The following is a 72089-nucleotide window of genomic DNA, read 5'->3' as shown; positions in this document are numbered from 1 at the left end:
CATGTGCCCAGTTTCCCAATGACTGGGATTCATAAAACAAAACCATGCATACACATGATTTTATAAATCTGACGAACAAGTCTGTATTTATGTTTCTGCCTTTGTGAGCACGTAGTCTTTAGTCTTGAATCTACACAAGGTTTTATGCGCCTGGCCCCAGGAGTGGCACAGCAGGGTTTCAGGCAGAGTAACAAGTTGCTGGAGATGATTCTTGAACTAAAAAAGGAGGTGAAGGGGGATTAGAAGATGAGAAAGAGGGAGAGAAACGGAGAAGCAGAAGGAAATTTGATTGAAATTTAGCAGCCTATGAGAAGGAGTGACAAAGGGATAAGAAAAGAATAAAAGAGTTTGGGAGGTGAAAAGGTGAAAGGTATGTGTGTGTGACAGAAAAACAGGCAAAGCAGGGCTGTATTATTATTTTCCCTGTTGAAGTGGGTGAGAGCAGACATGCGTGGAGATAAGGGTCGTCTCATCCATTAATGCATGATTCACAGACAAGCACAAGATATGAGTTGATGCATCAGCAGCCTCTACCAAATCAAGGCAGACGCAGTGTGTTATCTTTCTGCCGACAGATGCTGGACACTGATAGCCTCTCGGGACCAGCGGAGAATGTCAGCCGTTGTCTCTATCTCTTTTTATGAGAACAAGAACATTAAATCCTTCTTATTTTAAATAGGATGCGAGCCCTCAGATTATCAGACAGGTTGTAAACAAGCCTGGAATAATTCTTTAAAGCCGCATCAATCAATATGTTTTATATGAAGACATCAATATTTTCAGAATGTATAAAGACTCCTTTCACAGTGCAAATTATACCGCTTTTACTGACAGTGACAAACCCACAGAGAATTGTCACATTCTAGTGTAAAGCTACAGACAAAGCTAGCAAGTGAACACAGTGAAGCATTTTCAAGCTAACAACACCAAATATGCTTTTAAGGAGTTGGTGAAGACCAAACCAGAGCTTAATAGAGAGTAAATATTGGACTAAGATTTGTCAAGTGGACAGAGGCATGACTCCAGATGAATGCTTATGTTGCTACATTACTGCTGGATGTGTAAACAGGCATTAGCTGTAACAACTGCTGCTTTAAAGCAGGACTTCAGACCTACACCTCACACGAAAGTCTCGATCTTGTTGAGCCAGTGACAAAAATGTGTGTCTTGGTTTGAACTTGTTGGAGCATCTGCCAAATGCTTCTTTTGGCCAATAATACTGCTAATTAATACCACCCAATTAACATTTTGTTTACATTATAACATGTTTGGTTTATCTGAAGCACAGCATCAGGCTAGCCAGTAAATGAGCTGAGAGAGAAAAGTTAAGAACAATGGAAAAAGTTGGAGGCAGGTGCTTGAGCATGTGGTCCACTGAATATAGTAGTTTATGTAGTGTTTCTCCTGCTGGCTCATAGATTTTACACTGATGATGTCACAGATTTTTAAATCACTCTTCTCGGCTTGAGAAAGTTACAAATAAAACCACCATGGCTCAAAAATTCATAATAGAAAGAGTCCTTATTGACCTTGTTTGTAAAACTGTTGACAGGACACCTCAAACTGCAGACGTGTCTTTTACACTGGTGGCCTACGGGGATAATGCATTTTGGGCCATTGGAGATTTATTTCACTGCAATACCACAAGCCTGTTGTGCACAGGCCCCAAGACTTTTTTTTTGGTTTGTTTATTTGTTTTTCACACAGACTTATATTGGTAAACAGACATCTGTAAATCAATGGATGCATTTTTTTGAGCATCACAACCCCTGCAAAATGATGCGTTTCACTAATGGGATTTGAGTCAGTATATCTGATAACATTTCTGGCACAAGTCCAGAAGAGCTGCATGATTAAATAATTCTATCCCAACTCAAGTTAGCAGAGGGCTAAACTGAAAATCGGCTCCTTGGCTGGCAGGTCTCTAGGAAGTTAAACTTTTTTTCATGCGCTACTGAGCTTTTTATTAATAGTGACAAAGAATATTTAAGTCCCATCCTATCAAAATGGAGAACATTTTGATGCTCTCCATAGCTTTGTACTACGTAAAGGTACTTCCTTGTCAAACTACCAACATGGTAAAGAATCCATTACTAAGCTCCCAAACCGAAATACTGAGCTTTCAAGCAATAAGACGTGAGGCATCAGGAGGAAGATATGATATATGATGATATAAAACTGTGGAATCCTGACATTCAGTATGCCTACATACAGTGAGCATTTTGCTAATTTGGCCAAACAAACTGTAGAGGTTGAGGCCAACTGAGCTATGTAATGTCTGGTTTCAATTTTTGTGAGGTTAAATGATGATCTTACCTAGTGATTCCATCAAATACTTGTAAATATCAAAGTATGTTACTACTGGCCATTCAGTCGGATAATTTCTCCAAGGTAAGCAAGGTAAGGAGGAGAGACACATAGTCTGACATCACTGAGTTTGTCCTCTCTGGTAGACACAAGGTGTTAAAATAACCCTCTGACATGCTGAAATCTAATGTTTTTGGCTAGCTAAAGACATTCTGTTTGGAATATCACTTTTAAGTTTAAAGGTTGATGTATCTAGTGATCAAAGTGTGATCATGAGTGCCTTATGAATGAATAGTTAAATAAATCAAAGCTCTGGCAATTTTGACCTGTTCCTGATTAAAAATGGCAACACCTGACAGTCTGACATTTATTTAATATAGAACTTGTGTAAACAGGAAGCCATCTGGCAAGGGAAGTGAGGTGGCACAACTTTAGCATCAAAACTTAAAAGTAACACAATGGAGGATTGCGCTTTTTACCTCACGGGGTCCCCCTACAGACAAAAAAATGGTATTGTCTGTTACAACTGTCGCAAAAATCTTTCTGCGCGTGCATTTGTTGACAAGCCAACGATACCGGTGAACTTCCTGAAGCTGGTCATGTAATGCGCAATCATCATGTCTTCAGAACAGGTAAAGTAGCCTTACAGCATTGTGTACCTACATGATTAGGCAGATTGCTTTATTTATTTATTCATTTCCGAAACTCAGAAATGAGTTGCTCTCTGCACGTCAGGGCTGACCTCCTCACAGCGTGCGCACGTGCACACACACACACACACACACACACACACACACACACACACAGGTGCAGGTGAAGGGAATATAACTTCAAGATTACTCTAGCTGACGACAACTACGCTTGTCACTGTAAGTAAGTGCAATAAAACCTCTGCCAACCAAGCCAATACTTGCACTTACACGTGATCAGTCATATTTCAATCTGCTCTGTCCGCAGTCTCTCATTTACTGCTATTATGATTTACGATTGTTTTCGACACAAGCACATTGCGCTCGCAGTGCTAACAGCAAACTGTTAAAGACAAACTAAAATGAAAGCTGTCTGTATGTAGGCCAACACTATGGCCTCTAGTTTTGCAGACTGGGTGAGGCGGGGGTGCAGCGCACCTGCGCTTCACCATCTGGGTGTGGCCAGGAGGATTTTGTAAGTTTGGCACACTGTGCGCCTGGCGCAGCTACTCCTCTTTCCCATCTCCGTCCCTCCTACCTGCGCAAGTCGGAAAGAGGGAGGAGAGAAGGCGTGGAGTGGGTTTTACACACATCACACCAATCAAATGAGCCCCTCTCCTCGCCCTTAAATGCGCCGTACGAAGGCATAATGAAAGTTTACTCAATTCGCCATGGCAGAAGAGAGCAGCAGCGTCAGACGGCCAAACTTCTCCCAGGAGGAAACTGATGTTTTGGTCCGGGAGGTCCAAGCTCGCAGTGTCCGAATATACGGAACTGTGAGCAGACCTCCACGGTCTGATGATGCAAAAGTAGCCTGGGAGGAGGTCACCACAATCGTAAATCAATGTTGCGTTTCTCGTGGCGGCGCGCTCTCTTTCTCTCGCAGTCTCACTCTGTTTCTTTTCTTTTGACTTTTCTAAGATGACAGATGCTGAATATATACTCCCTATCTGATGCTGTGGCTGTTTGTGGTTGGCTGAGAGGGATGTGAACTCATTAGTTTGCAGCTGTGTTAATCAAATCAGGTTGGGTTTCCATTACGCGTGCCAAACGTGCCAAATGGTGCCAATCCCCTTTGATCTGACATCAGATGTGACGGGACAGTTGATATAGAGATACATTTATGTGCTGATTGCAGATAGTTGCATTGAATAGTGGTTTTGTAGGTATTTATTGCATCGTTAATGTGCCTGATATTCTAGAAACCTGCCTGTGAGGTTTTGGTGACGTGTGCGCACTGTCCGCCGGTCTGCCAAACTTCGGCTTACACCGGCTGTGCTCCGCCTGCTCTGACAGTAGACCTGGTTTCAGCTGGCGAGCTTTTAGCGCACCTTCGGCGAAGCCTTTTGGCACGAAACTGTCACTGCGCCAAGCTGGATCTGTCGACACCTCCCCCTGCTGCGCCGCCACACCCATCTCAGCGCACCTTGGTAAGGAGAGAAATATAGAATAAGTAGAACTGATCATGTTCATACAAAAATTTGAACCATTGTTATTTCCCAGAAACCTAACCTTTTATTAATTACTTACTATATGTGTAAAAACTCATAAGTTTTACCCACTCATAAGTAATGTTGATTGTATCTGCATGAATTATACCTAATAGATTTGATTCTGAATGCCCTTTTCTGCCAACAAATGTTGTGTGTCATCCTACCCTGGTCCTCTTAACAATCCAAGCACCTTTTAGTGATTAAGTTCAAATTTCAACATGATGATGGGGTCAAAAAGAAAGTCAGTGGATCACCTAAGTTATTACAGTTCAGCTTTGGGAAGCAGAAATATCTTTACCAAATTTCAAGGAAACTCCATTCCATCGGACTGTGGTGGAGACATTCACCTCAAAACTACAAATGTTAATCTCATGGTGGTGCTGGAGGAAAGTCAGGGGATCACCACTTATACTTAACCACTTCTGTATATGTACTTAAAGACTTTACATCACTGCATTCAAGTGACATTTAAGGCCACAACTACTGTTGGAAAAAAAAAAAAAAATCAAACGTACCCTCTTACAATGGTTCGTATACCTTACAAAAATGCCTACACAATGGTTCATTTGATATTCCCAAATTCGTACCCCTACTGCTGAGGTTAGGTTTAGGAAAGGAATAATTGTTAGGTTGCATTAGGTTATGTACCTAACATAAAGTTATGCAAGTAAGGATTAGGAAAGTAATGTTAACTAGGTGAGGTTTTGGAAAAGAATCATTGTTTGGTATGGTCATGTTACGTACTTAACGTAAGGTTGGTTAAATTTAGGAAAGTAAAGTAACGCAGGTAAGATAAAAGAAATCTTGGTTGGGAATAATCTGTTACGTACTTAATGTAAGGTAACACAGGTTAAATTTAGGAAAGTAAAGTCATGAAAGTGAGGTTTTGGAAAAGAATCTTGGTTGGTTGCTGTCATGTTAAATACTTTACTGAACCTAAGGTATGTAAATGCATGTTAAGTAAAATTAAGTAGGTGAGGTTTAGGGGAAAAAAAAAATCCCATTTGGGCATAGTCACATTACGTACTGAATGAGACGTAACATAATCTAGGTTTAGGAAAAGCAACATGGTTGGGCATCGTCATGTTACATAGAACTTACTGAGCGTAAGGTGACGAGGTACCCAAAAACTGGTCAAAGTTCACTTGGTTTCATATAGGACACAAACAGTGGTCTCCTGGGGGAAAGTTCTGTGTTTGTTTAACCCATCCACCATCTACCGCCTTACTACGTCCTTCTTTACTCAACACAATGGTCACATGATCACAGCCTTCACAATTACATGTATTACATGTAAATTCTGATGGATTACTTTTTGTAGAATATGTCTAAACAGTGCATGAGAATGGTCTGAAAGAAATCACACCAATAAATGCATGCATTAAGTCACACACATACTGTAGGTATACATTAACACAGACACACTAGCTTTGGTCTGGCAGGGTCTGCAGGGTGTTGATGGCAGACCGGTCGATCAGCACACCTCTGAATCCCCATCAGTCTCGTCTGTGTCTCTCAGGCCACGAGCAGTACTGAGAAGACCCCTGGGGTTTTGCTAAGAGCTGCCCATCAGTCAGCACCGACATCCGAGACATCCATCCCTACCAGCTGCTGGCAGCAAAGTGCACTAAGAGAAGCACAGTCAGCCCAAGGTTATAAACATATAGGTAAACATATGACTGTCAGTGTGAAGGGCGACAGTGGGACATTAAGGTTTAAAGCAATACCAAAACACACTTTTTGGAGCTGGGAAAGCGTGACATCTATTAGGCTTACCTCAGATCAGCACTGGCATGGTAGTTTAGGGAATCGTCGGGGTTATGTTTTATTCATTGTATCATACTAAAGGCTTCTGAAATCTACTTTAGTGTGCTAACAAATTCTTTCTCCAGCTTGCTGTAACCATGTGCTTTCAATTAATAGATCTCCCTTCATCTGTGTGACATAGTAAAGCAATGTAGAGAAAGAAGGAGCCCGGAGGAAAGGGGTTCTCCTGAGGCAGTGTAATAAATAGTGAGCTGAGGCAGATTTCCAGCTGTGAGCATGAAAACCGTGAAAGGCTTTTCCAGTCCTGTACCATGAGCAGGGTGTGTTTTCTAGTAATCATCCACTCTCAACTGTACCAACATATTCAGTAATGCATTCTGAATAGAAATGAAAATTTAACAACCCCACTCACTGTGGCGCAAAACAGACAGATGATTGGGACTTCCTTTTGTTGCATTCAATCTTTAAATCTTCATTGTTTTGGTGCTCCAGCAGTCACATGACAACAGAAAGAGAAAAATATGTAAATGACAATACCCATACTGCGTGAATGGCACTGAATTTTAGGATTTTTCTCAGAGGTCCAAACACCAGGGAGATATGGGTGTTTCAGTTAGAGGCAAATAAAATCAATATTGACTGCAGAAACAACAAAGCCTTATAATGTAGGTTGATATGGTAACAGACAAACATGGCACACACTGTAAAGGTATCAAAGGAATCTCACAGCCATATATTGTATACTTGACCAGGATGATCCCCAACAGCCAAAACTGAAGACTTCAGGTTCAACCCAACAAAACACCAAATGAAAAGTTTGTGCTCAACACAGTTAGGCTATCAATAATCTAAATATCAATGCAAACCTCCACTCAAAACACAACAAAACAAGCTCTGCATTGCACTTTGTGTGGACTGGTGCGATACAAAATGTGTATCTTGCATTTGGCATCCTGGGTACCTAAAGGGGCTGAGCTGTCCTCCCTTTCTGTCTCCACACTCTCACCCTCTCTTTTGCTACTCTGTTTAATCTGTCTGTGAATTAGTCTACAGCGCAACATTGGTCCATATGTTGCACGTGCTACGCTAAATCAATTTGTGAGATGAATGAAATTACTGCAGTAGCACATGTGCAGTACGGCGCTGCACTGCATGTATGGGAGACAGAGCTGTTTGATTGTGTCAGGTGAGCGTTTGTTTGCTAGTTTGTGTGTGAGGTGGATCATAGCACATTGCCGTTCTTCTTGGTATTTGTAGTCTAATGTGTGACACTGAGACAGCACCTGGATGCAGACAACAAAAAAAGCAAGTCCTTCTGTGCGGAGTTTGCATGTTCTCCCCGTGTCAGCGTGGGTTTTCTTCAGGTACTCCGGCTTCCTCCCACAGTCCAAAGACATGCAGGCTGGGGATAGGTTAATTGGTGACTCTAAACTGGCCGTGTGAATGTGAGTGTGAATGGTTGTCTGTCTCTATGTGTTACCCCTGTGATAGTCGGGCAACCTGTCCAGGGTGTACCCTGCCTCACGCCCCTATGTCAGCTGAGATAGGCTCCAGCCCCCCCGCGACCCTCAAGAGGATAGGTGGTTACGAAAATGGATGGATAGATAATACTCGGTCACTAGTAACAGCCTAGTCTCCTAGAAATGCCATTTATTTTCTGTGATCAGGGTTCCTACACATTTGGAATTTCAAAATTCCATACTTTTCCATACCCTAATTTCCAGACTTCTCGGCATTTTTTTTTCTGAGTAAATATATCAGTGTATCATATTTCACATCATGTTTAATTATCCTTAATAGGCGATTGTAGCCAAGTACCATAATGGCATGCAAATAAAAACTCAGGTAAGTTCAATGTCTGGGCTGAGGCAAAAAGGTTGGGACTCTGGGTGCAAGCGATGCAGTAACGAGACATCTGTGTTTTTTCCTTTTATGTGGCTCAGAATCGCCTTCTCCCCCATGTTGGCGATGTCAAATGATTTCACACAAAGCTTGCATCTAGCTCTGTGTGTGAATTGGGAATCCTTGGCCAACCAGTATTTATATACGGTATTGTCAATCCATCCATCCAATAACTTGCATCTACCCATTATGAACCACGTGAAACTCCTCTTCTTGTCGAAGGTGCAGTGTTGGAGTGAAACTTGATACCTGGGGGGCTGGAGGAGGGTCATGGGGCAGCGGACTGAACATACCACTTGTCAATCAGGTAAAAGGGACGGTATGTTTTCTGAGACGTTTGCTCTCACACAAACTGTGCTTGGCCCGGCATAAAACACAATCCGGATTGATTAAATTATTTTTGGAAATATCTAATTTTCTATTTTAGAAAACGGTATTTTAGAACAGTGGTAATAGTCTGGAAACATAAATATTTTTCCATACTTTATTTTTCATTTTCCATACTTTTTAATACCTGGAAATTCATCAAATTTATTTCCATACTTTCCATACTTGCGTAGGAACCCTGAGTGATGGCTCCTTGGCCTCTGACCTACTTTTTGTTTGGTTGCCTAGGATCTGGGGAGTGGCTCATTAGCAGAGATGGCTAACACCTGATTTGGTGTGAATGCTCACCTATTTATATTGGAGCCTGAGCATTCAGTCTCTTTCTCCTCTTTGAGTTGCTTGGTTTGTTTGATCCTGGGTTATTTATTTTTTATCTTACATCTAAACACATTCACACACCCACACACTTCAGACATTACTGATAACTGACAAACACATAAGTTAGTTCATTTAAATAAATTAGTTTTTCCTACTTTAAAGTCATGTGTGGACTCCATATTTTGTCATACCTTTGAGCCAGGTCGTGACAAAATGGGGGCTCGTAAAAACAGACTTTGGTAGTATTTTGTGCTACGTTGGAGTATCGCACATGACTGTAGTGCTTTATTAGTTTGGGGAGCTTTAATCAAATCCATTTTTGGGCTCATCATTTTGAGGTAAACGGGCAGTGATAAAATGATTTGGTGTGGCATTATTTGGTGTTCTCCTCAGTCAGGCATAGCAGCAGGCTCTGCTAGAGGGTCTGTTGCAGGGTGTTTGTGAAGTGTGACAGGAAAAGTGGTAGAGCAATTGGCTCAGGATCACGTCCAGGGCTGTTTTTATGCAGTTGCTTTCCAATGCTGCTGGGTTACAGTGAGTAAATACCCACCACCTGTAGGATGGGGAGAATAAAGTAAAGTTTACCTCATTTTTGATTATCTAGGTTGCTAGATTTGCTTAGTGGTTATGGCTAACATTGTGGAGGATTTCATTCAGTCTCCCTCTGAGGAGTTGCTGGAGCAGTGCACCAAGGAACAGATGATCAAGATTGCTCAGCATTACTCCACTGATGTTGAGCCCAAAGGGACAAAGGAAAACCTGAAGAGTATCATCAAGGCTAACTTGCAAGAATGTGGTGTGCTGATGGAGGTAGGGAGGCCAGAGTGGTGTAAGTACTTATATTACTGGGTTAACATTTGAACAGCAGAAAGAATTGCTGCTTTTGAAACTGGATCATGAAAAGGAATTGGAAAAAATGAAATACAAAAAGGAACAAATGAAATTGGATTTGGAACTGCAAAAAATGACATTAAATAAAGAAGGTAAAATATCCGCTTAAAATGTGGAAACCACTGGTTCACGTTTTGATGTTGCCAATTTGAGGTTGTTGCCAAAGTTTAATGAAAATGATGTGGAAACCTTTTTTTGTTTGTTTGAACGTGTGGCTGATTCAAGATGCTGGTGTAGTATCTGACGTGCTATGTTATGTGATGACTGGGTCTGTTATGATCAGTTGGGGGCCCAGGTCGAGACTTTATTATGGCTTAGGTCAAGGATAGATAAGCTAGGTTGAAAGGTTGGATTCCATCTAGATTGTCTCTCTGTCACTTGTCACATTTTGTCTCAAACAACCGAACTCTATATAAGTAGGATAAATTGAGCCGTTATTCAGAGCAGTTCATATTGACTTTGAACACTCTCACAGGCAATCTAGATGCTTCATTTGATGCTGTACTTCTTGTAATAAACCTTTTCTGTATTCAAGCAAGACGGTGTCAGCGGAGTCTCCTTCATCACCTTCACATCATCCCTATGTAATAAACGACACTGGCCTGATGAGGAGTGAACTTTAATGTTACAGTGTGTCTTTACAGGTAAAGCACAAGAAGCCTATTCTGCACTATCTTCTGAGGACTGTAAAGATTACAATACGGTACAAATCAGCTCTCTTAAAGGCTTATGAGTTAGTTCCTGAAGCCTATCGCCAATGCTTTAGGGGCTGGCGAAAGACTGGTAAACAAACACGTGGAATTTGCACAGGATTTAATTTCACATTTTAATTGCTGGTGCTCCACATCTGGTGTGAAAACATTTGATAAATTGTGTGATCTGGTTGTTCTAGAACAGTTAACAGTCTGTGCCTAATTACATCGCCACCTACAATAATGAGCACAAAGTAACATGTCCCAGTGAGGCTGCAGTGTTGGCCGATGAATATGTCTTAACACACAAGCGCATCTTTGGTGATCAGTATAATAAGAATAAACCTCAGAAGGCAGATTCTTCGTCCCCAAAGTTGGAACCACAGCCTAATGGGAAAGGTGATCCAAATGTGTGTAATTGTTGCCATCAAAAAGGTCATTGGAAAAAAGAATGTTCTTTGTTAAAAGACAAAAGCAAAGTATTCCATGTGAAGTCAGCTGATTTGGCTGCAACTATTCATACTCTGGGGACACAGAAAAACTGCAGGTTAAGCCAATAGACACCTCTGACATTGATTTGGGTTATGCTCCATTCATGTCTGATGGTTTTGTAATGTTAAGTGGGAGTGATAAGAAAGTCCCAGTCAAAATATTGAGGGACTCAGGAGCTTTGCACACTTTTGTGAGGAAGGCTATTTTGCCCTAGAAGAAAAAAGACTCTGTCCATGGAGCAAGTTTTTTTTTCTTATTGCAAGCAAAAAAACCAACTTGCTCTATGGGCAGATTTTCATACTTATTTCAAGCAAAAATTTGCTTTTGCTTTTTTTTAAGTGTAAAGAGATTTGTTTTGACTAGAAATGAGGCTAGTAAACACATTTTAGTAAACACATTTTATAGTGAGCAGCATACACATGCGTGTCCCCTACAAATCCCAACTGTGTTTACAAAGTTTGAATGAACGAGACGGACGCAAAGGAAACAGAGGCTGCACACATAACATAAATCCCATTCATGATGGGGTCAAATGGATTATGTGCATAATTAACCACAAAACAAGCAAATACTTCATCTTAATGACGTATAACACTCATTATGCTTCAGCTGAATCCTCTAAGCAAATGACCATGTTGAATTGAAATTAGTTTATCACGTTAAATGTCCGAAATTGTATGAAATTGCTCCAATGCGTTATACTTTGCGCATAATCACACAGCCTGATATGCACTGCAAACACGGTAGGACTGCTGTACAGACCGTTGGTCTTTCTTACCCTAACCCTGGTTATTTTCCGAAAGCACAGAGCAAAGAAATGTCTTTTTTTTCCCCTCCCCTGGTCTGCTGTCAGCAGAGAGCGGCGGCTGCAGCGGGGATTTCAGCACCACGGACGGTGCACGTAAAAAGACTTGACAAGCGTCTCCTTTAAATGTGTTTGCTGCTAGCGAAATTATACATAATAAATGAAGACAGTGACATATTTTCAATAAAAAAACAATGAGTTGAATGTTCATTTCAAGCTTTTGTAGTACAACGAGTTTCAGAATTGTGCAAGTGCAGCCGGAGACCGGGTGGCAGTGTTTGATGCAGGAAACTCGATATGGACTTGAAAATCAATTTCGGAGTGGGAGTCATTCGGAACGGCGGTGTTTCGAAATGGAGGGCTGTCCCCCGTCAGGTTCACGCGGAAGTGACTCTGTGTGGTAGCGGTGACAGTTTTATTTCAGTCCATAACAGAAATCCCCGCCTTGTTTGGGCTTCAGAAATGATTTTGGAAATGTAGCTTGTGTGGACGCTACCGCGCTAAGTGATCAATAAAAGAGCTTAACTACTGAGAAGTTACTTGATTCAGAAAACAGCGACGCTACCACCAAGGTACTGAGAAATGCAGTTAAACTACAAATGTTCACTACTGTAGTGACGCTACTGCCCAACACTGTATACCATCCACTCATAATGGCTACAGTATTATGTTTTTTTATTAGCATTTCCATCAATACTTATTCATAATCACGACCTTTCCCTAACCTTATTCAAAGTGCTTTTGATTCTGTTGTTGGAGTTCTGCAAGCTGTATGTCCTCCATCCACCCTGACCACCTAACACAATACTGTACATAAATGTAGTGTTCTATTGACTCAAAGAAATATTATCACTAAATATAATCCAGACAGTGATTACACTGTTACCACAACTCTCAGTTTCAGTTGTTTCCTCTTTGTTGTACTATTAATCTATTTTAAGATACCCTTAAGAAAAGTCAACACTTCCTGGTGTTTTACAATAAAGATTTCCACTTCCCCACAAACGTAATAAATCCCTGCAAATGTAATAGTTATTACATTTGTGGAAAATTTATTACATTTGTGGGTTTATTACATTAAATGCGGCAGATTTTTATTATGTTTGTGGTTTATTATGTTTGTGAGCATTATTACATTACAACTTCAGTGTATGAGTTAGGTCAGGCTTAGGGAACAGCTTCAGAAACTTTTTCCATCAGTTTCCCCTCAGTCTGGAAGCAGCTTTTCACCCAGGTACTAATGCTAATTATGGATAAAGTAGCACTGCCAGTCTTGACAGGGGTTGAGTGAGTGTCTTCTGATTGAACTTATTTTTGAAACATCTAAAGCTCTTAAATGCCATGAAAAAACAACACCAGACTGCAATATGGCATTGGGACATAATGATGTATTGTTTTACACAAAACTACTTTAAGCTGGAGATTTTATAATGATTTGAAGCATGGTGGTGATCTCAGGAAGATGTGGGCGGAGATAGTAAAGCTAAAGTAATTCAGTAAGCTGATCTGTGGCTTTACCTCAGTGCTGTTATCTCCACATAAAATAATATGAGAACAAGTGTGAGAGAAAAGGAGTACACAGTTTTTTGATAAACTGACAAAAAAGAGAAGTGTAGTTGTTGAGATATGAGAGCAGCTGATGCTTGATGTAAGATCTAAGCTTAATCTAACAGAATATTGTCTGAGAGATCATTTTCTATCAGTCATAAAGTAGAAAAGGCCAAATCCTTGACATTACCCTTTAAATGATAAGTGGCAGGAAATCATTTCATTTTATGAAAAACAGCAGAAAGGGCACCTGCTGCTTTGGGGGATCTTTTTTTGCACACATGATTAGCAATTCAAAGAGAATAATTATGTTTTGTCATCACGACTACCTTTATAATCTGACTGGATGAATTGTGACGGATACAAACTAATTATCTTACAAAGATCCTATCCTTTTTTTGTGGCAAAGTTTCAACTACTCGAACTCAGCATACAAACTGGATTCTTAAAATCATCCAAAAGACTGTAACGACTATTTGCATCTGAATATTTTCTGCAGAATCACAAAGGAGCAGCCAGTAAATTGATTTACTGTATAAAGGCAGCACAATTGAAAATGATAAATCGTGTAATTGCAGATATTTTCTGAGTTAATAAACTATTCTAAAGGCACTCAACCAGTCTAATTGGACTCTCGAGTGATAATGACATCAATATACTGCCTAAACATTGATTATCATTTGTATAAAAGTGAGTTTGGTTTATTTAGCTCATTTTGACGGTAGTCTTTTAGAAGGCCAGACCAGTGCTTTTAAATGAGCGTTTTAAAGTAGAGTGCCATTGGAAATGATTTTCATTCATTCATTCTCTTTGCCTCATTTCTACTTTCACTGGGTTCCTTGCCTGGAACCACATTTTCCCTGACATTAGTCAGTTAGTCTCACACCCCTCCAAATAAAGGAATTCAACATTTTGGGAACTACTTTTATTGATTTTCTCTCCAAGATTAAGATAAGAACATCAATATCAATCTTATGTCTGTGCAATATGTAAGAAACTGAAGTTGGTTAGCCTAGCTTAGCCTTAGCCCAGCATAAAGATCAAAAGCAGGGGGGAATGACTGGTCTGGCTCTGTCCAAAGTTAATACTAACACCTCCAAAGTTCACTCGTTGACAGTGTTGGGCAGTAGTGATAACATTACTTTTCCCAGTAATAACGTTGCAGTTGCCCCCAAAACAAATAACCCGTTGCAGCCACAGACTGTATAGTAAAGATGGACAACATGACAGTTCCCCAAAAGTAAAGCTAAACATCTAGATTGCCCTCTGATGGCTGGCTCCTGTCCACATTAGCAAATAGGACATGGGCTGAATAATAAACTCAAATGCATGCATCAAATTTCTCCCAAAGATGGTTTGTTTCATTTTAGGTAGTTATCATCACACTGCTATGTGTTCAAATTTTCATTTTTCTTGTAAGTGTAATTTTACTCAGTTATTTGATGCTGTTTAAAGGTGTGATGTCATGATTGACAGCTGTGCGTGTCAGTCAGTGTGCTCACAATCAGTGGCAATGCTCTTGATTGGTCAGATAGGTGTGTGGGCGGAAACTCAATACTCTGGCAATGGCTATTGACTCTGGCTCCAAATGATGTTCCCAGCACAAGATGGTAGCAGTCATATCCAAGATATTTTGGCTTCATTTTTGTGGAGACACGTTGGCCATCTTTATATATAGGCTATGGTTACAACCTTACTTTTGTTGTCCTTTGTTTGTCAGAAGATGACAAAACATTACTGTTCCAGATAGTGGTACTAAGACTGTTTCTACTGCGACAAAAAAAAAAAAAAAAAAACCTCAAACCTCCTGAAACACAGACTACAACTGACAGCACAATAAAGCTCATGGAAATACACCCCACTGAAGGTGAGCCCTCCTCTGCTGTGGAGGATGGCTGTAGCCCTGCACTGGTTAAACAACCAAAACTGGATTTTATTCGTGCACAGCTGCAGGCTACAAGTGACATAGAAATGTTGAAGCCTATAGCAGAACTTAAAAACTTGTTTGCAAGCTATTAAGCCTTAGTTGCACTTACTGGATTACCGACATTCACACAGAGACACACCTGAGAGGTCTAAATCATGTGGAGAAAGGACATAACTACCACTTTTGTGGGGTGTAACAGAAAAGGGATATGATAAGTAGTCAGTGGTGGAGTGGAGGGTATACTTAGTTGTACGGGGTATGGACCCTTTAACTATTAGTATACAGTATGGTGGTTTTTGGTGGGCGGGGCTTATCTGGAGGCAAAACAATTCTCCACAGACATTAGTTAATGCTAGCTAGCAAGTTCTGCTGGCTGCCAATAACACAACAAGACAACATTTTAAGACTCCTATGTAGCCTACAGCCCTATGGTGGTGAGTCGTGTTTTGCCTCCAGCCAATAAAATGAATTCACTGTGATGTCTATACCCACCTCTTTTTCTGGCTGTTTACAGGATATCTACCTAACAACAAAAAGTTATTGGAATATATAGGAGAGTATACCCACTTCATCCTCAGTAACCTACCCTTCTACCCAGTAGTGCACTCCACTCATCAACTACACATATATGAGCAGTGTAACAAATTACTTTTGGCAGAAAGCTTTTTCAGGATTAGTTAATACTAAAGAAAACTTTAAAACTCAAAGTTTCTCAAGCAAGCTCTGGAGTCACAAGGAGCGTCTCTTTTCTATGATTTCTAAGCAGATATTTAAACTTTTCACACTGAATGATGAACATGAAATGTGTTTTATGTATTTCTGTGACTGAGTTTTGAGGAGCACAGTGTTTGATGTAAATTGCCTTAAACAAGCACTAAGAGTTTTCAGTGCTGATTGACACTGCAATTTTGAACCATGAATTCTCCTGCTGCATGGTGACATGGCTAATCAAGCCATTATTTCTCCTACTTTCTAACTGAGCCTTGTCCATTGTCGTGGAGCCTTCATGGCTATTCACAGACAGCTGTTTCAGAGGGTATTTTAGTCTGGTTGATTGTGATGAAACCATCAGTGGTGATGGAGGCTGAGAGGTGAAAGGAGAGGGGAGGGGAGTTAAGTGAACATAGGCGTAAATTAATCATAGGCCCTGAAGCTAGTGTCTGCCCTGGATCCCATAGCTCAGCATACTAGCTGATTGGCCTCGACAAGTGCTGTTGGCATGACGACTGCCATAAAGGTGTTGGCAATTGTGAGATGAAACAACCTGGAAGAAGCCTTCATTACACTATATCAAGATCCAATTATGATGATGGACTAATGGAGCCACTCAGGGTGCCCTAATTGAACATCAAGACCCTTAAACCTGAAGTATCACAAGAGAGAGAGCTGATTTGAGACCAGTTCAGTCATGTGACCTGACTAGTGACTGCTGAAGAGATATTTCATAGATTTTCATTGAGGAGAATGACTTAAAGGTAACATCTGGAGGATTTTCAAACAAAACAAAATATAGACATATACAAATGAAATCCTGCTTAATCATCACCTATGGGCTTCTACTCATGTGTGGTGGTGACTCTGTTTGCAGAGCTCCTGCCCTTTAACTGTATTTTGATGTTTTTGTGAGTTCGGACGGCTTCTGGGCAGAGATTTCCCCAGTCAGTGAGAGAGTGCAGGTGCCGTGCCCAAGCATGTCCGAGCGTGCACCAGCGCGAGCTTTGCCTGAACCTTCTGTGAAGCCTTCTTCTGTACCTCCGGGCTCCATACACCCGGGAGAGTTGAGCCTGATAGGAGGGGCCAAATTTGAAAATGTGTTTCCAAACAGCAACTGGAAAATCCTCCAGACCCTACCTTTAACGGATCATTATTTAATTGCCACATGGTAACAACGTCCATAGAGCAAGAGAGCAAAACGCCATCCGTTGTCGGGTGTTGTGTTTTCTGTGTGTGTGTGTGTGTGTGTGTGTGTGTGTGTGTGTGTGTGTGTGTGTGTGTGTGTGACACCGCATGTGCAGTGAATAAGGCGTGTAAGGAAGAAAGACAGGGAGAAAAGGACAAAAATTAATAAATGAGATAACAGTAAACAACTACTTAAACAAACAAACAAACAAACAAACAAACAAACAAACAAACAAACCAAAACAAAACAAAGAAAAAGGGTAAAAAAAAAAGGCTAACTGACAGAACAGTACTACTGTTGATACTACTACCACCACCACTAATAACTATAATATCTACATGGTCAGGGAGGTTGACAGCAACACATCCGCCCCTGCCACAGGGAGCAAAACAGGAATGGGGCATTGTCCCGGGGTAACAACATTCTGTTAGCAGGCAGTTCAACAACATTGACTGATTGACTGATTCATTGTCTTTATTTCGAAAACGTAAACAGTGGAAACAAAACAAAAACAAGAAACAGGTAGACAACTAAATAAATACTAAATTAAAATAGGCAAGCAGACAGACAGACAACAATAACAAAAAAAACCTAAAAAAGACAAAAGGATGGAATATTGATTCTCCACACGTTTCACATGCTCGAAAGGGGGTAGGAGGAAGTGTAAACTTATCTAGTCCTACCCCTTAACTCATAATAATAATAATAATAATATAATAACAATAATTCATAAATAATTCATAAATGTGTATAAATATGCTTAACTACCAACACACACTACACACCTATTTACAGTTACTGAGGCTCTTCCAGATTCCTGTACCTTGCAAATATGATGTCCTTGTATTTATTTTTAAACTGTCTTATAGTTTTTCTTGTAGCTTTTCTGTACTTCCATACTAACCTGTTCCACAGTTTAATTCCGTACACAGAGATACAGAAGCTCTTTTTTGTTGTACAGGTGCGGCAAACCTTTAAGTTTAATTGTCCCCTTAACTTATGACTCCCCTTCCTTTCAGAAAACATTTCCTGTATGTTTTTAGGTAACATATTATTCCTTGCTTTGAACATTGTTTGTGCAGTTTTGAATTCTATCAGATCAAGAAATTTTTGGACTGTATGAATAACTGATTAATGTGTTCATGAAAATGTACATTATAAATTATCCTAATTGCTCGTTTTTGAAGAATGCACAATGGTCGTAAAGAACTTTTGTATGTGTTTCCCCAGATCTCTGAACAGTAATTTAAATATGGTAATATTAATGAATTATAGAGAATATGGAGTGATTTATTGTTCAGGAAGTGCTTTGTTTTAGACAGGACTGAAATGCTTTGTATGGGATTGTTATCAAACTCACAATTTAGTGTGTCCTCTGTCTCTGTATGGCAGCAGACACTAATTTATTCAGGTTGCCTTTAATCAGTCACCTGTGTGCATGTCTTGAATATGTTAAGTCAAGCTTAGCAAAGAGTCTGGAAGCAAGAGAAACTGTATTACAAATGAAAAAAATACACCTTCCAACAATTCCACACACTGACATTAAAAAGCAACACTGTAATGCATCTTATTTATACAGCGTATCACATCTTTTCCTGGTCCTAAGATCCGTACAGGCCTGGGGCCGTACTCACGAAGCTTCCTAATGCAAAGAGTCGCTACTAGTGACAAAATTCTAAGAAAATTCTTAAAATTGTGACATTTACCCAGAATTTCACCTTAAAGTTAAGACTAGGTCCTTGTAAGGATAAAAGTTATGAAATGCTACAAATGTGTGGTCAATCTCATTAGAGATACGCACACATTTCCCACCTAATGCAGTAACTAGGGATGCACTGAATATTCGGTAACCGAATATATTTGGCCGAATATTGCAAAAAACACACACATTCGGTATTCAGCGGAATAAGTGAAAAGCAAGGCCGAATAATAGCAGCGTGTTTTATGACACAATCAAACAGCGTGTGGACAGAGTAAAATGTCGGCAGTGTCGCGATATTTTACTCCGTCCGTCACTGCACTCGCATTTGCGACTAAAAATAGTTTTGTTGGAGCAAAATAAATCATTCAGCATGCTGTGTGAGTACAGAGTTCAACCAGCAGCAGAAACGAAAGGCGAATCCTGCCGGTTGTGGGTAGAACAGGGGTCAGACACAGACAGGAATGTATTCCTGTCAAATACGCCGGCCATAGGCTTACCAGCGACGCAGAAGTCCAGCTCCAATAATGTCCTCTTCTTGGCGTCATGACTGCCCAAAAGTACGTGGACAGCCAAGCCGTGGCGGCACAGGTATGTGACGTGTCAGAGGAGAAACGAGCGATTCACATTTCTCTCTATGTGGCAGGTAACGGCCTACAAACCTCACCGCACTTTAGGGACTGTTCATTACTTGTCAGGGGAGGAGGGTGGCTGGTTGATTTTTATTTTATTTATTTATTTTATTTTGATCCCCCCTATGTTAATCACTTATTGATGCTGTTTTTGAAGTATGAATAAGTCAGTAAGTAATTTATTCCATTGAAATATCATTGATGTGTTATAGAAAAGTGATTTATCTTTTTATAAATGACAAAAGGCACATCTGCCTCATTCTTGCTGTGGTATCGTGATATTACTCAGAACCATGATATCTTCACTGGTATCGTACCGTGGGTCCCAATTTTGGTACCGTGACAACACTAATCTGGAGGGAGTTCATCTTCTGTTACCGTTGTGGTGAGGATTCACCTGGATACAGCGTTGGACCTGCCTCCAACGCTGTATCCAGTTCTCTTTACACATCCATGAGCCCCACCCATCTTGAGATACCATACTTGACTGTTAGCTAGCGTGGGTAGCTAGCAGGGCAATTGCAAAGTGAGAGGCATGTGATTGGATTTCAACAAGCAAAAAACTTGGTTTACAGTTAGTTAAGTGGTTTAGGACAACTTTATAAATGTAACCTTTATCCCCCTGCTCCTGATCTAACACCATGGGTGAGGGAGTTGTGTGTGAATAGAGACTATTGTAAAAAGAAAATTGGACTAGCTTGACTGTGTCATGTTTGAGGTGTAATATTTCTAAGGCTAAACCATGGCACCATAATATTTTGCTATCAGTGGCAGCAGCAACCATCAAAGTGTCTGTCTATGAATGCTGAGCATGAACACTTTGGAAGACTTTGCGGTGAAAAGCAAGCATGCTGTAGCTTAAAAATGAAAGGAACAAAGCACCTGCCAGAGGTCGTTGTGCTGGCTCTTAGCAGCTACCATGAGAAGATGATAGGGATATGTATATTTAAAGAAGAGTACAAAGAGAAGAGGGCAGGCAGAGAGAGATGAAGAGAGAGAAGGAAAAACCCTGGCGATGTGTATGCACACATGGACCATGAAGCTTTACGCTCTGCAATGGACAGCGAGGATCCTTAGGGTCTCTCTGTGGGCAAAGTTACACTTATTGATTGAGATGAGAGAGCAAAAGGAGACGATTCAGGACGGAGAAAAGAGAAGGAGAGAGACAGAGTGCAGTGGGGGGAATGATCACACACTCATTCATTGCGTGACTTGGGTATCAAGGGAAGAAACTGAGAGTGTTCCAGTTTTACAGCAGCAGTGATTCTGCGCTACACAAGAAGAAAACTGAATCCTGCTACATTCTCTTTCCACTCTAACAGGAAGTCTAAGGGACTCTACTGACATGGTTAGCAGAGAACAAGGAGTTGCAACCTTGTGTTCTTTTGGTATTTAAAGTCAGTGTGTTGGTGTTTGTATGATTAAAGGGTAAGTTCGGTATTTTTTAAAGTGGACCATAAACAGCTTCAATATTGAACGAGACCACGGCAGACAAGGATGGTGAAGCAGGCTACAATGTAACCACTCTGGGCATGTTAGTGTGGCACCTGCAAAAAAATAAAAGTATATATGCAACCCAGAGCAATGAACACTGATTTTTAGCCATTCAGCTGTAATTTGATATTTACTGGTGCACTGTTCGTTGTTCAGTCCACTCTACAACAGCTATGGTTATGCAACTCAGGTATAATATATTTGGTTTAGTTACAGTCAGACATTTGTATCAAACTACATCATCATCTTATCTATTTGACCTTTATTTTGAGCCACAGCTGTCTTGTCCAAGAAACGTTTTTAACTTTATTTAATCAGTTTTTGTCTCGTGCCTATGTCGTCTTGTGATTTCCTGTTTTATTTTGAAATCTAACTCTCCTCTCGTTTCAGGCAACTTGCTCCTTCCCCTGTGTGTTTTCCCGCTGGTCTGATTGTCTGCCTCGCCCCTGATTGTTTCCACCTGTGCCCTTACCTTGTGTGTATATATTGTCTGCGTCTCCCTTTGTCCTGTGCCAGTTCGTCTTGTCCTTCGTGTCAGTGAACAGCGTCGTATCCATGCCATTTGCCTTTGCCACTGTCAGGTCTTGTTATTTTGATACTTTGTTTATGTTTGATTTCTGTTTGTTTTTCCTAGTCGTAGCACAGCCTCAGTAGAGTGATTTTCTGTTTGCTTTCTCTTAGTCTAGAGTTAATCAGTGAGTTTTATTTTCTTAAAGATATAGTGTTTATTTTGTAGATCATTTTTGTTCTTAGATTAAGTATAGGTTTTACCGCTGTCAAGAGTAATTTTCATTTTGTGTTTTTACTAAATAAAACTTTGATTTTGTACTTTGAGTCCCGAGTTGTGCATTTGGGTTCAGGTCCTTGTTCGGTCATGACAACAGTTCTATCAATGGCACTTTTGTCAAAGCAACATCCTCACTAATACATTTTTGTTTGAAAACTATTGCCACATTAATGCTCACCGTCCACACTACTTCAGCTGAGACCTTGAAAAACGCTGATGACTCCATTTTAGTTTGAAAACTCTGAGGATGCATTTTAATCTGGATGGCAGAAATATAGACTTTTGAAAAGAATAACACAGACACTCACATTCACTTCCCAAGTGGGTATTATCAAAGTGTCAGGTCAAAACATCACAACTAGCTCTACATAACCTTCTGTGTTTTCATCCTTCTTGTACAAGTACTCCTTTCCCATTGCCATGGCTTCTGCCGGCGATGGATAATGCTCCTGGTTCTGCTTTAATATATCGACGTATTTGCTTTGCAATAACTCCAAATCTTTTTTCTGTGTGTACATATATATATACAGAAAATGTTTTCTTTTTGAAACACCCTTTTTTTTTCTAATGAAAAAGTTTTTGGGTGGATGTGGCTCAAGACTGAAATATCTTAAGTTATGAAAAGGATTGCCATGAAATTTGATACAGATATCCAGTTTTTCCTGAGGATGAATCCTACTGACTTTTGTGGTCCTCTGACTTTTCATCTAGCACCATCATCTGGTAAATTGGAGAAAAAAAATCAAATATATAATCAAATACTTTGGAGGGATTATTTAAAATCTTCACTTAATCAGTTTCCGTAGCTCAGTAATCTCACTTTATATTAGGGTAAACACTGTATACTTATTTAGAGATCTGAGTCATTTATTTGTGTTGTTTTGAAAACAAGACTCTTATTCACTCACTTTTACCCTCTTGCCGCTTTACTAAAAAAGAGCAAAATCTTGTCTGGTAAATGGCCTCGCACTTGTATAGCACCCTTTTAGTCTTCTGAACACTCAAAGCACTTTTACTCTACTTGTGACATTCACTCATTCACATACACATTCACACATTGGTAGCCAAGGCTACCGCACAAGGTGCCACCTGCTACTCAGTTAAGTACTCATCATGCACATTCACACACAGCCATCAGGATCAATTTGAGGTTCAGTTTCTCGCCCAAGGATACTTCGAAATATAGACTGGGGGAGCCGGGGACTGAACCGCCATCTTCCAATCAGTGGACAACCCACACTACCTCCTGAGCCACAGCCACCCCTACTTCTGCTTTATCCAAAATTTGTACTGACGGACGGCGGAGCACGCAGCGGATATCCAGCGCTGCCATTCCGCAACGGACACGCATCCAGTGGAAACCCAGTGTAAGAAATTGTATGTTGTTGTGGATGATGCTTGGGATGAGTATGATACAAATTAATTGCCTCATTTGGGATCAATAAAGTTGTCTGAATCTAAATCTGAATCAATAAATAATACTTTAGGGTAGCCTACAGCCCAAACCTGAATACTCTGCTATACCAAATCGTGAGAAAATAAGTGCAAATTTACAATAGCTGTGACCAAATTTGCTACTATCATGCCATTAATGGATGAATCATGGTTGTTCTTTCTGGCATAGTTACTTGTAGTCTCTTAATTGCAGGATGTAAATTTTCAGCATTTTTGGTCAAGGACTTTTTGAGTTATTCACAATAAGATTTTAATCAGTTAGTATAGTGTCACCTATGGACGAATCGTGGGCATTCTTTCTAGTATAGTTACTCATTGTCTCTAGTTGCAGAATGCAAATTTTGAGCATTTTTGGTCAAGGACTTTGAGTTATTCACGAAAAGCTTTGTGGACCGACCGACTGACCAACCGACCGACCGACAGAGTGACCTATACAGCTGCAGGTCGCTGCTAAAAAGAAAAAGAAAAAAAGTATTGTCTGTATTTGAATATACAAAATACATGTATTTTATTTTGATACATTTTCTGGCACCAGTATTTTGTATTTTATTTTGATACATTTATTTGGGAGATATTTTATATCAAAATACATTTTGATGTATTTTTGCCCATCTCTGGTCCAATCCACTCACCCCACAGCACTCCGTCACCCACAAGCGTGTTGGTTAGAAGTTTAACATGTTAGGACTAACGTTAACTCCAAGACTGGATAAAAACTGTGGCCTCAATAGTACAGGGTGTCTCCTTAAGTAACCAGAGTAACACTAAAATGAAAGTTCACTAAAAACGTCCCCACAGTTAAAAAGGCAATCCTGGCTGGTTAAAATGAATATGGAGGGTACTTAGCTGAAAGAGGGGTGCATCGCGACCACACCCCTCTATTATTCCACGTTGCCTCCCCTCAAATCCAGCCAGCGGCAAGGCTCCTTCTCCCCGCTCCTGTCGTCCCCCTCCCGGCTCCGCCCCGGTCGTCTCTCGGGCCTGGCACTGCGTCCCCGCCTAGCGTCCTGCTGGCTTCCTGGAGGCTCTCATACCGCGGTGGTGGTTTCCTTTCCGCTGGCCTGCTCCTCTGACTCGGCTCTTCCTACTGCCAGGCGTTTTTCCTGCTGCGTGGTGTCTGCTGCCGTTGTCTGCTCTGGGAACTGCCCATTAGTTCGACAGCCCATTGGTCCGACATCCCATTGTTCCGACCATATTAAATTCATTGTTCTGAAGTCCTTTCTGAAATCATCATGATGCCCTGTGGTTAAGGTCTGGTTAGGTTTAGGCACAAAAACCACTTGGTTAGGGTCAGGAAAAGATCATGGTGTGGGTTAAAATGAAAAAGAAAGTAGCAAACACATAAGCTGTGAGCCTGCTCCGCTTCAAGCCGGTCGCGGCGCACCATACGCCCGCCACGAGCCGTTCAGCACCGCGGACAGTCGGACTGATGGGATGTCGAACCAATGGGCTGTCGAACAAATGACATGGACCCGTCTGCTCTGCCACTGCTTAAAAAGTTTGATAGACGCTGCTGTTAGAGTCTGTGAGCAGTTCAGGGCCAGTTGGACAAAACACTACATGCAACTTAAATCCACTAAAAACACTTAACACCACAAGGTAAAAACCAAAACATGCATTAGTCCATAAAAACTGACCCCGTCACAATCACGTCACACTAGCAAGCTAGAGGGCTGTAAGCAACTAGATTTATAATGGCTACTAACTTAATCTGGTACTAATATTAGTACTGATCTGGTTAATTAAAGTTACAATGTGTAATTTACGTGATTGTTTATTAGCAAATATCAACTATTGCTTTCATAAATATATATTTCCTAAAGTGTAATGCAATTCACATACAAATGGAAGCTTTCTCATAAGAATGATTTCTCTATATATACACAGGCAGGGCGCGGTATGCTGGAGGCTGTCGTCTTGCGTCACCATATTTGAATACAGTGGCCAAAAGGGATATATGCGCTTCGCCTTTCCCGTTTACCAAGAACTTGTCGTCACTGGAGACAGAGAAGGTGAAGCTCAATCCGGGGCGCTTCTGAGTGAACCTGCTTTGTACTTTTATGATTCTGTCGCACTTAAATGGAGGACCACACATATGTTTTGCCCCGTAAGAGGGAAACCACGCCACCAAATAAAAGAAAAGATCAGATAAGCGAGGACGGGACAAAACGTGAGTGAATATCAGCATTGCTTATTCCAGGTGGAAAGAACTCCTGTGGAAGAACACTCTGGAAACGCATATATTATAATCCTACCAACCTATATTTGCCACACTGTGCCGTGACTATCACATAAAATGTGTTATTTTAGCATTACTGTGCTAATGTTTGCTCGTGTTACCAAAACAATTAGAGATAAAACACTCCTAACGTAACGTTATATCTCACAGATAACCTGTATCTCACTGGTAAGCTATAACATATCTATGACGTGTGGAAAGGATGACAGTTATTCAGCAAACCACCGTTTATTATTGAACAGTACAGGTTACTGTTGGCTGTAACTACACCAAAACAACCAACAAACAAGAACTTAGCTGTAACTCCAACTGTGCACTCCTGCTCTCTCCTCCAGCTTGCTCATACACACACCAGCACGTGCACTCACACAGCTCTCATCCCTGTCACACTCGCACCCCGCCCCCCACCTATACTCATTCAATCCCGAACATGCCATTAACTCACAGAACATTGACATTATAACAGAACATTTACTGCAGGGTTGCTACAATATCGTAACATGGTTTAGATTCCTAAATAAATATTCACCTCGCAAGGTTTTCTGTCCTACGAGGCCACCATCACTTACCCGACGGAAGGGGTGAGCCAGTGAGCCCTGCAATCTAGAATTTGACCACTGATGTCACTGTTACTCACTATTTTTACACACTGAGGCTTTAAGGCTTGACTAAATATAATCACATAGTTCTGGACAAAGGCATACATTTTTTTGAGAACTTATAAAATGATATAACCTACCACCGCACTTTTATAAATACCTACAAATTAGAGGTTACCTGATTAAAGAAATGGGAATAAATAAAACACCTGTCATGATCCTGGGTTTTGGTTTTATTTTCTGTTATCTCAAGGATGTGTTTGTGTTCCCTGTTTCATGTTGTTTTGCTCGTATTTAATCTGCTTTCTGTTTTATTTTGTAGGTTCTCTCCTCATGTGTCATGTCTGGTTTTATTTCCTGTCTTTGTGAGTTTTCCCACCTGTTTTCTATCACACCTGTCTTAATATTGCCAGTCTACCTCAGTGTCCCTTCTCCTTACCTTGCTCGTCTTGGAAAAAACATGATGTAGAGATTCTTTTTTAAGAAGATGAGCATTTCGGCATGCTCAGCTGTCAGCCTGCTCCTACTACCAGGCACACATTGTTGTTTTGAGACATGCCTCTACATGCTGGTAGATTGATAGAAGTGCTAGAGCAGACCGCTGGAATGGACTGCTTGAATCGCGGACCGCTGGGCACAATTATAACAGAAGTTGCATTCATACTGTCAATGCTTTAGCTTAACAAATATAAATACAGTTAACTGTTACTCTAATACATTTTGATGTATTTTTGCCCATTGGAGGGTTTGACAAAGTGTTTGCTGCACACATAGCCATACCGAGTGTCAGGATTCCACAATTTCTTCCCTGTTGAAGCCTCACGTTAGATTGCCTGTATCCAATTTTGTCTTCTACAAGGTTCTGTTTTTCTGCTCGGCAGCTGATAAAAGCTAAGCTCTGGGTTTTTATTGGCCATGCAGCCCACCACACAGCAACTTTTTGGCATTTGGACTTAGGGAAAACTCAACAGGCTAGAAACGGAGGGGGAAAGTGTGAGGGGAAAGCAGGCCTCATTTCCCCTTTGGGGGCGTGGCTTTCAGATTATGAGGGGTTGCGTTCTGTCTCTATACAAAACAGGTGAGAAGGGAAGACTCCAGAAACAGGCAAGACTTAAGCTTATCAATATACCGTTGCCTCTCTGGTAGGCAGAGCGTGCTAAAATAATCCTTTGCCATCTTATTATTAGCTAATTATTAGCTAGCTATAGCTAATAATTTTAGCTAGCTAGCTAGCAATTCAGTCGTGGAGACTTGAAGGCGCGGCTGTGGAGAACGAAGCAGCGGAGGGGAAAGCGGGCCTCGTTTCCCCTTTGGGGGCGTGGCTTTCAGATTATGACGCGTTGTGCTCTGTCTCTATTAGTCTTGTCTGCTCCACCCTTGTTATCAGCCAACCCCTGTTTCACTCCTGGTGCCCATGTCTCCTTTCTCCAGCTGTGTCTCGTCTTTGCAATTAGTCTTCTGTGTATACCTGTGTTTCCCTTTGTCCTTTTGCAGTCCATCTGTGTACTTCTGTGCACTCCCGCATCTCTGCATATCTCTGGGTCTGTCTTTCCTGTCTTTCCTGTCATCATCCTGCACCACCCCCGGTCTTCGTTTCTGTTCCTGGTTGTTGTTTTTTTATTTGGTTTGTGTTCCTTCCTTTTTTGAGTTGGCTGCTTTTTTTTTTTTTTTTTTTTTTTTTTTTTTTAACTGCCCAGCTATATTAAAGCTCACTTTGTGTTGAGAACTGCAACCTGCCTTATTTTCTGCATTTGGGTCCACCTCTCCTGAACTGAATCGTGACAGCAGCGACAGAGATCCACCTGGATGGTGCAAGAGTTAGCATTGTCGCTTCAGAGCAGGAGGATTCCTGGTTCTCCTGGGGGAACCCTGCGGCAGGGAAGTCCTTCTGTGTGGAGTTAGCATGTTCTTCCCATGTCAGCGTGTGTTTTCTCCGGGTACTCTGGCTACCTTCCACAGGATGACCCTGATGAAGGCCACAAGCTGAAATGCGTCGGTCAATAAAGTTGTTTTCCATACCACAAGTGTTGCTGGAGCTCATTTTCCAGTGTTTCCTCACTCTCCATGCACCTTGTGAATCGGTGAAGTTGTGCCAGAAATCACTTTATACCTTCCACAGTTCAAAGACATGGAGGCTACGTTTACTGGTGACTCTAAATTGTCCGTAGGTGTGATTGTGAGTGTGAATGGTTGTCTGTCTGTAGCCCTGTTATAGTCTGGCTACCTGTCCAGGGTGTTCCCCGCCTCTTGCCCAGTGTCAGCTGGGATAGGCTCCAGCCCACCACCACGAACCCTAACAGAATAGGTGGTTACAGAAAATGAATGAATGAGTGAATGAATGAACGGAGATCAATCCTTTAATAGCCTGCGTAATTAAAAATATCTGATAGAGTTAACACAAAAAACATGGTAGGTCAGATTTATCAAAGTTTGGATGAAGAATCCAGAGGTCAGGAAATTAAAGCAATCAGCACCTGGGAGAAAGAATTAAAGGTAGTAAAAGTAGTATCTCTAGACATATGGAAGGACATATAATAATTATATTATATATTATAATATATAATAATACATGTAAAATTACAAGTTCATTGATTTGGAGAGAATATTCTTGTAAATTCAAATGTGCTTATTTTTAACACCTGTTATCCATTCAAAGTACTCTAGGGAGAGAGCTCCAAGCTGTTAGTGAAAATGTGGGGAGGTAGAAGCCAACAATACCCACATATTCTATTCCTGTCCGGTTTTGCAGCAATATTGGACAGAAATAAGAGAAGCTATAGACAGCATTTTTCAGTGCTCACTAATTTTGGGGCCCGAACAATTACTAACAAACAATTACTTAGCTGAACACCACAGCTACTCTCTGTACAAACTGATAAGTATCTTTTTGAAATTTTAAGAGTAGCAGCACTTATACAGATAACAAAAAAACTGGTTGAAACCGGAGGAGCCACAATTAAGCAAATGAAAGGATACAGTTAACAAGATTTATAAAATGGAGATGATAAAGCACAGCATTAGGAATCAAACTAAACTATTTGATGCAAGGTGGAAGAGAATACAGAAAACAGGTATTATACGAAAGTAAAAAGGCAGGGGGAAACAAGGGAAGAGGAGAGAAATCTGAGATGTTAGGAACGTGGGATGGGGTGGGAGGGACATACAGTAGCTGTTGTAAAGACTGACACTTCCTTTCTTCTTTTGTTTCTATGAGAAGTAGCCCAACTGCTGTAAGGTACTATAATTTTGACAAAGAGTAAGAAATCTGGTACTGCCACTTTATTCGGTACACCTTGCATGTACTAGGTTGGACCCCTTTTGCTTTCAGAGCTGCCTTTAATTCTTTGTGGCATAGATTCAGCAAGTACTGTAAACATTTATCAGAGATTTTGGTCCATATTGACATGATAGCATCACGCAGTTACTGCAGATTTGTCGGCTGCACGTTCATGATGCGAATCTCCCATTCCACCACATCCCAAAGTTGCTCTGTTGGATTGAGATCTGGTGACTGTGGAGGCCATTGGAATACAGTGACATCATTGTCATGTACAATAAACCAGTTTGAGATGATTTGAGCTTTGTGACATGGCGCGTTATACTGCTGGAAGTAGCCATCAGAAGATGGGTACACTGTGGTCGTAAAGGGACGGACACGGTTAGCATCAATACTCAGGTAGGCTGTGGCATTTAAACAATGCTCAGTTGGTACGAAGGGGCCCAAAGTGTACCAAGAAAATCTCCCCCACACCATTACACCACCACCAGCCTGAACCGTTGATACAAGACAGGATGGATCCATGCTTTCATGTTGTTTATGCCAAATTCTGACCCTGCCATTTGAATGTCGCAGCAGAAAGCAAGACTCATCAAACCAGGCAATGTTTTCCCAATCTTTTATTGTCCAATTTTGGTGAGCCTGCAGAATTGTAGCCTCAGTTTCCTGTTCTTAGTTGACAGGAGTGGCATCCAGCATGGTCTTCTGCTTCTAGGTTCAACGCCTTGTTCTGGCCGTTCTCCTCTGACCTCTGGCATCAATGGGGCATTTTCATCCAGAGAACTGCTGCTCACTGGGTATTTTCTGCCCTGTGCATGCATACCAGCTGCAATGTTCTGAAGAAACCAATACCACAGGGAAGAGGGGGGACTTTCTGAGGTATGATCTATGACAAAATTAGAAGAATTTGTTTGACTTATCATTTAAACCTATATATTTCAAACTACATATTCAAAAAATAATAGTTATGAAATAAAACATTGGATAGAAATATAAAAAGATCCAGATAAATCAGACTGAGCATGATGTGCCAGCATCATACCAATTTGATATAATATTTATCTTTTCTTTATCTAAGTCAAGGCAAAGAAAACTATTAATATATCTGTTGGGGCGTTTGAGTTTCCATAAAGTGATACATAATGCTCAGACTCCCTCACCAATAATTTTCATACAGTCCCTAACCACAGTGTGAGAGAAACTAGCAGCTCTGTACTGTCACTGGAAATTCATGTACTTTGGACTACAAATACAGCTGTGCTCCACTACCTGAGCCACTCAGTTATTTTTTCTGTTCACTGTCAATGAGGTGACACCGCAGATGAGGCGCTGTGTGCTGGAACAAAAATCACCACCTGAGACTGGATGCTTTTCCCTGGTATTTTAGGTGAAAACTGCAGAGAGCACTGCAGAGACAGGTGTGGAATTTTAATGAAGCTGAGACAGAGAGACAGCCAGTCGAGATGAATTTACAGGGCTTCGCACAGATGGTGAATGTTGAAAATGATATTTAGGTCAATAGTCAGATTGGGTTAAGTATGCAAAACTCATCCAATCATTGACCAGAAAACAGAGAGGCACCCAGCTCATAAAAATACAAACATACCAAATATATCCTCCTGGTATCCTGAAGGCAATAAAGCAGAGCTTGTTGTATTGACAGCTAAAAGGCAATATTCTCACTAGCACTGTATGAACAATATAATCTCCATCTCTCATTTGAATTTTCATTTCAAACCCGCATTGATGAATATTGAATTATTCACAGCCAATAACCTCATCAGTAGCAGCATTAATGTATTTATTATTGGAGTTTGATGTTCACCCCTGCATAATGTTTCCTCCAGTCACTGCAATCAAACTTCTGTTTGAATTGTTGATTCAGATGAATCAGCCTGCCAGTGCCTTGTTGCTCCATCTTCAATGTGTTTTGTAATTGCAGAAGACACATTAACCCACCACATTAACTACTGAACGGCAGCCTCTGGGTTGTTAGCAGACTCTGACTGTCACATTGTCACTGCCATCAGATGAAGAGCATCATGTAAGAGAGTGTCATAAACAAAGACGTAAAAAGAAAAAATATCTGTCAGATTTAAAGTCAATATATATACCCTCTTTATCACATTTAGCTTTTTTAAGGAGTGACAGTAAGTTTTGGCATTGAAAAAGGAAACATTAGCACTAAAAAAGTTCCGCTACAAATGGCACCCAGCAACATCAGGGAGAAACGTGGCACAACATCTTTAGTTTAGGGGGTGAAAGTCTGGGGGTGGTGGGTGGTAGGGGTGGTGGACGAGTCAAACAACCACCGACTTTCACCTGGGAGGCCTGTGTTCACTTCCTGTAAGATTATAAAGCCAAACCCTGTTCTGTTTTTCAAAATGTAATCACATGTATGTGTTGGCTAAAAGTAAATGCATGTGTTTGTTGTTGAAGGAAAACAACGCCGATTCAAAGTGTTGTACTGACGTAGTGCGTTTATTTGAAAATAGACAACACATGTAACAGGCTTACATAGAAATGGCCTCCCAGAACATCAACAACCAACGCACCCAGGGTACCTTGCATGCCATATGTTGACATGGAAATTCCATGACCGAATGTTGATATGTTACAACTTTGGAGTAAGAATGTGTTGATCCTTAACCAAAAGTTATGTAATTAATGTAAAGTTACTGTTACTAAATACGGTGAGGATTTCTCTTCAATGACTCAAAGTTAACTCAAAATTCACACGGTTCTGATCACCAGTCTCCTGAGGAAAATCCTGTGTGACCCTTCCAATGCCATAACCTGCCTCCTAACCTGCCGCTTGGGACAACTTCCTCCTTTACTCCCATCAGCGCATTTGTAACGTGATCACCGCCTTCCAACATACACAGCCTGCTCTCATTCAGAGCTCATCAGATACCAGTGCTTTGTTAGTGATCTGGTTGTCAGAAACCAACACACAAAGGCACCTTTTGCGGCAGAATAATATCGTACTGGCTGGAGCTGTAAGGTCCCTACAGGGCGGGCATGAGGGGAGGTGGATGGGTCCAATAAATCTTGGACTTTTACTTTGGAGCCTGCTGCTTCCGTCTTTACTACTGTTGGTCATGTGAATGCAGCTTTCCTAAATACATGGATCATGGATTCCTGGCTCATCATCACTTGGGACTACAGTGGTGGAAAAAAGTTTTCGGACACCCTTAAAATTTTACACACTCTCAAATATTATCATGAAATATTTGTGGAAAAATCTTTTTTGTGTTTCAAAAGGTGTGGCTGCATTAGACAGATACAAACAAATACAAATTATATTGTTTTTGTTTATTGTTTACAAGAAAAACTAACAAAACTAAATTCCTGACAGTTTCAATATGTCAGTTCTCAACATTGTCGGTATCAAAGTCAACAAATAACAGAGAATGTGTTCAAAACTGAACAAAAAATAAATAAACCATCACATCATCAAATTAATATTTAGTAGTCCTGCCACTGGCACCTAGTAGAGCTCTAATCCTGGCTGGCATGTTCCCCACGAGCCTTTCACACTGTTGAGGGGTAATCTTGTCCCATTCTTCTTGAATTACTGCTTTTAATTCTTCTAAATTCTTTGGTTTATGCTTTGAAACAGACCTTTGATAATCCACCACAGATTTTCAATGGGGCTCATGTCCGGGGATTGAGCTGGCCACTCTAAGACCTGGATACTGTGCTCCTGCAGCCAAGTTCTACTGGCCTTGGATGTGTGGCAAGGGGCATTATCTTGTTGAAACATCCAGTTTTTACCTCGACGGAACAGTGCATGCGCAGAAGGGAGCATGTGGGTTTCGAGAATGGTACAATACTTGGTAGAGTTCAATGTGCCATCACAGACAGTGAGATGACCAACACCAGCAGCACTCATGCATCCCCAAACCATGATACTGCCTCCACCATGCTTGACAGTAGGTACTGTACATGCTGGAGATAATGCTTCGCCTGGCCTTCTGCGTACCCTCACATTAGTAGGAGGAAGATAAAGCTGGAAACGTCCTGGCTGTCCAGTTCTTGTGTGCCTGGGCCCAACGACGCCGGGCTAACCTCTGTCTCTCATTGATCAGGGGCTTCTTGATAGCCTTGTAGGACCTTACGCCATGATCTAAAAGTCGGCCACGACACCAGTTTGGTTTGACCACTGCTGCTGAAGCTCCTGTGATGTCATTCGGCGGTTTTGCCTGCACATGCGGATCAGGATGCAGTCATTTCTTGCTGAAGAAACCCTTGCACGCCCAGATCTTGGTTTGTCTTCCAAGCTGTTGGTTCGTCTGTATTTCTGCAGAGTGTATCCAACTGCTGAAGGACTGCATCTGCACTTCCTGGCTATCTGGCGGCAGCTGTACCCTTCCTGGCTGAGAATCTTTATCTTCAGGCGTGTTTCCTGCGTTAGGTTCCTTGTTTTAGCCATTTTTGTGTCTGAAGAACTTTCAAATGTGCTGGCTTTATGTAGACACGAAGCTTGGCAACAAAAATTGTGTCTTTTAATAAAAAGAACGACCTTCATCACTGGTACCAAAATGACCCAATACTCAAAATTTCTTATGTATTTTTATGGAGCCAATCAATTTTAAGTTTTTAATGGCTTTTTTAGGATTTATTTAGTATTTTGGCTGTGACTGTACTAATAGAAATTGCACTTGAAGACCTAAGAGTGATTCTTAATGCAATATTTCACAAATGCATGGGCTGTCCAAAAACTTTTTTCCACCACTGTATGTGCATTACTTTTCCTGGGAAAACTTATGAGACACAGCATATGAGAACAGCCTGAATCATGTTGTCCTCTTCTCAAACTCCTTCCCTCCACACCAAAAGTGACAATAAGTTGAAACTGAAAAAAGAGTGAATAAAGGGGGAACAAAAAATTTAATAATTAACACAAAAAAATAACATGAAGAATCTGAAGACTGTTATTGAAATCATCAGAATGCAAAAATAAAAATAAAGTAAAATAATTTGGAATACCACAGTTTTATTTTTCAGTGGAACTCACTGCCAATGTTTCCTTTTTCAATGTCAAATCTGATTTTCAATGCCATTGCTTTAGCTTTATACTTTTTGTGGCTCTGAAAAAAACAGCAGTCCATGCAGAGCCACACAGATTTCTGTCCTTTGCAGTCTTTGGTGTTAGTCAGATATCAACAAAGGACAGCCCACTGCATTGTCCTTCCAAAATAATATGTTTAAACAGAATAATTAAGTTTCATTCCCCTGCTATTTAGCTTTAGGGAGTAAATGTAGCCAATGAAGCAGGGACACACAGCAGCCCTCCTGGCTTGTTTGCAGCACTAAATGTGTTGAGGATGTCTAATGGTCTGCACTCTGTTATATTCATATATTTATTCTGCACAACTAGCCCTAATCTTTTTGCAAGCAAATTGTTGCCCTATCTTGGAGATTCTCCAGCTCAGCATTATTATGTGTTAATATTGGATGTTACTGAAGCAGCTCCAACTGCTTTGATAGTGCCAGTGAAAGTAATTGGTGTAGAGCTAGGAACGAAGAATGGGTTTATTTAAGTTTGAGGAAGGAAAAAAAATGTTTAGAGTTCAAGCTTTGCTGTTTTTCTTACCTTATTATCGTTCCTATACAGGTGTTTGAAATACACAGCAGTCTTTTCTGTGGCCTTCTGGTTTACCTCCACTGCTTTAGTCTGAATAAGTGTTGTCACTTATTCTTAAGATACAGTCTGATGACGTCCATGTAGAGAAAGCGCCTGAGGCCACTATTGAACGAACATTTATTTCCACTCTCTGTGATTATAAAAAAACCCAAAACAAAACAAAAAACAAACAAACTCAACAGCAATGTCTCTTTCCAGAAGTCATGACCTGGTTACTTAAGGACAATCCACAGACCTTGTTGTGAGCAGTTTCATGTAGGAACTCTTTTCTTTCTACCAAACTACACCCAGCTGTATCAGTCAGTAGCTACGTTTGCATGACATAAGAGAAAATAAATTTTATTGTGTGTTTGTCTGGATAAATCTGGACTTTTAAAAAGCATGCTAAGATGTTAGTCCAACTGAAATTGTACTAAATAAAATATCTCAAAGTCGGACTAACACACCCTGATAATGTAACTGGGAGTCAAATTCCTCCTGCATGTGTACAGTCAATCAGGCCCAAACTGGCCTTGGTGCTCTGTGCATGCTCCACAGTTTCCACCCTGGGCTTAGATCCGGAAGCTGAAAGTACTGAATGTGTAACAGCTATTAAAAAATATCAATACTACACTCAGTGGCCAGATCTGGAGTGGTGTTGATTCACCTCTATGGTCATTTTAGAGGATGTAGTTTGTGCCATTGTTAAACTGTATAGCATTATACAGAGAGGTATACCTGTTGTTCAGCCTACCCTCAATGATATAAAGAGACTATCCTCCTCCAAAACACAACCACCCATATTTATGTCTTTTTCTAGGTGTAGGTGGCAAGTAGGGGTGGGCGGCACTGCAAAAATTTGGTTTCAATCTGATACCAAATATTACAGGGCCAGAATCGCAGATATCAAAACTGATATGATACTTTATATCAGTAAAAGTGGCAAAGGTAATATCATGTAGGGTAAAGCAGTGTGCCATGATTTATGAGGTGAGTATTCAGTCTGCTTGAGTAACAGCTAATGATGACCAACTCTAGTTTGAAAGTGTAACATCAACCAAAGCTATAGGTCTGATTTGACTCAAATATTGATTTCATTAGGGTGCTTTACCTGGATTTTCCTTGTCTGAGCCTCTCTAAACAGACTCTGCCAGTGAACTCTGTCTCTGTGTCAGAGGTCTGGATGCTGAAGCATTTCCTTCTTCCTAGCTTGTTTTCGGTTGCAGCTGCAAGTTTCATTAAATATGGAGGTATATTTGTGTCTTTTTGTTGCAATCATATAAAACTGTTTTGAGAGCATATTTCTTGAACTGCAATCAAAAATCAAGTTTGTAAGTAAAAATGTATGAGCATTTTGCTTATAAATCAGTCCTCTTTGCTTGCAAGTTAAAAACTTTTGCTTGCGAGTTAAAAAGTTTTGCTTGCAAGTTCAACTGCACTTAATGGGTGGGGCCTATGCTGATGGATGAGAGAAGAGTTTCTATTGGTGGGTTTGGCATGGTGCCATATATTGTATGTGAATGTTTACTATTACTACGGCAACAAGTGACAGCTGATCGTCCGACAAACAATAACCTATAAAATTACAATTCAACATATTTTAACAAAATCAACAACAGCTACCAACAGTTACAGTCCTTACAACCTTAGCTAATGTGTTGTCACGGGTCAGAGTGTCAAAATTAAAGTAATAACAGATCCCTGAGGAACTACGCTAGCATTAGTGACGGTTGCATCCACTCGTATGCAGTTACCTTACGTTACAGTTCCCTCAAACAATATCACGAAGCACAATACAAACTATATAAACAAATTATCTATTAAGGGTACACTACTGATAAAATCTGAAGGTGCTTAGGTGACATTTACCCACCTGAAAGAATAAATGAAAACAAACGGTGATATTGCTGGTCTTCAGTAGCTTTACTCTAGGTGTAACTGCCAACTGAAGAACCAACCGTTTATATACTAAGATTTGCTCTCATGCCTTTACTCAAATCAGCTCTGCTTTAAATTGAATGGGGAGCATCTGTATGGTATCTGTAGATACAAAATCGATATCGTATGCATACAATAATGTCACAATTGAGTGGGCATCGCCACCTACTGCTTTGACATGTGTATTACATCACTTGGTAGCGGGTTTTGCGGTTTCATGTGGATATCATTTTTTTTTTTTTTTAATCACACCACTTGCGGAGGCCGCAAAACTTCGGTTTCAGAATTGATTTTCGCCACAGCTCCCCCGTGAACTACAGAACTCCCATGTTACTTTGCAAGCGTACTAGGCTGATGAGTATAATTTAAGAAACAGGCTAAATGACATGATGTTGCGCACTCTTGTACAGTAGGTGGTGGTATGCACCTTTAAATTGTTTGCAATCCGCCTACCGAGAGAAGAAAAAAAAAATGCTTTGCAAGCTGTCATTCCGATTGAGACTGGCCAATAGAGACGTGTCTTACAGCTTTCAATTAGGCCCCGCCCACCAGGTTCAACTTTTTACTTGTAAAGCTTTTTGACTTGAAACGAAAAAAAAAAAGACTCGCAAACAAAACTTTAGGATTTGCAAACAAATCTTTTGGATTTGCATTTTTTAAGCAATTATTTTTTTACTTGCAATAGAACATTTTTTGATTGCAATATTGATACTTTTGCTCTCAAATCTTTTTTTGTTGATTGCAAAACCTAATCTGTTTGATTGAATAATAAAGAAACAAATGTAGCTCCATAATTAAACTATCACTGCAATTATGAATCAGATTAGACTAGATAGACTTGCTCACCAGACCTTTCTCAAGAAAAGAAAGGTCTGGCTGGGCCGACTCTCACTTTAAGATTGGAGAAAAAAATGCTCTGTGGACAGCTACAGTCTTGCTCAAACGGTTCGATTCATAGTACAATTAAGGGTTTGCATCAGTCCCCAGCAGTAAACATAAGGGCTGGGAAACGAGCTTATCATCCTCCTACTGCAGATATGAAGTGAAATGAAACTAAGAAGACACTGCCGCATCTGGAGTAAGTTGTTTGAATGCATGCAACACAAAAGCAATGCAGTAAGAAAGAGTATATGCACTAGATGTGTTCACGACAACGACACATTGTTTGCACAGTCAGTTTAACTCTTGAAATACAAACAGGTATGACACAGAGAGACTTTTTCCCGGTATTAATCCCATTGACACTAAGATCGACCTTCAAAATGAAAATGTAGTATCGAGAGTATTGATATCGATCCGCCCACCCCTAGTGGCAACCTCTAGTGGCTACTGGCCTTAGTAAGAAAGACAAAACTGACTTGGTTGGATGACTCTAAGAAATAGGACTTTCATCCAGGAGCCTACTGTTCATGTGCCATGTGAAACCAAAAATCAACATTGAGTAATTTTAAGAAGTTAACATAGAATGTCATGGTATGTGCAGGTTATGTTAGTTTCTAACATACTTATATTAAGCCAAACCATGATGTTCTAACCAAGGAGTTTTGTGGCCTAAACCTAACCATATGGTTTTAGTACAACTCCAACCATTTCACAATGTTATCCATGTTTACAAAACTGCATCCGTTAACTGTCATATGTGAATTTTTCATATGGCTTTGAGGACTCGTTGGACATACAGTAAATGGGTGAACAGAACAATAGAAAAATGCAATTTCAACTGCAAGTCACTAAAAACAGTTAATATGAAATACACAGTAAGATTCCATTTTGTTTTTCTGCTTGTGGCTACTTTTCTTGTGCATCTCTACTACATAAAATATATATATATATATATATATATATATATATATATATATGTGTGTGTGTGTGTGTGTGTGTGTGTGTGTGTGTGTGTATACATATATACATATATATATATATAGTAAATACATATACTGTGCAGTTTATGCATACAGTGCACTGAATACACATGTTTTTACAAATATATTATTCAGATGTAGGAACATGTTTGAAAGGAAAAATGGAAGGGAAGCTGCCTAGACAAAATGCTACGCCCTAAAAAAGGCAATCTGACATTTTATTTTTTTGCTATTCAATCTTGTCTGTCCACCAACATGAACTCCCGCTGTGACCCTATTTGTATTTTGCTAACCTCTCACGTCCCACTGACTGCATTCTGAAATGTCATAAATGTGAGTCTAAAGCCATGCAAAGAGGTTACAGCAAATAACAGTGTACCCTGAAGGCAGCAAACCACCCTGAACAACTCTTAATAAAATATTCATTGTAATTAATATTCAAAATAAGAAAAATGTTTAACACCCAGTTTGTCTAGATGCGTAAAATTGGGGGTTTCCTGTCCAGCATCTAGCAGTCATCAGAGAAACGGCAGCCAAGGCCATTTCAGCATCAGCTTCAACAATTTGGCTACTGCTTGGTGCATTCCAAAGAGACAGCATACACCAGTATTACTGTAGCCTATGTTAGAGGGTTTTTCCAACACAACTAGCAAAAGGAAAAAATCTCACAGCAGAAAGTATGTAACACAGGCAGGCACAGAACAAGCAGAAACCCACACAGATCTAAAACACTTCGTTACCAACAAGTCCAAAAATCAATTCAATTAATCCAATACACAGGCTGAGATCAAAACAAGGTTGGCAAACAAAGAAGGTAAACTTAGCCAGGTAAGGGGTGAAGGATCAGAGATCAGAATAATCAGGCAGCAAGGATGAGACAACAGAATGAGTCAATGAATGAATGAATGAGAGATCAGGAGGGATTCATGACGCTAGGTTAAATCAAATCACTTTCAGTTGTCACTGTTCAGGAGGTTTTAATCATTAGCCGAATTATCTGCAGAGGTCTCCTCCTCTCCAAAACAATCAGACCAGGTGATTAAAACCAGTAAATACACTGAATAAAAAGTTTGATGTTACAAATCAGTGTTCTCTGACGCTGTTTGGCAAGTCGCAAATGGGCTCACCTTGTTTCTCTGATAACTTCATCCAGACGTTCAAGAGGTGTGAGCTGAATTATGTGCAGAGGTCTCTTCCTCTGCAAGAGAAAAGGACTGGTGGTTTACACCAATAAAAATACTGAATTAAGTAGTTTCATGTTAAAAAAAGTCTGTGTTTGACCAACGTTGTTGTTTTGGAGGGCCTGCTAACTACAATGGCTGACATGAAAATGCAAATGTCCCTATCTAGAGCTGGTGGTTGGTTTGTCCGTTCTGGGCTAATGTAGAAACAGGCAGTGCAACATGGCGGTCTCTGTTGATGAGGACCTGCTCTCCATGTAACAAAATGTAAACAGTAAAGTGGGTAGATCAGCAATGGAAGCAGTGAAAGGATCCAGTATGCAGTTAATGTGTGTTGTGGAGATGTTGAAGGTGATTAAGGTTAGATGCCGGCTTTGAGAGACAGAATGAAGACATGGGAAACTCTTTTTGACTAAGGGAGATTCACACTGGACACGGATGTACAGATTTTCAGAGAAGAACTGCCCACTTCCCTTTTGCGCCTATGATAACCAATTGGTTTGTTAACATTGGACGTGCTGTGGACAGGGTTGCCCCTCTGTGTTCAATGTATAAAAATAAGGGTCACCTTCATAGTGGCCCCATGCCCTGTGAAAGAAATCAACAGAGGGGTCTGGGAGTCCTCTCCCAGTAAATTTTGAGTACTGGAGTGTAGCTACACTCAACATTAACATAAAGGCGAAAAAAAGAGTCAATTTTCAGTGAAGGTGAAAAGATTAGATCACAGACATGGGCATACTTTTTGGTCTATCAAAATAAACTGTGGAAGAAGAAAGACAGGGAGGGTTTTATGCAGGAATCCTGAAGTTAAAACTTTTAAGAATTTTTTGAAGACACTTTTCATAGCCAACATTTTAAGATGTCATCACCACTTTGAGTTCTAACTGGTTACATCAGCGACACAATTTAACTTACATTTACCACTATTACCAAGTATACATTAACTGTAGACAGCACAACTAAACAGCCTTAACAGGGTGTTAAGCGTACAGCCAGCGGGCAGGGAAAGGCTCACCAGAGGATCTTATCTGGCTTTTTGGATTAGAGTAAAAAAGAGAGGATTGTACCCACAGTATTCCTATTTGTCAATCACATCAGATATTTATATTCATAAGTTGATGTGGCAGTTACACATTGGAAGTACAAACACTGCAGACATCTTGATTGTATATAGCAAAAACAGCTGGTCTCAGGAAATGTAGCTACCTCCTCACTAATGATTAACTATAAACCAGCAAAACAATGACAATTACCAACACCATGTTTGAAAAAAAAAAAAAACCCACATTATAAACACTGGGACTTTGCAAAGCCACCTTAGCATTCTGGAGCATATAGGCCAAACAGAAAACTTTAAACGACTTAATTAACACTAGATCAGCACCAGACAGGCATGATGGGAAATGAGGGCGGTCCCATCATTACTAGACTCTCAGCACTGGCACCAAGGTGCGCATCACAACTGAGACGGTGAAGCAGAGTCAGGATGTGTGCTCACAGTTGCAAACTATGAAATACATTGCTGAAAAGTTAATAAACAATAGTTCCATTTTATTAAAGACTACTACTACTGCCACTCATGCTTATCTGCATGTTTGCAGTGTTAGTGAGGTAGCTACCCAACTATAGCTAGTCAATACAGCTGTCAAGCTGGCAGTCACTCTAATCTCCATGGTCACATCAGTTAGTGCTACAAATGTAGTGCATCCATGTTCTGACTTTAATTAAATGATGCCTTCAAACAGCCCAGATAGAGCTGACAGGGGGACCTAACGACGGACCTAGTAAACTTAGCTGAAGCATGTGCGACTACCTTCAGTTTTCAAAATAAGGTGTTATAAAATACATACAACGTTATAGAAATACAATTAATGAGATTATATTCAGAAGAAGTGTCAAATGAATGCATTTTTTTTATTTTGCTGTCTACACAGTGTTGTCTTAAATATTGTTTATAGGTGCATTCATAGGCTAAATTAGGCATAGCCTAATTAATTAGTACAGTATTTGGCTAATGAGTGTTCAATTTTATGATCATTTAATTTAGCCTGCATTTGAGCCATTATTTCCCTGTTCTTGATATTTCGATTTTATCCTGAATTGTGCAGCAATATGTAAAGTCTGTTTTAATATGAACTAGTCCATACCCATTGGTAGCTTTGTCACCTTCTACCTATGCCAATCCTCAATGCCTATGTGCAGTTTCACATAGATTGACAACGTCAGTGAGTAGAAAAACGTGGGACAGACAGAATGACTGACTGACAGAATGACACACTGACAGTTTCCATGATTATGTACAGCATACCATACCATGACTTAGTCATACCAAAAATTAGAAAAAAACCCCAAACATTCAGCCACAGGGGGAGCCACAGCGATCGGTCGCATTTTAGCCATTTTTAAGCATTTCTCTGTTATAGCGCCACCCAGTTGCCAATTAGAGTTAAATTTCTCCAGTCACCTTGAGGCGTCCTGTTCTACATATCTACCAAGTTTAGTAAAAACTTCCGGTTATATAGATTTTCCGCCATTTTGAATTTTTTGAAAAACGCTTAAAATCGATCTCTTCCTAGGAAGTTTGAGCGATCTGCATGAAACTCGGTGAACATAATCTAGGGACCAATATCTAAAGTTCCCTCTTGGCAAAAGTTGGAAAACTTACTAAAACTGAGCTTCTATAAGGCAATGAATATTGCGGAGGGCGTGGCTCATCACATAAAGGTGCATAACATCTCAAGGGTTTCACCGATCACCACGCAACTTTGTAGGCATATGACCACACATAATCTGAGGGGACCCCTCCATTATTGACCCCATCAAACAAAATGGGGGCGCTAGAGAGCTAATTTCTTATCTAGGCCTAACCGCCATACCGAGTTTTACTAAACTTGGTAGATATGTAGAACAGGACGCCTCAAGGTGACTGGAGAAATTTAACTCTAATTGGCAACTGGGTGGCGCAACAACAGAAAAATGCTTAAAAATGGCTAAAATGCGACCGATCGCTGTGGCTCCCCCTGTGGACCAATGTTTTTTTTTTTTCTAATTTTTGGTATGACTAAGTCATGGTATGGTATGCTGTACATAACCACAGAAACTGTCAGTGTGTCATTCTGTCAGTCAGTCATTCTGTCTGTCCCACGTTTTTCTACTCACTGACGTGGTCAGTCTATGTGAAACTGCACATAGGCATTGAGGATTGGCATAGGTAGAAGGTGACAAAGCTACTAATGGGTATGGACTAGTATAGTAAGATGCTATACTGTAAATTCATTGTCTGACGTTTTATAATGATAATTAAAATATTACAGCGATGATGGTTTGCAGGCACATGTGATGAATTAGTTGCACAGGTGCTATTAATAGCCACAGCTGTGTGTAATGGTGGCGCGTAATGACAGCTGTTCTGTTGAAGAACCTCGCCGGTGCAAGATGGTGTGTAAAATTGCACTTCTTCTGTATTTTTAATTGACCAGTTTAATGAGTGGTGGTGCAGGCACAAATATGGATATGCTATTTTTCCACAAGCTGTAGAGAACACACTGATAATTCACTCTTTTTATTAGAACTAACCTAGTTGTTTTTGATTTTGTTTTAAATAAAGTTATTCAGTGTATTCTCAACATTGGTTAGTATGATATCCTACAACAATACACACACAACAGTTCATATGATAACCTATATATATGAGTAAGCGACCCACGAATTACATTGGGTGGGGTTACATTGTATCCTTATCGTAAAGTTATGAAGGTTACGACCAGGAAAAGAAACATGGCTGGGTGTCTTTAGGTTTAGACGTGAAGTTACTACATGGTGAGGACATACCTTAAAATGACTCATAGTTCACATGGTTACTAACAACGGTCAGATGGGGGAAATTGCTGGGGGAAGGTCCTGTGTTTTGTGACCCACCACCACCCCAACCCTCCTTACAGGGGCCACTTACTTCTTTACCCATATCAGTGCACTGGTCACATGATCGAAGCCTTCAAAATATGTGGGTTATACACAAATTACTAGCTCATCAGTATGTGGGATATGTACAAATTTTGGTGCATTACTTTTTGTAGGAAAATACACAAACAGTGCATGAGAAAAGCTTGGCTTATCTCACATATTTGTCAGTTGTGTCTAAACAAAGAGCGAGGGAGACGAGCAGATACACACACAAAGCAAACTAGCAGACACACACAAGCACAGACAGAGAGACAGAGACAGAAACAACTAAACAAAAGTGAAGTGAAAAGTGAGATGTTAGATGAAGAGCCACAGACAACAGGCTCTTACTGCACCTCAGCAAACAGCTCAACTCCAACAGGTAAACTTGTTTTACCTGCAGTGCTGTGTGATGGAAAAACACTTGCAGGAAAATAACAGGGGGACTTAACCGTGGATCAGCCCGCTGCTTTTAAACGCCATCGACTCAAGACAAGCTGTTGTTAGTTGAAGACAACCTTCAAGCAGCTATAGCCCTGTTGTAATGGACACGCAAATCCCTGCCATGCTGAACTGACATGCCGAGTCAAGCCAGCACACATGTATGATAAAGTGTTCAAAGAAAGAGAGATTACCCATGATAAAGATTAGCTCTGCGTTTGAAAAGGGCAAAGAATCAGTGGTTGACCATCTCGAAGAAATGGTGTGAACATCAAAGCGTAGGCTTGAATGACGACTGACAAATCCCACTGCTTCTACGTCCACTATGAACCTGGTGTAGGGGGCAAGTGAGCTTAATCAGCTGACAACCCTCCTGTGTCAGCCAGCTGACTGCCAGAACAGGCTCCAAGACAATGGGAAGTGCATCACATATCCAAAACTTGGCAAGATGTAGAAAATATGTAGAAAAAACACTGATGTCAACCACATGGTGTTGGTAACAGACAAGTCTGGGGATCCCCACAGTGTTTAGAACCCATCTCCTGAACATTCAACTAATCAAAACTTTTGAGACACCCACTGGGTTTCTAAGGCTGTAGTTTTAAATGCTCTAATAATCAGCATTGATAGGAAAACAATGATAAAAGTATATAATGCTTTGCCAAGTTTTATCTTTGTTTCTGAAATGGTATTTAGAAAATAGTCATTCACCAGTCTTGAATTCGAGGCAACAGTTAACATACTTGTGTAAGACAGCAGACTGTTCTCATGCACTATTCATTCCTTTTCCTACCAAAAGTAATGCACCAAAATGTGTATATATATTCTGTAATAATGAACCTGTAATTTGTGCATAACCCACGTAGTTTGAAAGGTTACAATAACGTGATTAATGTGCTAAGGGGAGCAAAAAAGAAAGCAGTCCGGAGCAGTCCAGTTAGGAAGCATATTGGGGTGGCGGATGGGTCACAAAACACAAGACTTTCCATTTTAAGGTATGTCCACACCATGTTTCTTGTTCCTAAACCTAACCAAAGTACCTTTACTTGGCTAGACCTAAAAACACCCAACAATATTTCTTTTCCTAAACGTGACCCCGTTAACTTTACTTGCGTAAACCTAACCTCTGCAACTTCATGTGAATTATGTAACTTTATGTTAAGGATGTAACTTCATCCATGGGGTGCTAATTTGTAGGAATCAAAAGAACTGTATGACGATACGTTGAATACTGTGTGAGATTTAATCATAATTGGGCCCCATCTTACACAATAGTTCAAATAGTAAATTATTCATCAAACAATCAGAGGTTGAAAACACTGATGAATTGGAATCCAGTTTTAATTAAAAAGACAGAAATATGGATCATCCCTGTTCTGGTCAAAGATAAACTCTAAAGCCCTTCAGAAGCTGTTCCCAGTGCTTAGCCTTGACATTTCCTGTGCTGGCAGTTCCTGCTGTGAATTCAGAGGGTGCATCTCAACACAGCTGGAGCCCTGACACTTAGCAGATATGAATGACAGAGCTCCATCATCCACTGACTCTAAAAGACAATATATTATTGATAGGTGCCACAGAGGTTAAAGAGTGAGGGGGGTTGATGTGTACGAGTAAAAAGAGAAAAAAAGAGAAAATGGAAGAAAGAACAAAAAAAAAGGAAGATGTTGAAATGTCTCTTGTCTTTCTCATTCTTCACTTCAATTTCCCCTTTTCCTGCTCTCTTCATCTCTGGAATACATATTATGTTGCGAGCTCTTTTGGGGACTATGAGAATTCATGTGACCTAGATGTTGCACTATTCCATTTTTCATTGAGAAATTGGTGCACACTGTCTAATATTCAGAGTTGGTCTCTTGGCTCCTTCTTTGTTTGAGTGCTTGTCACAAGTATGCGTTGTCTCATGGAAATTGGCACATACTATGGGTGTGGTTGTTTTCCACAGGGAGATTTTACTCAGTCAGCTACTACCGATTTCAGGTAATATTGTAGGGAGGTAATAGTTGGTTTTAAGATTAAATAATAAGGTTGAATTGGTTGTATTTCATCAGAAAACAGGTGAACAGTAGGTGTTTTAACTGAAAACATAAAACATGTATAATGTAAATTAATGTAAGTTTAAAATCACCATAAAAATAATTCAAGTACAGTGCCTTGAAAAAGTATTCATACTCCTTGGACTTTTTCACATTTTGCCACCTTACAACCACAAACTTAAATGTTTTTTATTGAAATTTTATGTGATCAACCAACACAAAGTAGCACATAATTGTAAAGTGGAACGGAAATGATACATAGTTTAAAAATTTTAAGCAAATAATAATCTGAAAAATGTGGTGTGCATTTATATTCAGCCCCCTGCGTCAATACTTTGTAGAGCCACCTTTCGCTACAATTACAGCTGCAAGTCTTTTGGGGTATGTCTCTACCAGTTTTGCACATCTAGACACTGAAATTTTTGTCCATTCTTTTTTGCAAAATAGCTCAAGCTCAGCCAGATTGGATGGAGAGCGTCGTGAACAGCAAGCTCTGGCTTTATGTTTAGGGTCATTGTCTTGCTGGAAGATGAATCTCCTTCCCAGTCTCAAGTCTTTTGCATCCTCCAACAGGTTTTCTTCCAGGATTGCCCTGTATTTAGCTCCATCCATCTTCCCATCAACTCTGACCAGCTTCCCTGTCCCTGCTGAAGAAAAGCATCTCCACAGCATGATGTTGCCACCACCATGTTTCACAGTGGGGATGGTGTGTTCAGGGTGATGAGCAGTGTTAGTTTTCCGCCACACATAGTGCTTTGCATTTAGGCCAAAAATTTCAACTTTGGTCTGATCTGACCAAAGCACCTTGTTCCACATGTTTGCGGTGTCCCCTACATGGCTTGTGGCAAATTGCAAACGGGACTTATGCCTTTCTTTCAACAATGGCTTTCTTCTTGCCACTCTTCCATAAAGGCCAGATTTGTGGAGTGCACGACTTATAGTTGTCCTGTGGACAGATTCTCCCACCTGAGCTGTGGATTTCTGCAGCTCCTCCAGAGTGACCATGGGCCTCTTGGCTGCTTCTCTGACCAGTGCTCTCCTCGCTCGCTCTGTCAGTTTAGGTGGACGGCCATGTCTTGGTAGGTTTGCAGTTGTGCCATACTTTTTCCATTTTTGGATGATGGATTGTACAGTGCTTCTTGAGATGTTCAAAGCTTGGGATATTTTTTTATAACCTAACCCTGCTTTAAACTTCTCCACAACTTTATCCCTGACCTGTCTGGTGAGTTCCTTGGTCTTCATGATGCTGTTGTTCACTAGTGTTCTCCAACAAACCACTGAGGCCTTCACAGAACAGGTGTATTTATACTGAGAGTAAATCACACACAGGTGGACTCTGTTTACTAATTAGGTGACTTCTGATGGCAACTGATTGCACTGGATTGTATTGAGGGGTATCAGAGTACAGGGGGCTGAATACAAATGCACACCACACTTTTCAGATTTATATTCGCTGAAAATTTTGAAAACCATATGTCATTTTCGTTCCACTTCACAATTATGTGCTACTTTGTGTTGGTCTATCACGTAAAATCTCAACAAAATACATTCAAGTTTGTGATTGTAAGGTCAAGGGGTATGAATACTTTTTCAAGGCACTGTACTTGGTAAGCATTCTCCAAGACAAAATTCATGACAAAATTTAAGTAAAAAGAGAACTAAAGGAAGAGTAAAAAAAAACTGTCATAACCAATGCAACAGAACCAGAAACTCAAGTAGCCCTCCACTCAAAAATGTGGTTTTGCTCTGCTTATGTCCCCTAAAATGTCCGAGCTTGACTGTATTGACTTGTGCCTGTGCAAAATTTGTCTCTAGAGGTGTTTTCACATTCCTCTACTGAAGGGGGCAATATTTGTGCATATCCCCAAAATCAGACATTCAAATGTACACTGGGCTAGCTAGATTAGGCATTGATGTATTATGAGAACATGATACAGCATTGGTGGTGGGGCCCCATTCATTCCTGTGAAAGTTGCTTAGTGGAGCGTGAAGCCAAAATTTAATTTAATTCAACTGCCATGTATAAAATTACCTGCATGATTGGCACTGCATATGCATTGTGCAGCACATAGGGCAGGGTGCACTAGAGACTTACAACAGCCAAGCCTGACCAAATATGTCCAATAATCTAACTTCCGCCAGCCGAATGGCTAACTTCTGGTTTAGCATTCTGCTAACTTGAATGGGGATAAAATGACTTGATCCTGTGGCTCCTCTAGATTTCCCAAATGTTATAGGACTGAAATCCTGTAGTACCACTGTTTGACACTGCGAAATGGGCACCAAAGCTCAGCGCAGTTCCTGGGTAGGTGCTTGAGATTAGGTACGGCACTAATACGAAAGTCGATTTCTGTCAAATACCGGAAACACATATCATCAGGGAAACAGACATCGACACCAGCAAAGAAACCTGAAACCTCAAGCACAGAGCAAACTTGTCAGTACAGAGAGCAGAGTTAGCATTAGCATAGTAAAAGAGTTAACAGCAATCATGTAGAATGTGCAGTTTTTTATGTAAACTGGACCCTGGAGCTTCCTTCAACTATCTACCAAAAACCCCATCATAGCAGATATTATTGTTTGTCTCAATAACACTAATGCTTGTAAACCACTGCCAGTTAGCCTACAGGCTACCAAGCTAACAACATAAAAAAGATGTTAACTACACTTAACATTCTGGTTAATCTGCTAGTTACAGATTTTGGTGCACAACAGACTCCTGACTCCTCTGACTCTGGGTGTGACTGAGGCTGAAACATCAATGGCTGAATCTCTCAGTGTTTCCCTCAAATGCTAATTAGCCATCTTGATGCACACATCACTGGTCAACCAAGCAGCAGTATTTATTTTATTTATTTATTTATTTTCCTTCAGTATTTATTGTTCATTCTCAGGTAATTAAAACACAATATTTCTAGTTTTACATGATTATACACACAAAAAAATAGTTATTATTTTATATTCCATTTCTGCCAATGTATCTAAGTCCTACTTGCTGGAACTTTTAAACATGTCTGGAGAGGAACTTCAAATGAGTTTACATTCACCAGGTCCATCTGCCAGAAATTTGAAAAAAATAAATAAAAATTGCTTGGCTAAGGTAGAAAGGTTGCTGTGTTGATAGAAACAAGATGTGACAAAGTGCAATGCCAACAGATTTAGTGAATACATCATTAAGATGCTGAAGATGAAGCATATCACTTATTTTCCAGTCAAGCTCCTACTGATGAAATAAAAAATAGTGGCATATGAAGACATCAGATCTGTATGGAGCGATGAGGAGACTGTAACCTTCCTCAAATTAACATATGAAACAAAGAGAAACGTCTTAAATGTTGTTCTTCACTGTATGAGGTTTGACTGGTGCTACTCTCGTTGCACCCTCTTCCTTTGCACTTGACTGATTTAGGAAAGACTTTAATGATTGGCTGCTGGAGTTGACTTAAGTATGGAACCTCAGTCCCATGTTCTATATTTCTAGCCTGGCATCGCCAGACCAGATCGTTAATGCAAGTTAAACTGGGACCTTTTAGTTCATTTTCAATATGAAAGGGGAGTTATCAATGACTGTAGACCAAAATACTTCTGGACACAACTATAGGTGCAAGGTAAGCTATGATAGTGTAGCATCAATATGTCTGTGAACTGGACTAGTGTTGAATTTAAAACTTGTATTGAAACAAAAAGTTCAATGTCATATCATACTTAGGGTGGGGGTGCTTTCACACCTTTAGTAGAGTTTGTTTGGTACAAACCAAAGCAAAAAGGGGTTATCCCCATGTTTCCCGGGTTCTGTGTTTCCTGCTTACCACCCAAAAAGGTTCTATGTTTCCCACTTTGGTTGAGTGGGACACATAGAACCTTTTTTGTGCAAGCGGGAAACATAGAACCTTTTTTGCAGGGTTAAATGGGGATCATAGAACCTGGGAAACATAGATACGCTCCCAGGGAAAAAAAGATGCAATGTTGCATTTAGTTCTGGTGCAGTTTCTGTTCAAACTGACACACAAACACAGAGTTTAAACATGAAGTTATACCAACTGACAGGCAACGTATTGATTGGTCTTCTCATTCCGAAGTTGTCCAATACATCCACTTTATTGGTGATTTTGGTGTCAGATACTGCTGCCAAAAGCCATCTTTTACAGTGGTTTGATATGCTGCCAGGTGGTGTGAGTTTGTAATGCGGCCGGATGGCACGTGTCGTGTTGGTATCATACGCCACAGGCTGGCATCAGTTAGAAACGCTGCCAGTGATGACATAATTTAAGAAGCTGATATGGAAGGCAGGAGGGTTGGTGGATGGGTGCAACAAAACCTGCAACAAGCCTGGTGTTCTCTTTCTGTGGGAATATAAAAACACATTATGTTTTTTGTTTTTTGTTTTTTTTAACTCTAAACCTAAACCTTTTGTTGCCTAAACATAATCATGTACCTTTGTTGACATCCCATAATGTCACTAGTGGACGCAGGAGGATACCTAGCACGTAATATGTAGACATGTAAGTCCAATGACAAGGTGGAGATATGTGATGACTTAGGATGAGAACATGTGTCATCCTGCAACATCAGGACCCATGTGGGATAGTCAAATTCTGGTGACTGACAAAATTTATGCAGCACTTCAATGCTTCTTCAGTGTATATTTATGTTCTTTGGTGTCACTTTCTTTGGTTGGTTGGCTTGCTATCACACCACAAACATACTGCACCACAGTCTGCTTGGAAGCAACCCGAAACCCACCTTTTCAAGCGGCCTTGGTTTGGTTGTTTGATCTGCACAAGAATTTGATTGAGAGCTTTCCAAGTGGCCCAGACAAACCAGACTATTTGACAAAAGGCTCTAGGGTTTGGTTAAAATGGACGTGAAAGGTGTGAAAACACCCTAAGGCACCATTGACAAACTACACTGAACAAAAATATAAACGCAACACTTTTGTTTCTGCTCCCATTTTTCATGGGCTGAACTCAAAGATCTAAAACATTTTCTACATACACAAAAGACCATTTCCCTCAAATACTGTTCACAAATCTGTCTAAATCTGTGTTAGTGAGCACTTCTCCTTTGCCGAGATAATCCATCCCACCTCACAGGTGTGGCATATCAAGATGCTGATTAGACAGCATGATTATTGCACAGGTGTGCCTTAGGCTGGCCACAATAAAAGGCCACTCTAAAATGTTCAGTTTTATCACACAGCACAATGCCACAGATGTCGCAAGTTTTGGGGGAGGACTGACTGCAGGAATGTCCACCAGAGCTGTTGCCTGTGAACTGAATGTTCATTTCTCTACCATAAACCGTCTCCAAAGGTGTTTCAGACAATTTGGCAGTACATCCAACCGGCCTCAAAACCGCAGACCACGTGTAACCACACCAGCCCAGGACCTCCACATCCAACATATTCACCTCCAAGATTGTCTGAGACCAGCCGCCCGGACAGCTGCTGCAACAATCAGTTTGCATAACCAAAGAATTTCTGCACAAACTGTCAGAAACCGTTTCAAGGAAGCTCATCTGCATGCTTGTCGTCCTCATCTGGGTCTCAACCTGATTGCAGTTCATCGTCGTAACCGACTCACATTCGATGGCGTCTGGCACGTTGGAGAGGTGTTCTCTTCACAGATGAATCCCGGTTTTCACTGTTCAGGGCAGATGGCAGACAGCGTGTGTGGTGTGGGTGGTGCTGATGTCAACGTTGTGGATCCAGTGACCCATGGTGGCGGTGGGGTTATGGTATGGGCAGGCGTATGTTATGGACAACGAACACAGGTGCATTTTATTGATGGCATTTTGAATGTACAGAGATACCATGACAAGATCCTGAGGCCCATTGTTGTGCCATTCATCCACGACCATCACCTCATGTTGCAGCATGATAATGCATGGCCCCATGTTGCAAGGATCTGTACACAATTCCTGGAAGCTGAAAACATCCCAGTTCTTGCATGGCCAGCATACTCACCAGACATGTCACCCACTGAGCATGTTTGGGATGCTCTGGATTGGCGTATACGACAGCGTGTTCCAGTTCCTGCCAATATCCAGCAACTTCGCACAGCCATTGAAGAGGAGTGGACCAACATTCCACAGGCCACAATCAACAACCTGATCAACTCTATGCGAAGGAGATGTGTTGCACTGCGTGTGGCAAATGGTGGTCACACCAGATACTGACTGGTTTTCTGACCCTCCCCAAACCCCCCTAATAAAGCAAAACTGCATATTTCAGAGTGGCCTTTTATTGTGGCCAACCTAAGGCACACCTGCGCAATAATCATGCTGTCTAATCAGCATCTTGATATGCCACACCTGTGAGGTGGGATGGATTATCTCGGCAAAGGAGAAGTGCTCACTAACACAGATTTAGACAGATTTGTGAACAGTATTTGAGGGAAATGGTCTTTTGTGTATGTAGAAAATGTTTTAGATCTTTGAGTTCAGCTCATGAAAAATGGGAGCAAAAACAAAAGTGTTGCGTTTATATTTTTGTTCAGTGTATATATGTATCTCCATGACAAGTGTTGGGTAAGGGTTACTTTAAAAGTAATCAAAGTACGTTACTGCATTACTTTCTAAAAAAGTAACCAGTTACTTTACTGCATTACTCCCTGAGTAAAGTAACTCAATTACTTTAAAAGTACTTCCAACGTTACTCCCTGAGAAAAGTAACTCAAGCACTTTTAAAGTACTTTTGAGTATTCTACATTTCCTATTGGGCAATGGACCACAGGGCGCTTAGCCTACATTTTTTGTCTCCAAATTAAAGTTATGGACCACTTGCCCTTCACTGAGATCCAATTCTCCCATCACAGCCGTCACTTTGACCAGTAGAAACACAGAACGATCTGCTGCCGTAGACAACTGTATGACAACAACACCCCAGCGTTTTTAATATTTCCTCTAGGGATGTTACCACACAGAGTAAAAGGGGGAAATGATGGTGTGAAACAGCAGAGGCACTTTGTCAACCCGCTGAGTTAACGTTACTGTCATTAGCATCAAGCTAGTAAACAATGGTACATCCTCACGGTTGGACATAAAGTAATAACATTAACAAATAGCCGCGGGGCTTTTACTCACCACAACTGCAGAGGCTACCAGCTTCATTTGAAACAAACTACATTATAGACAGTCCGTTATTTATTAATCCCTCTGTGTGTTTATATATTTACTTTTTCTCCGCTCCGTTGTCTTTGTAAAGTTAACATATTGCACCGTCATTTCAAACTCAACAGTTGTTTCAAATTAAAAGCCCCTTATAACCTTGGCTAGAGAATAAATAGGCTTTTATTCTGAAACATTTGTCAAAACTTCCTGTGGAAGATACAGTAGCTTGACAGTTTACATGTGGCGCTTCAAATGTAGCTCCTGCCATCTGCTGATGCTTTTAGGTGACTACAACAACATGTCGGCTGGAACATGAACAGACACAAATAATAGTAAAAGTAATAAAAATAGGACAAGAATAACCCGATGAGATCACACACGCCGTGAAAGATGACCGGGGATAATTGGTGAGTACCAGCGTGTAGTGTGTACCAGGCATAATGCAAGTCCTGAGTCTGAAATATGTCTGTCAGTGAGTCCTACTCCACCTAAAAGTAATCAAAGTACTCTAACGCGTTACTTTGTAACACATTATACCCAACTCTGTCCATGACAGCCAAACAAACTCAATGCTCAGAGTAGACCTTGAGTGAGGATTTTGTCATCAATCCTTTCCTTTTTAAAGATTCTAAAATAAATGTATCTAGGGCATGACGTTATAACATTTTAGAGCAGCTCCACTGAAAGAAAACAGTGTGCCAACATGAACTCTCTCTACCACACACATTTTCTTTTCTCTTCAGGGTGGAGCAACGTGAAAGTGCAAAATGTTGGACTTTTTCCTTTTATCTAGCAATCCCAGGTTGGCCGCATAAACTAAATTCTGCATAGGCTAAACTGAGGCTCTTCCACATGACTGGTCAGTACAGTACAGTGGTAAAGTGCTATAGTTTGAACCTCTTGGGCATTTTATGGTCACTTCCTATCAAGACCCTGTAGGCTGAAAAGGACAGTGAATTTAGGAAGTCAATATAAGGATGCACGCACATTCTGCACACTGCCTGTGTATCACATGGACAGGGATTACATATGGCTGAGTTGTTGCAAAGCTCCGTGTCTGTCCTGGTGCTACCACTGATATACTGTGCAAGCTGTTCGTAAATAAGTCGGTCAGAGGGCATGAGAGTGGCTCATAACATGACACAAGATGCTAATACTAGCAGAGGAGACAAGACGCCATCTGGAAACTACTCAGCCTGTGGTGGTGGAGGCTAGCCATTCAGATACTCTGACAACGCTGTCCCACAGTGGACAATGCCCTGGTGCTGTGCTATATTGTCACATTGGTATCCATTCTAAACTACTCTTAAATCTGTAAACTAGTCTGATAATATGGTGGCAGAGGTTCAGGCCTTTGCTGAATAGTGGTGGGAATAGCTAATAACTATAGCCTGAATGATGTCAGTCCCTCTAATACTGTAAAGGGACAGTCCCCCCCCCAAATCAAAAATACATATTTTTCCTCTTACCTGTAGTGCTGTTTATCAGTCTAGATTGTTTTGGTGTGAGTTGCAGTGTTGGGAATTGTAAGAGGGAATTGTGCCTCTATGGCTCTCGCTGTCGGGAGCATGAGCTTCCTTCTGTGTGGTGATGTGGTTGGTGGGGGTAGTTCAGTAGAAAGAAAAAATAAGGAAAAGTGCTTGTTTTTGCCACTGACAGGCTCAGGTGATTTTTTAAAAGTGTCTGACAACATATTGGAAAGGATTCCTACAAAGATAGAGCTTTCTGTTAGAGAGTAAGATCCTTTTTGTTCAACCAGGAACAGCCCCAAAATTGCCATTGCCATATGCACCACACTCCATTTGAAAATAGACAGCAGTTGTAGTGCCTGTAGAGCCAGCATATTTTCACATCTGACTAGGTGAATTCAGGGTTTATTTCAACTAATCCAGAGTTGGTAATTGTTGGAATGGTGAAAAGACAAACCAAGACAGTTTTTTGTGAGTTTTATTGTTTCTGTTGACTTTGAATGAAGTGAGTTTTATGATGATAAATTATTGTTAATTTAAATGGAATCCGTTGTGTTTGGCAATGGTGATTTTGGCTGTTTCTGGTAAAAAAAAAAGGATCAACAAAAAAGGTCTGTGTCTGTGGGGATCCTTTCCATAATGTTGTCAGACACTTAAAATAATGATCTAAGCCTATAAGTAGCAAAAAAACAAATAATTAAAAAGAAAGGGAAAAAAGCACTTTTATTGGACCTATACTGGACCAAGTTCAAACATTTCCATTGGTTATTTGCACACAGAAACATGGGAAAATAGGGTCCAGGTTAAAAAGATACTGATGTGACCCTTCTGAGTTTTTGCTTAGGGTTGCTTATCTTTTAAATTAAAATTTTGAAACACAAGAATGCAAGAAGATACTGTTAGCAGTTACAGCAGACATGAGTAAGTTTGGACATGCAACTGCTGATAGGTTGATTTGATCCCTACCTTGTGTGTGTAATCTAAACTTGGTGGTGGGTGCAGAAAGGGGGTCATTACACAAAGCAACAGCTGAGTTAGTAGCCATTTCAGATGTTCTTAAAACAAAGTTTCTAGCTTTGTCTTTGCTAGAAAACATGGCAAAGAAAAATCGGTCTTTGCTGGGGTGAATATAAAGCAGACTGGGAGTAAAAGGCAACAATTTCTCTTTTATTTCCCCCTTGGCACGACCCACTGCAGTGAACTACAGGTGTGAAAATGTTTCTACAGTAGCCTGGTTAATCACCTGGTCCATTTGTTTTGGAGAGGAAGAGACCTATGTGGATAATTGAAAAATGAACACAAATTCTAACAAAGGAGAAGTTTCGACTGGCTGCAATACACAATCCTCACCACTAGATGTCACTAAATTCCCCTATATCTTACACACTGCTCCTTTAAGCTCCCTTCTTACTGTGCCAGCAGGCCACATAGTGAAAATATTCTTGTTATTTGAGTTGAACCTGCGCATGATGCAAAGCTAAGGGACTAACTCACAACTCCTGCAGAGGGAGAGACACCAAGGGATGAAGAGTGAGGAGGGGATTTAAAACAGGACATGGGACACTGTCAAGGGCATCAATGATCTTTTGTCTCGGGCCTGGATCAGAGAGATGGGGGGCTGTTTGAAGTGGGGGAATCACACTGAGGAGGATTTGGATGCCAACAATTGAAGAGGGTTTGTGTTCCCATCAAGTGGGGTGTCTGTAACCGCTGTTAAACCTCTTTGCTTTTCAGGCACTCGTGTTTGGACAACAGGGGCAGGTTTAGGGGGACATTTGTAAAATCGGGCCAGATGTGTAAATGATACATATTCACAAAAACTACGCAAATGCAATATCCCACACATAAACTGTCATTGATAAAAGAATGTATGGTGAGAATGTGCACACACAAACTTCAAACCAGCACAGTTCTGGCTGAGATGGCTGCGGGTCATATAATAAGGTGGAGATTAACTATAACTTGAGAGATGTAACCTTATAGTAAAACATTGTTGAAGTTATTCTTCAGTTTTATTGACTGTAAAATCAGTCACAGGTGCATTTGTAATTGCAATTTTTTTTTATGAGTGATGATTTGTTTTACATTTGAGTTATAATTTAGCTGTATTAACAATCTTGTCATTTGTTTCTGAATTAAGTAGCTATTTGTAAAGACTGCTTTGCTTTTATTTTTTCATCAATTTTATGCCACTTTGGATTTAGTCATTTCTTATCTTGTTTTGTGTCTTTCTGGTCGTTTTACATCTCTTTAGTCATTTTGTTTGTCTGTTTCTGGTCATTTCAAATCTCTTTGAGGTTGTTTTGCATCTATGTGGTAGTTTTCTATCCCTTTGTATTGTGACTGAGATGCAAATCCATGCCATGCTGGGCTGATGGGACAAACTAAACCAAACCAAGCCAAAGTGGCAGATGACTGTTGAAAAGGGGTATATGTGTCCATTTTTCTTGTTGTTTTGCATCTCCTTTTACTCATTTTTGGTCCCATTCAGTGTCTGTTGGGTTGTTTTGCATTTCTCTGTCTTTGTTTTGGGTCACTTTGTCTTTTTTGTCTTCATGGTCGTTGTGCATCTTCTTTTAGTTGTTTTGTGTCTTATTTTGTGTCGTTTTATCCCTCTGTATTCATTTTACATGGCTTTCTGGCAGTCTTTCTGTCATCTTTGTGGTTGTTTTGCTTCTATTTGTAGCAATTTTGTGGGTCTGTGTCAGTCTTTTTAAGGTTCATATTTTGTCGTTAAACACAGGGTTGCACAATGAAATGCAGCTGTAGTCCCTTTATGTTACACATTAAAAACAAAATATAAAGTGTAACGCATTTTTTGAATTTCTGTCAGCAGCAATACAAAATGGTGATTTCTACATCTACTACATTTGAGCACCAAGCACGGCTGATTTAAAAGTAGAGTCCTGTGTCCTCTGCATGAAATACATAAGATGCCACAATGGAGCCAGGTGTCTGCAAAGATGTGGACACCAGTCTCTGATTGCCTGTTGCTGGTCCAGCATGAGTCCTACTTCATCCATTTCACTTTCCTGTGACCAGCCAGGAGCAGCCTAGTGGATCAGCCCAAGGTCCGAGCTGGGCCAGCCTACTTCTTATCCCTGCTCTTTTCCCTGGGCACCTTTGAGGAGCTCTTGGTCCGGCTGATCTCGCTGAGTGATTAGAAGATGCTATGTGCAAAGTTCATCTCAAGGTCCGCTTCACTTAACCCAATTACTGTACTTTCTTCTCCAATGAGTGTATCTCTGTCAAGAAAAGTGAAAAGTTAAAAGTGAAACAAAAAACTGGCGAAGTTCAACTACTAGCCACCACATCTGTATATGCCATCATCAGCATTTTGCATTCCTCTATAGTCATTTTGTAACTTTTTTGGATTAATTTTGAATCTTGGCGTTACAGCTTTGTTTCTCTTTGTGGTGGTTTTGAGTCTCTTTGTGGTGTGACATTACCCTGCATTATGAATGTCACATTTTTCTAAGGATTTAAGTTTACAGCTATTACAGGAATTCAATTTAGGGGCACCTGGGCCTGTACCTGATAGGCCTCTTCAGTAATCAGTAGGGAGGCCACCAGGGGGGCCCATAACTCCTGCCTCTGAGGACAGAGACATTCTAGTTCAGGGGAGGCCGTGGTTATATGCATATTTCAAATTACTGTTTTTCCCTGTATCTCTGAGTGCACACATGGCTTTTACGCAGACTGCGAAGGAGGTGGCTGAGAGCTGCTGGTATGAGCAACACACAGCAAACGCCTTTTGAAATGATTGAAGAGGTGCCTCGCTGTGAGGGACAGAACAGTAAACTCGCACTCCTCTGGCTTTCTGAAAGGCTGAATTTGAAAGGGTACAAACACATAAGAATGTTGCAGCTTGCAACTTGTTATTATCCAATTGAACACATCCTTTTCAAGCTCAATAATAGATGTCAGCAAGCCATCGGGATATCAACAGATGTCACCAAGCTAACAGAGAGAGGGAAAATCTTTATAGAGGAAGGAAAAAACCATATTAAATGTTCATAGCAGCGAATTATGTCCCATAAAAACAACCGGGAAGTGATTTCAGCATGCACAAACACAGTGCAGCCTTCCTCTGTGGACTACACAGAATAGAAATAGCCTTTAGCACCTTAATGTATGTTGCTCTCACATTTGGAATTTCACAGCTTGCATCTTCCGAACAGCAAACTGCCAGGCCTGTCCTTTTAACAAAGCCAGGCTTTCGAAGGAACACATGTTTGCTGCCAAGTGGCTACAGTCCAGTAAATAAAACATGGATCTTACTGAAGCGCCTCCTGTCTCATCCCGCATGCAGTCCAGTGCAGACAAATGTGCAAGCAGCCATAATGATGGTGGAATGCACTGAACTGACAACTTCAAATACATGTACAGAGATATTTAACACATAAGCTCAGTAAAAATGTTTAATGTAAATATGTTTTGATTTACTGCATAATATGCACAAGAGAGGCCAAAAGATAATTCAGCTTTTTGCCCAGATTTATAGATTTTTGTAAAGAAATTAGAATGTTTATCCCCAGGATTTATTTCTAATTATGTCCATATTATGTAAGTTTTTGGCCAAAGTTGTAGTTACTACTAGCTCATACAATATTGCAAAGAAAATAGAAAATATAATTTATTTCTCTGCATTGACAGTACCCCATATCCTGGTGTTCTCCAGCAGGTATGAACTTTTGGTTTCATGGAGGTACTGGCAAGTTGAGTTTTGGACACATTAGCAAACAGTATTTAACCATCTGTGAATGTTTTGTCCATTGAGATCACGAGTTAATACATGTTGTATAACTCACTGTGAGGATTACGTAATGTGTTTTATATAATTGAATATGCAACATATCCTCATTAAGAGGTTCATATGATATCCTACAAAATGGCACACACAACAGTTTGTATGATATCCTACAAATTAGCACCCAACGGATGACGTTACATCCTTAACGTAAAGTAATGTAATTAACATAAATGTATGAAGGTTAGGTTTAGGCTAGTTAAGTTACTGTGTTTAGGTTTAGGAAGAGAAACACTGTGAGGATGTACCTTAAAATGATTCAAAGCTCACATGGTTACAAACATCAGTCTACCAGGGAACGTCCCAGGAGAAAGTCCTGTGTTTTGTGCACCATCCATCACCTCAAAATGCCTCCTTACAGTCTGCTTGCTACCGCTTCCTTTTTACTCCCATCGGCGCATCGGTCACGTGATCGCAGCCTGCCAAAATATGTTGGTTATGCATGAATTACTGGCCCATGATTACGTTAGAAGTATGATTTTTTTTTTGCGCATCTCACAGAAACAGCAAAGGGTGACTCTGGCATTGGTACCACACGTCGATGTCCGTGACAAACCGTTGGCATATGATGACCTGGAAATGAGAACAGGTTGCAGGGGGAAATGACTAAGTTAGGAGAGTACTGCTATATGAACAGCTAGCTGCTGAATCTAGCCAGTGGCGTATTCCAGTTTTTCGTAGTGGGTATACTTTGATGACCCAACTAGCTACTCAAAGGTAGTTATTCCTACAACACTGCTTTAAATTATAAATAAACAACATGCAAAAGTTGCTGCAAATTGTTCATTGGTGGGTCACATCCATGTCATGGTTAAACTCAAAGCGTTTCCTACATGGAGAGCTGCCATGTTCTACACTTCTTAAAGTGTCTACGTAACATGGAAACTTTTCTGCCTCCAGGGCTGTGGTTGATGCTAACCAGCTTCACTTTAGCCAGCAGTTGAAGTGCAAGACACGTAGACTTTACGTGGCTCTTGATGAGCTGCGGTGTTTTTTCAAGGACAAACTGAAACCTACACAGTAACTTCATGTAGTATCCTTGGGCAAGTTACTAAACCCTAAATCTGCTGTGCCATTTGGGGACAATTTGCATGTGAATGTTTAACTGAGTAGCAAATGGCACCATGTATTATTCTCCTCCGCCTCAGTGTATCCTCCTGAGACCCTGTGTCCTCTTTTGAGGACATCACATTTTGGGTTTACTTTACCTTATACTTCATCTACTTAACTTGGACCTGTTGTCCTTGTTCGTGGACACTGTTGTGTGCCATCTAGTGGTAGTAAGAACATGATTCACTAATCCATGTAAAAACAAGATGGCAGCCATGGACAAGGTCCATAACCTGATTCACATTCTATGGTTGAACCTTGTTTATTTATGATTAATAATGTTTGTAGTTTGACATGGCTTAAAGACATTAGGACCTTATTATAGTCTCATTGGATGACATTTGGACTTAATTGTTGTTGACAGTGGGGGTTTTTTTATACTTATTGGGTCCTATTGATTCCAAATAGCTAGGAGAAATTAAAAATGCATACCAAACAAAAGTTTGGGTCTCAGGAGGGTATGGATGTGTGTATGTGAATAGGTGAATGTGACATGTAGTGTAAAAAGAGCTTTGACTGGTTGGAAGACTAGACAGGAGCTCTACAAATGTGAGTCCGTTTACCATTTATGTATTCTTGTGCAGTTTTAAGTTGGTATACAGAAATCCTGGAGCACTTCCAGTGGGTACATAGTGTATACCAGAGATATTTAACTAGCTTTGGCTGGGGGCCACTTTAGCAAAAGGATGAGGCCAGAGGGCAGTTAAACAAACAGTGGTATTTATCAGTATATATAATAAATGAATTGCCTGTTTTCAACCTTTCAGTCTTGGCTGTCCTTACTCCTCTTTGTCAAGAGGCAAATCCAGTTGCAGCAGCCCTGCACAGGTCAGGTGTATGGAGGGGGTTTCTAGGTTGTCTGGACAGTTAGGGTTTAACCTGGACCTCCATCAGAGGGTCTAGGGGAACCTCCCCTGGTACTATTTTTGTTAAACAAACTCTGCTTTGATGCTGTTCTATGCACTCTGCCACCTTATTAACATTTCAAGTAAAAAAAAATCCAGCGTGTATCAAGGAAACTATAAAAGAAGCTAAGAATATTACATACAGTAAGTGACAGTGTTCAAATTTTGCATCCGAGCCAAAGTTTGGTGCCACTTTTATTGAAGTCAATGGAGCGGGCATTTCAAATCACACTTAAACACATCATATCTGTGCTGGTTATGCTAGTGGATATTTACCAAACCTATGAGTTCAGCCATAACAATAGTAATGTTAGTTATCTTGGACCAAACAAGGGCTCTAGACAGTGCCGTGAGCTGTCTAGAGACCAATGACAAGGAAAATGAATGCACAACTTTAGAAAAGCAAAACAAAACCAGCAGTCGAGATCACGTGATGTACGTTGTAAAATTTTGCGGAAGATTTTTTAGTCAAAGATGAAACAACAAAGATGTCATGGGTTATAGTGTGACTTCAATAGAAGTGGCACCAAACTCTGGCTCCCATGCAAAATTCGAATGCGGTCACTGATGCCATGTCCTTTCCTTCTTTTATAGTTTCCTTGATGTGAATCACTATGGTGGGCTACATTTGGCCCATGGACCTTAAGTTGAGTATCACTGATGTATGTCAGGTAGACTACACCACTGGAACCAGCTTGCTTCTAAGTCTCACAGTCCAGGAGACACCTGAGCAACAACTGAGCAAACCATTTGTTGATAAAGGCCATGAGATGTGGATGAAAGCTCTTGGAGAAATCTAATAAGTGGGCACTGAGTTCAACATTTTTTAAATCTACTCTTTCCAAGATTAAGAATAAGGTCCATTGTAAATCAACCCATGGTAATACTATCCACATAATGAATGAATCATACCGTCCTTGGCCAATAATCTAACTTTTCAGTTCACTTCATCAATATATTTTGAGTAGTTTTCCTGATAATTATAAGCAAAGAGACAAGCATTCACCCAGAATCATTTTTGAAGAGTGCTAACCTTGAGAAAGTCTTTGAATTTTGAGTTCTGAGATTAAAATTGGAGATGTTTTACTGCTGCAGCTCAGCTCTGACTGCAAACACTCTGATCTGTGAGCAAACAAGCAAACTGTCTCCCACAATTTGCCTGCAGTAGGTTCTGCAGCGACAACTAAACCTCTATCACAAACATCCAAACATGTACATGCAACATCCTCCAAACAAATAGTCTTAACAACTGCTTCAGGAACTCAGAAGACTGTCTGCTGATGCCACTTCAACTCTTTTAGCTGAAAGCGTTCACTGCTAAATGCAGCCAATCTGACAAGTGCCACGACTTGACAGGTTGCGCAACAGATATGGTGTGTTGGGAAAAAAAATGCTTGTTGTGCTCTAGAGCAGGTCCTATGTCAGTCTGATGAAGACTGTGTGTGTTTACACATTCAGACTCATGCTGAGAGCCAACCTGCTACTCAGACTGCGTCTCTCTGTCTCCGTCTTCAGTCACCACTGCTGTCACTCTCCCTCCTCTTCACCATTGTCATTTTCTGTTCTCTTTTTTTTTGCCTGGCAGTTGTTCATCTTTCCTCTCCTGTCCCTTCTCCTTCACCCGCTTCCTCTCTCCTACTCGCCCTTCATTGCTCTTTCTCTCTTGCTCTATCTCTGTGTTTTCCGTCAGAGTGATACAGGCGCTCAACGCTTCGGCCCCACTCATCACTGTGGCAGCCACAACCGCCTGACAAGAGAAAACAAATTCCACAGCAACAGCCAGATATTAATGGACTGAGCTGTTTTTTTCTTGTCATGCCTTTTCTTTCTTTTTTTTCTGTTTTCTTTTTGGTTGGTGCCCTTGTGCAAGTATCCACACACACACACACACACACACACACACACACACACACACACACACACTAAGACATAGTAAGGCCCAATCTCAATTCCTAAAAATCCGCGCTCCCGCGAAGTGCTAGTGCTGTCCCGATTCTCAGAGTGTTGAGTTGAGGGTCAAGAATAAGGGCTGTATGGCCCTCACTTTTAAGATTTTCCAGAACCACCCTTGGCAGTAAGTGCTATCCCAGAATCCTTTGCGTATCATCCGCCAAGCTCAGCCGAACCCAGCCAAGTACAGAAGACTCAGTCAATGCAAGCTGGCGGCGACAAGCGTAAGGAAGCAGAGTTATCAATGTGAGTATTTCCTCATTAATAGTTGTTATGATAATCATTGCATTATCTTAGTTTAACGTCATTTTACGGACTATAGACCTCTTTGTAGCGTAACACACATATTTTTGGTCGCGGGCGACGGCTTGCCTGCCCCGCCGCACGTAACTCCGGTTCTCTGATAACCGAGTATGCTGTCATTCAGTTACAAGAAGTCATTTTTCTCAGTGATAATGTAGTCTGCAGCTGGTAACGTTATAGCTGCAGGTTAACGTTAGTGATCATATTATCTGGTGACTTTCCGCTGAATAAGTTACGTCGGTTGTTGTGGTACAGGTTATTTGGTTGAATATCAACTTAATACCCAAAGAGTGAAACGTTAACGTGGATGAAAGTCACCAGGTAACACCTGTGTGACTGTGTAAACAGCCTCACCAGTTCTGCTGGATGTTGACTACAGTATTCATTGTGATAATACTTGCAATACTACATGAAACTAAACTAATAACTTAACAAATATCTGACCAGTAGCCCTAAAAAAATAAAAGAAATGTTGTTATCTCTGTTCCATTTCAGGGCCACCACACAAAACACAAGCCCTGATTCATTTCAGGGCCACCAATGAAGACAAGTTTACAAAAAGCAAGCAGGCTCCAAAAAAACTATGGGAGTGAGTAATTTGTAACTTGTGAACTGTTCATATTCATAACATAATTCGCAGTCACAACGGCAACTGTTCCCCTAATGATCAAGCATTCTGTTTCAATATGAAATCAGCACAGCTGCAGATGGAATTTTCAAAGATTGTTGTTTGGTAACTGTACATTTGTTTTGGAGCTGCCCCTATACTGTCACTATTTGGGAAGATTTTGTCGAGTATATTCGTTGCAACATTTATGTTCTATTTTCACTACTGTACAAAAATGTGCTGTTTGAATTTTATGATGTCAGCATTTCAAAACAAAAACAATTCTATATCATTAATCTGTTTATTAATTTGGCAAAATTCCATATTCATAAGAGAAAATTTTGTAACAGAAAACCCTTGTTCAAAATTTTTATGAATGAAATGCAGCACTCCACAAACTCCAAAGCTATAAAGACTCTGAAAATATGTAAACAATTTAATTGTTTGAGCTGCTAAACTTTTTTATTTATTTATTTGTTTATTTTATGTATTTTTCTTTTCTCTTAACCCTGGCATATTTGTTCTGTTCATGTCTGTCACTGCTTGTTTTGTACAAGAATTGAAATAAAGTGTTGGGAAAAAAACTCATCACATCTTTTTATCGACGACTACTGATGACATATATTTCTTCTTCTTTAAATTGACAGACTGGACAGAGTTTTGGCATACTGCTGCCCCCGACAGTCTTAAGACGTATTTGCCTTTGAGGGGTGTCCCATTTTAAAGTCACAAGATAGCCCTTAACACTTGGTTTTGAGGGCTAGTGAGATTCAGGGTTGAGCTTGAGAATTAAGATTGAGGGTTAAGATAGGAATTGGGATTGGTCTTAATTTGTGTATTAGCCATGTATTGGGAGGGCTGTGATTATGTGACCAAAACACAGGATTTTCAACCAGGACACTGATATTTGGAACCATGTGAAACCAAGTAAACTATGACTTATTTTAAGGTACATCATCACCATGTTTCTTTTCCTAAACCTAACCTACATAACTTTACAATAAGTACATAGCATCATTCATTGGGTACCAATTTGTTTGATATCATACAAATTGTTGTCTGAATATATGTTGCACATACATTGTGCAGTGAGTAAGGGATAATGCCTGATGAGCTGTCCATTATCAGTTTTTAATGGCCTTCATGGAGGCAACCATTCATGCCTGCACATCTTCCATTAAAAGTGATAAAGGACACCTCAAAGGGCATTGCCCCGCTCATACCATGGTCACTTAACAAAGAAATAAAAAGTAGGACTTTCCTTTTGAATTTTTATGCTTTTTGCAATCAAAATCTCAAATTTTATAAAAATGTAACTCGTACCCATAACCCCTGAAGGTTTACTTAATGCTTGGAACAATGGTTGTCACCCCATAAGGTTCTTTAGCAATGGAAATGTTATTCACTACTCCAGTAAACTGGATGAACCTTAGATACGACTTAGCAACGGTTGGAATTTCTAGTCCACTCAGCTCATAGAACCCTTTGGCTCAACTATTAGCTAGAAAGCTAATGTTATGCTGGCAAGATTCAAAGTCAGTAACATTGCATGCGGTTGACAAAGAGTAAATACAATTTGACAGTATGTTTAACAAGACTAGCCAGTTATCCAGCCATGTCATTGTCCTAAAATCAATATCAAGATTTTTTACGAACAAACGATACACCATGTTTAACATTACCATTTACCTAAAGTAGCGATTTGAATATCTAATGGGATGTGAGATGATTGCTGAAGTTAGAGGGTGTACCTGGTTTACTGCTTCCTGTTTGGTGCTGGAGAGAGCACAGCTATTAGTTGTTGACAATATCCACATCATTGAACGGAGCTATTTGAATAAGCCAATACTAGTCAGAATGTCAAAACAAGAAAAAGTCTGACTTTAGACTGACTTCAGACTTTGGACTGAGTTTTATGACCACCTTACAGGAAACAATGGAAAACATGGGAGTGCGTACCAACTGAGGTAAAACTCTAAGGACTTTACTCTGACACTGGAAGTTTGTCTGGGACAGGTAAATTGCTTGAAAAGTTGTTTAGAGTAAACAGGAAGAGTAGTACAGTCATGGTGATGGATCTGATTTCATCATTATCACTTTAAAGACTTCTTGTCCACTTCTTGGATTATTTTGTCACCGGGGCAGACTTTGACCCCCCACAGAATTCGCCGGCAGAACTACACAGCTGGGCCAATGAAATTGTTTGTTTATAGTTGCGCAGAACCGGGAAAGTCCGAAATCCAGCCAGGCAGGACAGTATGGGAGAAAGGTTGATAAATCAATCAATCAATCAATCAATTTTATTTATAAAGCTCAATATCACAAATCACAATTTGCCTCACAGGGCTTTACAGCATACGACATCCCTCTGTCCTTAAGACCCTCACAGCGGATAAACCTCATTTCACAGCACCCCGTCCTTTTTGATAACAGACAGGATGATTTTATGAACAATGAATTAAAGGACAACGTCTGGCAGTCCATTGTCCAGCTTGGTGGCTGCGGTGAGAGTGGTAAGTGCTAAAGAAAGTTGATGCTGACGCTTGTTAAACGTTAGCTTACTAGCTTGCTGCTGCTGCTGCTACTCGCGTCCATGTTCACCCACACCCGTTCACACTGTGCAGAATTGAAACACAACAACGCAAAATTCTGCACCGCGTCTGTATCGCGCCTGTGTGTATGGTTTAAACACGGAAAAGTGCTGCGTGAATATTGGGCAAATCCGTCCCTCATTTCTGCATTGCGGCAATGAGAATGAACCTTTAGCAAGGTCAAGAAAGAACTTTGACACTTTGAGGACAGGTGAAACTGCTAACAAACTTAATCTCTTCTTACCTGAGTTACTGTGCTGACACAGTACCCAGACAACAAGCCTTGGGTTACTAAAGATCTGAAAATGTACCAAAATAAAAAGAAACTAGCTCTTTTATGTGGTGACAGACGAAAGGTTGACAGATGAGTTGGAGAGAGGGTTCAGACAGAGGGCAAAGCTGGCCAAAAGGCACTATAAACTTAAAGAAGAGGAAAAATTCATAAAGTCATAACGCATAAAAATGAGTATTTACTGTCTTTTCTTGGTTTGCTGTGTGTCTGCATGTTTAAGAGTGGTTTTAATTATTTATTCTTAACTGTTATTGCATGATTTTATTTGCTTATTGCGTGTTTTTCGAAGTGCAACAACCCCTGCTGTTAGACAGCAGTGTCGCTGTGGTGAAGTGGTTGATTGGGGATGGGTTAGTAATCAGTGCCTTCTAGTGGCACCTGGGCCCAGTGCTCCCTGGTTATAAATCTAGGCTCTGCTACTCATTCTCTTTCTCCCCCTGACAGACATCCTCCCTGCTGATGTGGCAGCCTTGGTTCTTTTTTATTTCGTGCACTCTGCAACATTCACACACACCTCTCTGACCATCCATGCACACCCTACATTACCGATCCTACTGACGTTCACATTACAGTCTTTGTATTCTTTTCCCGTGCTCACAATTCAGTTTAATCCTTAAAAATGGTGTGTCTCTCATATCTGTTGTGGCCCAAGAGCCAAGTTATGACGTTATGTTGTGTGTGTGTGTTGGGCGCAATAGTCCATCGTTTCATCTCGTGTAGTGTGTCATAGTAGACAATGATCACCGCCACATTTGGGACAACAGAAAGTCTAGCATGTTTGATTTCTTTTAGTTTTTCATGACTTCTCCCGTCACAGCCATCACTTTGACCAATAGAAAGACAGAGCAATCTGCTGCTGTGTCCTGTGGATAACTGTATGTCAACAACACCTCAGCCTTTTTGATACTTCCTCTAGGGACGTTACCACTGAAGGGTAAAAAAAAAAAAAAAAAAAGTTGGTGTGAAACAGCAGAGGCACATTAGCAACCCAGTGAGTACTGCCATTAGCATCAACCTAGCAAAGAATATTACTTCTTCATAACGGAGGATATAAAGTAATAAGGCTTTTACTTACCACAACTGCAGGGGGTACCAGGTTAATTTGAAACTGGCTACATTTGAAATGGGCCTTTATTTCCAGACACAGGCCTTTATTTCTCATTTCCTCTGTTTTGTTTTTTTTTTTTTACCTTTAATCCACTCCCGTTTGCCCTGTTAAAGTTGATGCATTATGCTGTCATTTCAAACTTAACACTTCCTGTGTTCGTTTAAAATTAAAAGCCCCTGATAATTTCTGTCGATTTCTAAAAGGGCTTTGTTTGTTTCTTTGTTGTGGAGGATTTGGTGACTTGCATAGTTTGCATGTAGTACTTTAAAGCTCATGCCATTTGGTGGCACTTTTAACGTTGCTACAATAACATTTCGGCGGGGTCCATGACTGGTCATGGACTGATGTGTAGTCTCTCATGTCTGTCTGCCAAGTCACAGCAAGATTTTTTCACCCCACGCAATCGCCTAATCTGACATAGTGACTGTTGAAACAGACTAAAAGGTCATGTAGTCTGAAGTCTAAGATTTCCCTGGATACATTCTACTAAAGGTTGAACAGCTCACAACTACAAGGAGACTGGAATCCTGACAGTCCCGGCGTCCAACATACACTAGTCAGAGTAGAAAATAGCTTTCCATCTTGAGTAAACCCATGCAAACCACCCTGTGGCCAGACATGCTTAAAGGCAGATTGCCAAAGGAATGTGCCACTTAACTGGGGGACGTCATGACCTGACTCCTTCAGTAGCTCATGGACTAGTTTTGCCCTCCACACACGAAAAGACCAAAAACCTCAAAGGCTAAAGTTCTGCATGACTACAGGCCAGTAGCGTTAACATCTGTGCTGTGTTACAGCATGGAGGATGTGGTGTGTGACCAACTCTTTATCTCAGTTGCAGATAAACTTGACCCACTCCAGTTTGCCTCTAAAGCAAAGCAAGGGGTTGAGGATGCCTGTCTAACGCTCCTGGATACTGTCACTAAAAGTTTGGACTCCTCTCATTTCTACGACACATTTTATTTATGGGCTTTTCTCAGTTTTTTAAACAGCGAATCCACCGCAGGATAGGCCACAACAAGTTGTGCTTAATGGTCTGAAGTTTTAAAAATAGAGCTGTGTATTATCTGTCATTCTGTTCTCCATATACATAAAAATCTCAACACTGCAACTCTGACAAACTGACATATGACACACCCTGACTGTCAGCATCTCGCCAATATGTGGGCTCTCTGATCAAACTCATTGATGAGAGCTCTCTGGAGTTAAACATCTCCAAGACAAAAGAGCTGTGTTGTGGGAGGAGACTTTCATCTGCTAATGCTGTTCACCCACAGTTTTAACCCCTGGAATTAAAAGAGCAGGTAGTGGAGCAGAAGGGTGCACCCAGGTACGTGATACAGAGCACTGAAATAGACAGAGTTCTCCTTTTCTGCGAAGCGTGAGTCTGTGTACAACGAAGAAACTCATGAGTTTTAATGTCAGGAAACACATGTAAATGCCTTTATTGACCAGCCCCACACATTCACTTCACGCTCTGGAGATCACCTTCAGCCACAGGTGCAGGACTGAATGCTGTAGGAAGTCCTTCCTGTCAGCTGCCATTACACAATGTCATGTTAACAGTTGACCTGTGGTGATACATACAGTACAGGCCAAAAGTTTGGACACACCTTCTCATTCAATGCGTTTTCTTTATTTTCATGACTATTTACATTGTAGATTCTCACTGAAGGCATCAAAACTATGAATGAACACATGTGGAGTTATGTACTTAACAAAAAAAGGTGAAATAACTGAAAACATGTTTTATATTCTAGTTTCTTCAAAATAGCCACCCTTTGCTCTGATTACTGCTTTGCACACTCTTGGCATTCTCTCCATGAGCTTCAAGAGGTAGTCACCTGAAATGGTTTTCCAACAGTCTCGAAGGAGTTCCCAGAGGTGTTTAGCACTTGTTGGCCCCTTTGCCTTCACTCTGCGGTCCAGCTCACCCCAAACCATCTCGATTGGGTTCAGGTCCGGTGACTGTGGAGGCCAGGTCATCTGCCGCAGCACTCCATCACTCTCCTTCTTGGTCAAATAGCCCTTACACAGCCTGGAGGTGTGTTTGGGGTCATTGTCCTGTTGAAAAATAAATGATCGTCCAACTAAACGCAAACCGGATGGGATGGCATGTCGCTGCAGGATGCTGTGGTAGCCATGCTGGTTCAGTGTGCCTTCAATTTTGAATAAATCCCCAACAGTGTCACCAGCAAAACACCCCCACACCATCACACCTCCTCCTCCATGCTTCACAGTGGGACCCAGGCATGTGGAATCCATCCGTTCACCTTTTCTGCGTCTCACAAAGACACGGCGGTTGGAACCAAAGATCTCAAATTTGGACTCATCAGACCAAAGCACAGATTTCCACTGGTCTAATGTCCATTCCTTGTGTTTCTTGGCCCAAACAAATCTCTTGTGCTTGTTGCCTCTCCTTAGCAGTGGTTTCCTAGCAGCTATTTGACCATGAAGGCCTGATTCGCGCAGTCTCCTCTTAACAGTTGTTCTAGAGATGGGTCTGCTGCTAGAACTCTGTGTGGCATTCATCTGGTCTCTGATCTGAGCTGCTGTTAACTTGCGATTTCTGGGGCTGGTGACTCGGATGAACTTATCCTCAGAAGCAGAGGTGACTCTTGGTCTTCCTTTCCTGGGTCGGTCCTCATGTGTGCCAGTTTCGTTGTAGCGCTTGATGGTTTTTGCGACTCCACTTGGGGACACATTTAAAGTTTTTGCAATTTTCCGGACTGACTGACCTTCATTTCTTAAAGTAATGATGGCCACTCGTTTTCTTTAGTTAGCTGATTGGTTCTTGCCATAATATGAATTTTAACAGTTGTCCAATAGGGCTGTCGGCTGTGTATTAACCTGACTTCTGCACAACACAACTGATGGTCCCAACCCCATTGATAAAGCAAGAAATTCCACTAATTAACCCTGATAAGGCACACCTGTGAAGTGGAAACCATTTCAGGTGACTACCTCTTGAAGCTCATGGAGAGAATGCCAAGAGTGTGCAAAGCAGTAATCAGAGCAAAGGGTGGCTATTTTGAAGAAACTAGAATATAAAACATGTTTTCAGTTATTTCACCTTTTTTTAAGTACATAACTCCACATGTGTTCATTCATAGTTTTGATGCCTTCAGTGAGAATCTACAATGTAAAGAGTCATGAAAATAAAGAAAACGCATTGAATGAGAAGGTGTGTCCAAACTTTTGGCCTGTACTGTATATGTACAGCATAATACTATTTACCATGTAGATGTATGTGTGTACATAAATATTTTTTATATTTATACAGGTAAATTTTGGTGTTTATATTTTACATTTTTAGGAATGCTTTGTATATATTTTATATATTAATATACTGTTTATACTGTTTTTAGATTGCACATTACAAAAAAGTTATTTTAGTAATTTATTTTAGCTTTTGTGCTTAGTTTGTTTTTTTTATAGTATGTTTAACTGTCTCCTCTTTGTGTTTGACAGTGAATGTAGCTGCCGCATAAAGTAATTTCCTGTGAGG

This window comes from Epinephelus fuscoguttatus, linkage group LG20 (assembly GCF_011397635.1).
Source record: "Epinephelus fuscoguttatus linkage group LG20, E.fuscoguttatus.final_Chr_v1".
NCBI classification, from domain to species: domain Eukaryota; kingdom Metazoa; phylum Chordata; class Actinopteri; order Perciformes; family Serranidae; genus Epinephelus; species Epinephelus fuscoguttatus.
The sequence above is the reverse complement of the archived record's forward strand: the minus strand, read 5'-3'. Positions refer to the sequence as shown.